The sequence below is a fragment of the Gymnoscopelus braueri genome (genome assembly GCF_963280865.1).
Source record: "Gymnoscopelus braueri genome assembly, chromosome: 5".
In the NCBI taxonomy this organism is placed as follows: domain Eukaryota; kingdom Metazoa; phylum Chordata; class Actinopteri; order Myctophiformes; family Myctophidae; genus Gymnoscopelus; species Gymnoscopelus braueri.
Genome location: NC_137606.1, coordinates 51,333,398 through 51,405,486, shown reverse-complemented (window position 1 = coordinate 51,405,486; position 72,089 = coordinate 51,333,398). Strand labels below are relative to the sequence as shown.

The 72,089-nt window shown below is 40.0% G+C and overlaps 4 protein-coding genes across 13 annotated transcripts in view; 3 read left to right on the top strand and 1 right to left on the bottom strand.

Annotated features, from left to right (window-relative positions):
* The window catches only part of rap1gap2a (RAP1 GTPase activating protein 2a), a 189,471-nt gene extending 180,768 nt beyond the window's left edge, over positions 1-8,703 (top strand). For 7 of the 8 annotated variants that reach the window (XM_080429439.1, XM_080429440.1, XM_080429437.1 and 4 more), the window contains 7 exons: positions 1,129-1,278; positions 2,856-2,968; positions 3,452-3,550; positions 5,071-5,191; positions 6,517-6,613; positions 6,917-6,990; positions 7,831-8,703. In XM_080429439.1, the coding sequence (XP_080285565.1) occupies positions 1,129-1,278; positions 2,856-2,968; positions 3,452-3,550; positions 5,071-5,191; positions 6,517-6,613; positions 6,917-6,990; positions 7,831-7,839 (663 nt within the window). In that variant the 3' untranslated portion in view covers positions 7,840-8,703. The remainder of the gene's footprint in view (positions 1-1,128; positions 1,279-2,855; positions 2,969-3,451; positions 3,551-5,070; positions 5,192-6,516; positions 6,614-6,916; positions 6,991-7,830) is intronic. The other variant, XM_080429438.1, reaches the window with a different exon arrangement.
* A 13,975-nt stretch (positions 8,704-22,678) lies between these two features.
* Positions 22,679-33,447, bottom strand: nudt8 (nudix hydrolase 8). Of its 2 annotated transcripts, none has more exons than XM_080429451.1 (6): positions 33,339-33,447; positions 30,105-30,608; positions 28,569-28,967; positions 25,392-25,524; positions 25,020-25,097; positions 22,679-23,232 (listed from the first exon to the last, which is right to left on the bottom strand). In XM_080429451.1, the coding sequence occupies exons 1-6, from the start codon at positions 33,404-33,406 to the stop codon at positions 23,047-23,049; spliced, it is 1,368 nt and encodes a 455-aa protein (XP_080285577.1). In that variant the 5' UTR covers positions 33,407-33,447; the 3' UTR covers positions 22,679-23,046. The 2 variants fall into 2 exon arrangements, with proteins under 2 accessions (XP_080285577.1, XP_080285578.1); XM_080429452.1 differs by lacking the exon at positions 33,339-33,447 and adding an exon at positions 32,798-32,871.
* Positions 33,448-36,195: 2,748 nt separating this feature from the next.
* ftr86 (finTRIM family, member 86) lies at positions 36,196-55,659 on the top strand. 2 transcript variants are annotated; one of them, XM_080428074.1, is made up of 16 exons: positions 36,196-36,354; positions 38,024-38,193; positions 40,133-40,289; positions 40,958-41,208; positions 44,515-44,610; positions 44,742-44,822; positions 45,559-45,720; positions 46,324-46,495; positions 47,141-47,245; positions 47,523-47,570; positions 47,678-47,728; positions 49,320-49,442; positions 49,649-49,690; positions 52,256-52,327; positions 53,249-53,451; positions 55,300-55,659. In XM_080428074.1, the coding sequence occupies exons 2-16, from the start codon at positions 38,032-38,034 to the stop codon at positions 55,639-55,641; spliced, it is 2,067 nt and encodes a 688-aa protein (XP_080284200.1). In that variant the 5' UTR covers positions 36,196-36,354; positions 38,024-38,031; the 3' UTR covers positions 55,642-55,659. The 2 variants fall into 2 exon arrangements, with proteins under 2 accessions (XP_080284200.1, XP_080284199.1); XM_080428073.1 differs by having other exon boundaries at positions 36,196-36,359.
* Positions 55,660-62,564: 6,905 nt separating this feature from the next.
* On the top strand, positions 62,565-67,617 carry cbln20 (cerebellin 20). Its single transcript, XM_080429347.1, has 5 exons — positions 62,565-62,911; positions 64,364-64,501; positions 64,620-64,760; positions 65,611-65,897; positions 66,845-67,617. The coding sequence occupies exons 1-5, from the start codon at positions 62,905-62,907 to the stop codon at positions 66,992-66,994; spliced, it is 723 nt and encodes a 240-aa protein (XP_080285473.1). The 5' UTR covers positions 62,565-62,904; the 3' UTR covers positions 66,995-67,617.
* Positions 67,618-72,089: the final 4,472 nt, after the last annotated feature.

Here is a 72,089-nt window from a genome sequence, read left to right as displayed (position 1 = left end):
GCGAGAGCTCTACCGATTGAGCTACCCAGACACATAGACTTCTATGTTTATTTTATTTTAAAGTGAAATATCCCTTTAAGAGACTGCACGTTAGGGTCCTTGAATGTAAACTCCTTAATTAACCTATTAAGTCTGGGAAAGCATCTGTGTCATTTTAGATTTTTATATATATAGCAACACGTTTTTTCAGAAAACTCTTCGAATATTGGTTTAGAATTGTGGTTCTCAAAAATAGCAGATATACAAGCTCACAGTGTGTCACTTTGTGCAGCGCTGCGAGTTTGTACATCTATTTCTGATAATTTTTTGAAAAACCTTGAAAGTGTTTGAATTATTTTGCCATTTTTAACACAAAATCTTCTCTTCTGGGGGTCCCTGGCACAAATCATTTTCAGATGGGGGGGGTCCTTAGTTTTAGAACTACTGATTTAGAAGGCATTTGTAGAATGGGCCTCAGGTCTTCATGGGTTTGAATGATTATTTAATCCGTTAAGACCGGGAACGCATCTGTGTCATTTTAAGATTTCTTTGGCTATTAAAAAATAGCAGATCTACAAGCTCATGGCGCGGCACCGAGTGCCGCGTCATGAGCTTGTATATCAGCTATTTTTTTGAGAAAATGTGTGCAAATCTTTGAATGTGTATTGGGTTAATAGGTTATAAGAAGATGTTTTATCATGCTGTGTGATAACTTTCCTTCACCTGGTTTGTTTGATGGAGCATTCTGCCCTCTGGTGTCTGAGAGATGCAATAGCATCTGTGGAGATAGGATCCAGTAATAGCAGAACAAAATCTTCTTCTTCATCATGTTCTTTACAATGAATGAAAAACTAAACATTATGGGTCTTTATTAAAACAATATCTCTCATCACCTTTCTCGTTTTAACCATTTTAACACACATTCTCTTCTCTTGTTTTTCACTCTTTTTTTCCTTCTTTCTGTTTCGTCTCTCGTCTCTTTTGCTCTCTTTTCTTTTCTTGTCTTTCCTTTTCCCTTTTCTTTTATCTGTCCTTTTCTCCTCTCCTCCTCTCCATGGTGTCTGGCTCTCCTCTCCTCTCCTCTCCTCTCCTCTCCTCTCCTCTCCTCTCCTCTCCTCTCCTCCATGGTGTCTTCTCCTCCTCCTCCAGAGGGCGATGCGTGTGAGGAGTCATTCCATGGAGACCATGGTGGGCTCGCATCGCCACCGGAGCCCCGGGGTGGGAGGAGGCGTCCCGGCCAGCCTGAGTGGAGGAGGTCTGCCCCAGAGCACCTCCGAGTGTACCAAGAGCACCTTTACTGTGAGTAGAGGGAGTAACGGAGGAAATGGAACATTAGACGCAGAGGCCAATTTAGAACTGCGGAGGACCCGAGTTCAAATCCGGGGTAGAAGAGGGCAGCTTTAAAGAGATAGTTCACCCCCACAATGACTTTTTTTCTATGGATTAGTCACCCCATGGAGACTTGAATTCATGGATATTTTTTTTGTTTTTGTCTCAATAAGCCAATAATTTGATGACCGTCAGCGGTTCCGGTAGGAGACACAAAGAGTCTCCTTTGTGTCTCCTACCGGAACCGCTGCCTACCGGTCCGCTGGTCATCAAATTATTGGCTTAGGAATGTGACAAAAACAAACACATATCCATGAATTCAAGTCTCCATGGGGTGAGTAATCCATAGACTTTTTTGTGAACTATCCCTTTTAAGGGGGATGACTAAAGACAGATGGATGAGTGAAGATTAGATAAAGGACAGGAAAGATGGATGGATAAATGAAGGTGAGAGAGAAAGACAGGAAAGATGGATGGATGAAGGAAGGTCAGTTGTAATGAAAGAGGGAGTTTCCAGTTCGTCAGCTGTCAGAAGAGAAGAATGTGGTAAGATAACAGTATAGTTTACAGTATAACAAATATATATATATACATTTATAGTATTGAAAAAAAAAGAAAACCACACAAATGGAAATAACAGCAAAACAAAAAGAAAAGAAGAACTTTGACTCGGTTGCAATTTTTTTTTAATGAATGCCTGTATGTCAGGAAGTCAGGGGTTATCTTCTGGAGCTGTTCCACTCCACGACCCCACTCTGGATGAGTGGATGAAGACGGACGGACGGGCGGACGTCCTCAGCCCATACGTCCGTCAAATGTCCCTCCGTCCGTTCGTCTGTCCCTGTGTTGATTTCATGAACTAAAACTATGAGGAAAAATGTTTGTCCTCTACCTTTTTTCACTGACGAAAACAAAATAAAAACTAAGCTATGATGACTAAAACTAAGACTAAATATATTGACAATTTCGTCAACAAATAAAAACTAAAAACTAAAAGGTTAGTGAGGGATCTAGTGGAGAAGAGATCCAGTAGAACTAAAAGACAAGTCATTTTATGTTTGGTTGCGCTCAGGTGTTGCGTTCTGAAAATAGCAGATCTACAAGCTGCGACGCGTTGTGAGCTTGTAGATCTGGTATTTTCAGCATGCAACCAAGTGTAAAATCAGCCATTTCGACGCCATCAAGGCACTGCCAAAATACATTTTAGTCGACTAAAAATAGACAAAAACTAAAACATTTCAGATGACAAAATATGACTAAAACTAAATGGAATTTTATTCAAAAGACTGACAAAAACTGAATACAAATTTGCTGTCAAAATCAACACTGGTCCGTCCGTCTGTTCGTTGTTATTGATCCCACGGAAGAAGTTCAGTTGGCAGTCATGGCAGCTATAATAATTATTATTATTATTATAATAATAATTATAATAATAATGAACAGTAGGCTGTAGCTGCAGCACCCAAAGCTACTGTATGCTGTGTTTACATGTTACAATAATATCATTCCATGAGGAGTATATTAACTCTTTTCTCCTTCTTTTCCAGCCTCCTGTGATGTCGGCCAAGTCTCCTTTGAAGAGCCCGGTCAAACGGCGTTCTGGTCTGTTCCCTCGCCTCCACTCCAGCACAGACACTCCCTCAGAGAGGCACGCACGCAGGTCAGCATGTTCAATCTGTCTGGTGTGCATGCCCAAAGCCATAGTAGATATCAACCCATTCACTCCGGGGAACGCATCTCCTTTTTTTTATTTTTTTTCGGCTATTCAAATTTGCGCTATGAGCTTGTAGATCTGCTATTTTTGAAAAGTAGAAAATCTTTTTTAGGCGAACATTTGTAAAATAATTTGTTCCAGGGACACCCCCCATAAGCAAAGATTTGCACAAATGTTGAAGATTTTTCAAAAATAGCCAAAGAAATCAAAGATTAGGCTACAGAGACGCGTTCCCAGATTGAATGGGTTAAAGGGATAGTTCACCCCAAAAATTACCCCATGGAGACTTAGCCGATAGCCGATGTACAAGCTCACATCGCGTTGCATTGCAACGTGTTGTGAACTTTTCTTGCCAATTGTTCCCTGCTAGGGTTAAAAAAGAAAAACCCAGACATGTTTCATTGACAATTTCGTCCTCGTTGTCTGCAGCGACCAAAAGACCACAGAGTTCTGCCCGCTGTCGCAGGAAGTGAGGTCAGAGACGACGTCCAATCCCAGCTCTCCTGAGATCTGCCCCAACAAAGACAGGTGAGGTTACAATTAGGGATGCACGGATATGGACATTCTTGGCCGATACCGATACCGATGTTTAAAATAACAATTTAACCCATAGCCGAAACTGATACCGATATGTGTTTATTTAGTTTTTGGTGCTATTATTTCCCCCTTTTGTGCCAGGGAAACAAATAAATCTTTCATTATAAGAAATAACTGTTCAGAATCTGCAGAAACACAACATAATTGCCTTGATGCAAGTAACACTAACGAGTGTCAACGAGCATCAGCTGGACAGTGACACACCTCAGCTGTGCTGAACTGAAAGTGGAGTTAGTTTTTAAAAAAGCCCTTGAATATGACACGATAATATTTACTGTGATTATGGTAAGCTTACATTTCATATCACAAACATCATAGAATTAAAAGTCCTGTAACTTTAAAGTAATACTAGGTAACGTTTTCAACAAAACTAAAGTTAAATTGTATATCTTTTGCGAGTGGCAAAAGTTTCACAACACCCACTCCGTGAATTTCACCCCCGGAAGCCTTTTATTTATATATTTTCTATTGAACGTGTACGGGGGGGACTTTCCCGGGAAAATGACGTTCTCAGGAACTACCGCAACGGTTTCCTGTTTGGCCAGGAACTACCGCGCTATTAACAAAAAGGAACCTCACGCTGATTTTAAGATAATGTAGGATTGGAAGATCGAAAAAGAACAGAAAAAGAAAGCACAGCTCATGGTAACTAATGCTCCACTGGCTAAGAGAAACGATCCGTAGATAGTATAAAACAATTAAAAGATCGCTTTTTGAAACGCTTCCGGCTTCCGGTGAAAACGAATGGAATTCTGGGTAATCGAGGACTAGGGAAATTGTATGCAGTGACGGTAGTGACCAGCAGAGGTTGCTAAAAATCGTTATTTGTGATTCTGCATTGTACAACTTTAACTTTAACCTTGCCGATACCGATATTGACCGATATCGGCAAATATCGTCCGTTACCGATATGTGGGCGATATATCGGTGCATCCCTAATTACAATCCAATTGAGATGTGTCCCAAAAAACACAGGTGAGGTTACAATCCAATTGAGATGTGTCCCAATAAAGACAGGTGAGGTTACAATCCAAAAAAATGCCATTCAGACATCGCTGGTCATCCTGAATGTTGCTTCCTACACTTCAGTCAATTCTCTTTACAGACCAGCTGTTTCATCTGTTATACTTCTGTTCATTATTGCATCCTGTTTTGAAAACCGGCGATCTATAGACCCAATTATCACCACAGCCGAAACTTAATTTCAGGGTAGATAATGGTGGCATTGGAGCAGTATGATTCATTAGCCTTATTACTGGAAGAACAGGACACTTATGATATTGTTATCGACTATTACAGATATATTATATTGTTCTAATATGTACATGTTGACATACTAGACATAGCTAATGTTCTTGACACTTTTATTTTATATTATGAAAACGTCCATGGGCATTCTACCCGGAAACACCGGTTGAATGTGTTTTCTAAACATTTCTCCATGGCTGCAGGCCGTTTGCCAAGCTGAAGGAGTGTAGCAGCGGCAGGCCCAACATCTCCAGGTCTTCATCCAGCACTAGCAGCTTCAGCAGCACAACGGGAGAGACAGAGGCTCTGGAAGAACTGGATACAGTGAGTAGTATTAGTACTCAACTGATCTGTGTTGTTTAACTCTTTAAGACCCGAGAACGCATCTGTGTGTCATTTTTAGATTTCGTTGGGCTATTCAAAAATAGCAGATATACAAGCTCATAGCGCGGCACCGAGTGCCGCGCTATGAGCTTGTAGATCTGCTATTTTTGAAAAATCTTGAACAATTTTGTGCAAATCTTTCAATATATATATATATATTTAAAGCGAGCATTTCTAACTAAAATGTTATTGCTTCTGGGGATTCTACAAATGTCTTCTAAATCAGTTTAAAACAGTTTTCTGAAACACTTATGTTGCTATAATATTAATGTCAGTGTCAAGGAGCCCCACAACGATATGTATTTGGCTGCGGACCCCCATCTAAAAAAAAAAAAAATCCAGGGACCACCAGAAGCAAAGATTTGAGTAAAAAACAATTGCTTTATAGATATATATTCAAAGATTTGCAAAAAAAAAACACGATTTAAAAAAAAATAGCAGATCTACAAGCTCATAGCGCGGCACTCGGTGCCGCGCTATGAGCTTGTATATCTGCTATTTTTGAATAGCCAAAAGTATAAAATATGGATAAAGTGGTTACACAGATGCGTCCCCCGGTCTTAAAGGGTTAATGGAGGTCTAGAAGAACTGGATACAGTGAGTAGGACACACTAGAGTTCTCAAGGGGCCTGAAAATTAAGGCCCGGTCCTACTGGGCCGGCCCGAAGCTCGGCCCAGCCCGAACGATTACCATACGTTTAGGCCCGAAAACCCCAAACTATGTGCTTAACGTCCTCAAAGTCACACGCTTTGAACTGAGCAGATTGGACCTTCTGTTCCAGAGATAATGGCCAAAACATCTTGAAAACAGACACTTTCGCCGATTTTCAACGATTCTCGATTGAGTTTTGGCCATTGTCGCCCGTTTTTGTTAAATAACACGGGCTAGGAAGGTCGGACGGCGACAAACTAGAAACCTAAGTAAAATTCACTTTGAGCTGCATCCAACACATCCACTGCCATTTCCGTGTGCCTTGCCGTTAGGCCGCGAGGGGCAGAAATTTTAAATTAAAATATTTTTTTGGGGGGGTAATAGATTTGCTCGGCCCGCCCCGCCCCAACCAATTAGCATAGATTTTGGGCTCGGCCCGGCCCAAAAACGTCGGGTAGGGTCGTGTTTGGGCAGAATTATAGAACTCTAGTATACACAGAGGTGGAAAAAGTAGGCCTACTCGCATTTTTTTACTGTCTGAGATGGCCAAAGCAAAGAAAAAGAAGTATCTCCTCTGCCCCTGATCCCCCCCCCCCCCCCCCCCCCCCTTCAGGGTGGTCATTCGTCCTCAGTCCCAGTCTTCAGTCCTGCTCTGAGCGTCGATGGTCAAACATCAGGTACTCCTGTCATCATGTGCCGCAGTCCCACAGGTAGGCTACTGGGTTATACACCAATCAAAACAATAAATCCCACAATTGTTAAAACATTGTAATTTTTCAAAAGATTCCCAGGAAAAACAAAAAGTGATTAGTGTATTGTATTTATTGTAACATTTGGTTCCTGGGGAGATATTGTTTTTACAACGCACACACGCACGCACACATGCACGCACGCACACACACACCTTACTGGCTGCAGCCATGGTTTGAGGTTTTAAATACTTTCAGGAGGCTGTTTGGCCATATATGGTTTGTGGTGTTTAAAGATGTGTGTCTTGTGTTTTATTTGTGCAGATGTGAAAAGTAAGATGTCCCCCAGGTCAAACTTGAAGTTCCGTTTCGACAAGTTGAGTCACCCAGCCGCCACTGTAAGATTTTAGTTTAGTTTTAGTTTGTTTTGATTTTTTAGTTTGTATTCGTTTTTATTAGTTTTAGTTTTTCAATACTTTTGGCCCTTTTCAATCCTGCAACAAATAAACAAATAAGTCAGGTGCAGGATTGAAAAGTGCCAAAAGTAGTATGTAATAAAAACTATTCAATTGCAGATTAAGTGTATACATAAATTGACAACAACGAAAACTAAGGGCATTTTGTCTATCATTTCAGTTTGTTTTAGTTAGTTTTGTAAACACACAATACAGTTTCAGTTACTTATTGTTTATTCTTTTTGTTTCTAGTTTTTATTTATTTCAGTAACACTTTTTTTCTTTTTTCTCGTTATTTCGTTAGTTTTTGTTAACTATAATTACCTTGACAACTAGGCACCCAGAGCGTTTATTCTTTTGGCGATTAATTTGCATGAATTTAAACTGCTGTTAGTGTTATTATGAGTACATAATGCACCCTGAGCGCGATCATAACGAGGCGATGATGCAACGTAAATATGTTTTTGAAACGAGGCAAAATATTCACCTCGAAACAAAATCATCAACCTGTATCAATTATGCTGAAAACAGTAATGGAAAGATCGCGCCCCCCTTACGCATTAGAAGGACATTTTAATGCGTGAGGGGGCCGTGATTTTTTCCTTTATTTTTTATATATATTTTGTATGTATTATATTTATATTATATATTAAATATTTCATTTTATTTAAAAAGTGAAATATCCCTTTATTAAAATGTGTAGTTTTTTTTTACTAAAACTACTAAAACCTGCTCTTCTCTCACTGGTGTTTCTGTTTTGTTGTTCTAAATCTTTTCTTCTAGTCCGAGTAGCTTCGTTGGAAACGCAGCGTCCTGTACAGAGAAGGCACAGTGCAGGCTGAGCCCACGGCAAACTACCACTTAACCCATTCAGTCCCAGAACGCATCTGTGTCATTTTAAGATTTATTTGGCAATTCAAAAAATTGCAGATATGCAAGCTCATGGCTCATGAACTTGTAGATCTGCTATTTTTGGAAAAATCGCGAAAATGAGTGCAAATCTTTGAATATATTGTATATTCGTTTTTAAAGCGAACATTTTTAACTAATATCTTTGCTTCTGGGGGATCCCTGGAACAAAATATTTTCAGATGGGGGGTCCACGAACAAATACCTATCATTCTGGGTGGTTCTTGACAAAAAAAACCACTGATATTATAACAACGTACGTTTCTTTTCCCCAAAACTTTTTTGGGATTTAGAAGACATTTGTAGAATCCCCTCAGAAGGAAAGATTTGAGTTAAAAATGTTCACTTTGAAAAATATATATACATTATCAAAGATTTGCAAAAATGTTCACGAATTCCCGCCAAAAAATTGCAGATCTACAACTCGTAGATCTGCTATTTCTGAATAGCCCAAAGTATAAAACAATGGTTTAAGTGGTTACACAGATGCGTTTCAGGTTTGAATGGGTTAAAAAAAGAACCACAGACATCATCAGAAAACCAACTTGCAGAACCACTTCACCCAAAGCCACGGATCCAACCTGAAGGACCATGCTATACTGACCACTCCACAGTCTCCCTGCCCAGTGCAAACTATAACTGACAATACTGTGAGTGTACGTTAGTCAAGGCTAATAGTCGTCTGACCAAGAATGACATATTTTCACAAGTCGAACGTGTCATTTTAATAAGCCTTAAAGGGATAGTTCACCCAAAACAAATTTATTTTTCTATTGATTAGTCACCCCATGGAGACTTGAATTAATGGATATTTTTTTGTTTTTGTCGCATTCCTAAGGCAATAATTTGATGACCAGCGGATCAGCAGTTCCGGTAGGACACTCTCCTTTTTGTCTCCTACCGGAACTGCTGGTCCACTGCTCATCAAATTATTGTCTTAGTAATGTGACAAAAAAAACAAAATATCCATGAATTCTCCATGGGGTGACTAATCCATAGAATTTTTTTGGGTGAACTATCCCTTTAAGGAGGATGGACAAGTTGGCCCGAGTGTCATTTTAACCCACGCAGCACCGTAGCTGCCGAAATAAGCCCAATATTGTTAGCAATTGCTGCATAGTAGTCAACTGTTGTGATATTAACGTCTCATAAAAGACCTGTAATGATGCATACCACACACAGAGAAATCCTCCTTTTATGGGTCCGTGTTTACACTCCCAGAGTTGAATTAACACAGTGAGTGCACGCTGAGCCATAGCTTTGTTTTAAAGGAGTAATTCCCCCCTAAAATGACCCTTTCCCTCACATCTTGAAGCTGTGAATTCAATTTGAATTTCAAACAAAAACTTGAATTTTATTATTTGTGTGACATTCCTGAAACTGAGAATAGTTTTGGAGTTCATAACTTATTATTCTTTGGGGGCACCCGCTGGCGTAGCGGTCAGGCGCATACAGCTTGACGGCGTGTCGTGGGTTTGACTCCCGATCCCGACGACCTTTGCTGTGCGTCACCCCTCCATCTCTCTTTTTCTTGTCGCATTCAGGCAGTGGTGGAAAAAGTACTCAAATTCTTTACTTAAGTAAAAGTACCAATACTGCAATATAAAAATACTCCGTAACAAGTAAAAGTCCAGAATTAAAAATGTACTTGAGTAAAAGTACAAAAGTATTGGCATCAAAATGTACTTAAAGTACCAAAAGTAAAAGTACTAAATATTTTCAAATAGCCGATCTACAAGCTCACAACGCGTCGCGCTGCGACGCGTTGTGAGCTTGTAGATCTGCTATTTTCAAATAGCCTAGGTATAAAATAGGGCTAAAGTGGTTAATGTATGTTTCATTATATCATAGTTTATATCTGAAAAGTAACTAGTAACTAAAGTTTTCAAATAATTGTAGTAGAGTAAAAAGTACAATATTTGCCTCTGAGATGTAGTGGAGTAGAAGTAAAAGTACTGAAAATTGGAAATACTCAAGTAAAGTACAAATACCACAAAATTGTACTTAAGTACAGTACTTAAGTAAATGTACTTAGTTACTTTCCACCACTGCTGATAGGGAATAAAAAGATTATTTTTAGGGTGAATTATTCCTTTGAAGCCTCTGGTACAACACAGCAGTATGGTAATACATGCGATGCAATCAAACCAAACCCACACAGTATAATAATGTAATACAGTGGTTCTTAATCTGTGGGTCTGGACCCCCAGGGGGGTCCCCACATGATTTTGAGGGGTCCCCAGATGACAGTGAGTTTTAACACCTTTTTAACACTATTCTATAACATAACTGGTCAAACATTGGCCAAATTGACAAATAATATAAGAAAGAGGCAAACATTGTGAAAATAGCCGATCTACAATCTCACAATGGCTCGCACTGTGAGCCGTTGTGAGCTTGTAGATCTGCTATTTTCACAATATATATCTGTGGAACTGAGTCAAACTAAATGTAATACCTCAACTCCTACAATTCGTGCTTGTCAGGGTGGGGGGTCCCCAGTAAATATGATTATTTTGGGGGGGTCCCCAGTTCAAATATGATTATTTTGGGGGGTCCCCGGTTCAAATATGATTATTTTGGGGGGTCCCCGGTTCAAATATGATTATTTTGAGGGGTCCCCGGTTCAAATATGATTATTTTGGGGGGTCCCCGGTTCAAATATGATTATTTTGGGGGGTCCCCAGTTCAAATATGATTATTTTGGGGGGTCCCCGGTTCAAATATGATTATTTTGGGGGGTCCCCGGTTCAAATATGATTATTTTGGGGGGTCCCCAGTTCAAATATGATTATTTTGGGGGGTTCAAATATGATTATTTTGGGGGATCCCCAGTTTAAATATGATTATTTTGGGGGGGTCACAGCCTGAAAAGGTTAAGAACCACTGATGTATTACAACAAAACAAAACCTACTCAGTATAGCAAAGTAATGCAAAAAACAACAACCCTACACAGTATAGTGATGTAATACAATAAATAAACAACAGTACACAACACACAATATCAGGAGTACACATAGTACAGTATGAACTGTAAAGTAGCAACTAGCAAATGTCTCTGGAAACAACGTTCACAGTTGGGTTTGAGTTTCTGTTCTTTGAATCGCTCCACACTTTGGAGATAAAAATAGCTTGTTTATTTTTTTTATTCTCCCCCCAGCAGCAAATGTCTTTGATTTCCTGGTGTTTGTGGTGAATCATGTCAGCAACCATGTTTTGTGTCTCTACTGACTGTTAAATCTATGTATCTATCTATCTATGGTTTAGCCGCTTCTCATGCAGCAGTATTTCTGTGTCCAAGCTGGTCTTTAGCTGTAAAGCAGTGGTGGAAAACGTACTAAACATGTTTACTTAAGTAAAAGTATCAATACCGCAATGTAGAAATACTCTGTACGAAAGTATTGGCATCAAAATGTACTTAAAGTACCAAAAGTAAAAGTACTCATTATGCAGAATGTCCCATTTCAAGTTTTCAAATCTTTTGAAAATAGCAGATCTACAAGATCTAGAGCGGCTATTTTCAAATGGCCAAAATGTACATAGGACTGAAGTGGTTACCTACTGTATGTTTTGTAATAATAATCAAAATCTACAAATTAACTAGTAAATAAAGTTTTCAAATAATTGTAGTGGAGTGAAAGTACAATATTTGCCTTTGAGATGTAGTGGAGTAGAAGTAAAAGTACTGGAAATTGGAAATACTCCTCAACACCTCAAAATTGTACTTAAGTACAGTACTTGAGTAAATGTACTTAGTTACTTTACACCACTGTGTAAGCTGTGAGTGTAACTCCAGCTCCTTTCAAAGTGCTTGGTTAGTATAGACATGCTGCCATGAGAGGAACACTGCCATTACAATGTTGTCGCTGTCACGTGGAAACCTTGAATATCCAAAAAACTGTTAGTTTTTAGGAAATGTTTAGTCACAAGTTCTTGTAAATTTCAGTGGGTTAAATGTTTATAAAACCCATGCAGACACACGTAGCCTAACCACTTTGGCTTTCAAAATGTTTCATAATTAGCAAATTGTCAGATCTACAAGCTCACAATGTCACGTGTTGTGGATTAGCAATTTTTTGTTACTTTTGCAACAAATTAAGGCATTTGCTTATGGGAAATAAAAAAAACATTAAAAAGTTTGAAATATGTAGATATTCAAAGTTTCTACCTGACGGCAACGATTTGTACCATAAGCTTATTGTTAGCCAAAGTTGCGCCTTATACAATCTATGAAAAGCTCTTTCACCGTTGACATCTATAGTCTCACCATAGAGGGGAGAAGGTCTTTTAGATCTCAGTGCAGATGTGTGATCCAGTGTTGGGCAGTAACAAGGTCAAAGTAACGCGTTACTGTAATATCATTACCTTTTCCAGTAACAAGTAATATAACACATTACTTTTAACGTTTTTGAGTAATAATATTTTGCTGTTACCATTTCACCACTAGTGTAACTAGTTACCGTTGGCAGTGAGTAACAAGCAAAGTAATGTTACTTTTGAAAAGAGTAACAAGTAATATATTACTTTTTTTTTTGACTTGCCCAACACTGGTGTGACTGACTCACAGAAGTTTCCAAAGCATTTCAATGAATAATAGCCTAATAATACCTCCTGCGTAGTTGTGCGTCTTTCTGTCTATGTATGTTGGCTGGAAATTTATTTAAATTAAAGGAGAATTCCGCCCGACATTTTTCCTACCTTTTATATGATATTATGATATCCTAGGACGAGTGGTACTGTAGAAAAATGTCATAACTCCATCCCGAGTCCACCGCAGCTAAAAACCTGAGCCTTTAGGACTTGCGCTAGATCACGTATTTTAATCGCTTTTTTTGGGGTGAGATCTAACGTTCTTATGGACAGAAAACACTTCACAGTGTTTATGTCGGAAGCGCCTCTCCGGAAGTCTCACAAGACGAGATTTCACCCGCGACGTCATCCACGTCAACGTAAAAAAAAAAGGGTGAAAAGGGTGTTTTTTTATGTACCACTCGTCCTAGGATATCATAACATCGTATAAAAAGGTAAGAAAAACGTCGGGCGGAATTCTCCTTTAAGTGTGGACGGTTTGGAGTTTTCACACGAGCCAGTATGTGCAGAAGTTGCTGTAATTAAAGGGAGTGTAAATATCTTTACACAGTGCTCTGGACTGAACGCTTTCTAATGTGCCATTACTGCTACATGTAGCTACTGGACATCAACAGAACAGCATTTTACATGAACTCAACGTTTGTGACCTCATTCACCATGTAAAGGCTTAGACGCATACAGTACTACGGTCAGCATATTTTATTTATTTATTTTTTATTTTGTGACCAAATAAGGCAACTTGTTAGATCTGTGGGAGAATGTCTGTGTACTATTAGCTGCAGAGAAGCATTCCCATTGGCTGAGCAAAGCTGTCATGTGATCTTAAAAAACACAGGAAGTCCAAGTGTCAGGGAGGAAGTACTGTTTGTTTTTTCCAGTAATTTTCCGTCCTTTTTAGGGTCTGTGTTCACCAAGGCGTTTTTGTTTGTTTGTTTGTTTGTTTGTTTTGTTTGTTTCTCGCCCTGAGCACAGCGAGTGTTTTGAATTGTTTTCAATGGGGCTGAGTGTCTATTCTGCGCTACGTGTTCACGTCTGGCCATTTTATCTGGTCACCCAGAGTTGAAATATTTTCGATTCCAGTCGTTAGGACAAAAGCGCCTTGTTTAAAAAAATAAAAGAAATAAAAAATACTTTGGTGGACACAGGGACCTTAGAAAACGTTCATCTATTATAACCGAACCGGAACCGGAGTCAGATTTCATAGACCAGTACACATGTTCTGTTATTGTATCTGTGATGACGTAAAAGATGGGAGGCGTGAAGGTGTTTAATTTGACCACTTGAATCCTATAGCGTCCCTGTTCTGGGGCCAACATTAAAGCAAATCTACAAGTTTGTAGATTGGCTATTTTCGGCAAAGATATTTAGAGGCCATATTTTTGCCGGTGCCTTACCCATTATCCCTAAACTTCTTTGCCATGTTTTACTATTTTTAAAAACATTTTCAAATAGTTCAACTAGCCAATCTACATCAACACGTTGTGAGCTTGTAGATCGGCTATTTGAACTATTTGATTTTTTTTTTTAAATAGTGAAAAATGGCAAAGAAGTTTAAGGATATTGGGTAAGGCACCGGCAAAAATATGGCCCTTAGTGTAAAGCGTAAAATAAATAAAAACATCAGGGGGCCTAGTGCAGAGCCCTGGGGGTCTCCGGTCAACTATAGGGTTTTAAGTGTTTAAATGACCCTGAACAGAAGGAAGAATTTAGATGTATCGTTTAGCTTGTCGTAGGTAAATGCCTATAAACACCCTGCAGCCTTCTCTCTGTTAATATGCCCTTAATTTATTAAATTATAACTTCTTTTGCATTGATGTCATGTACAAAATGTAACTGCAGAGTATACGTTAATTAAAAAAGAAAAAGATTAAAGGAACTATATATATATATTAATTTAATGAAAGAAAACAAAAGCCTACACATGTATATGTATATTTGGTTATGTACTGTGCCATTGAGAATTTATTCTGAAATAAAACGTTGTATTTTGTGTCACTTCTTTTGAACTGTTGTGCAATGATTTATAATGTCATGCAAAAATGGTAAATGGTGCATTTAAGTACTCTACTCCGGTACTCGAGTCAAAGTATAGATATTCCTGGTGAAATATTACTCAACTACGGTACATTTATAAGTTAGTTTCACAGTGAAATTGGTAGGCTACTTGAGTTAAACCGTGCCACCCGAGCCTGGAGTACCTGCTTTTAAAATCACTTAAAGGGATAGTTCACCCCGAAAATGACTTTTTTCCTATCGATTAGTCGAATCGAGTTATTCTGTTCTATTGCAGTTATGACGTCAAACAAATTACTATTCTGATAATTGTATAGTAGAATAGTTGAGTTAACACCCGAGTTATCATTACTACAGACCGTACATGGGCAACTGGTGGCCCAGGGGCCACATGCGGCCCCACCTTCACTTAATGCGGCCCACAGGTTAATATCTGAATACAATACTGATATATTATTGATTTCAGCTGTTACAATTCCAAACATGACCGCTTTAATTACTTCAGTCTATATTAGTAATGACTGGTATTAATATTCTATTGTCTTTAATGACTGGTATTAATATTCTATTGTCTTTTCTATGTCCAATGTATTTGTATTGAAGTTCATAAAGTTAACATAAGTATAACTAAATGCATTTGAATTTAAATATAAATGTTACTTTTCAGGATTCCAATTCAAAAATAGCTAAAAAAATATCTGGATTCCAATTCAAAAATAGCAGATCTATCGTCTGTGTGCGTGCGTCTGTTTACATATACGTTTGTGTGTGTCTGCGTGCGTGCATGCGTGTGTGTGTGTGTGTGTGTGAGTGCATGTGGTAGAGGGTCATTCTGTCTCTTCAGCAGATATGATGAGGTGATCGGTACCGAAAGGTCAAACAATAAATACAAAATATAGCTGCAAGCAGCGATAATACAGGGCCAGGGAATGCAGAAAGAAATAAGAAAGAAGCAATGATAAGTAATATGCACAATAAGCCATAGAAACATAGAAGACTGAACTTGAGAGAAAGAAGACCATGCAATTAACATGAGCATTTTAAACCCTCACTAACCCTAACCTCAGTAAAACAACGCCTAAGCCTATCCTCAAGAAACACTACGTGTAAGCCTAAGAATGCCAAATCATGATCACCCCAACACATCGTCGGGGATGGGGATCGAATCGGTGACCTCCGGACTCATAGGCTTCCTTTCATCTCATTGAGCTAGAGATATAATAATCCTATTAGTGTCTGTTGATATATAAGTCTTTCCGTCCCTGACGGACCAGGCCTTTGTTTTGCTAACTACTCTAGATAACTGGTTCCCTAACCATCTACCGATAGAGAAATTGTACGTCTCCTCGGAACAGAAACCGGTGAAAGTAGCCGATCTACAAGCAAAAAATATTTTGCTATCTGAAAAGTTGTGTGATTGTAGATCGGCTATTTTCACACTGAAGTATGTCACACATTGTAAAAACGTACTCTCAAATAAGCATTTCATGTTATCTTTAATAATTGCGCAGACAGACAGACAGACAGACAGACAGACAGACAGACAGACAGACAGACAGACAGACAGAGAGAGAGAGAGAGAGAGAGAGAGAGAGAGAGAGAGAGAGAGAGAGAGAGAGAGAGAGAGAGAGAGAGAGAGAGAGAGAGACAGAGACAGAGACAGACAGACAGACAGACAGACAGACAGACAGACAGACAGACAAAAAAGCAAGTGCAATAATAGCACAATAAGACATGGAAACGGAATAGATTGAAATTGAGACAATGCAAATGATTCCAACAGGCGAATCTACTTTTCAGCTCGACCCAGCTGAGGTGATCATACATAGGACGCAGGGGGGAAATCCCAGGTTAAGAACCTCACTCATGGACACCTCAACCTATTGCCATTGACAAGAATCTAACTCTCGACCTTCGGACTCACAGGCTGAGACACAACCTGGGGCCTGTTCCTCGAAAGGTGAATTAAATAAGCCTGGATTTAAGTCAAATCCAGGCTTGACAAAGTCGGGTCCGTATAGCCTGGTTTATTCGGTTCCTGGAACGCCAAGCCAGGCTGAAAAGGAGCGACTTTGTCGAGCTAGGCCTTGTCAAGCCAGGCTGTGTCGAGCCAGGATAATGAAGCCAGGCTTCACTTATTTCTATAAAAGACCATGAAAGTCGATAGCAGAATCCTTGAACTTGACCAATCATGGAGCCCAAAACCAGAGCGGCGTTCTTCTCTGTGGCTGAACAGCAGCACTGCAGCAGCTCATGGAATCTTACAAGGAAGTAACATTTATAATAAGCAAGAAAGGAAACACGGCCGCAATAAATATAGATCCAGGGAGAAAGCGTGGCAAAGTATTGCCGACAAATTAAATGCACAAGTTGTCCAAAAATATGCAATTAATTTATATACAAATCCATAAATATATAATTCAGTTAGGTTTAAACATAAGGAGTTTAAGTGAATGTTGGAATTATAATTATAAACACTTAGAATAATTTTCTAATTTCTAAAATCGAAGATCTACAAGGGAAAAGCTTGCCTTTTGGCGGCCGGGGGTCCACGGTCCACGGGGGTCAATGGGGGTCCGGGAGTACACGGGGGGCCGGGCCCCCCGTGTACTCCCGGATCCCCGTTGACCCCCAACAGAGGTCTGGGGTATACGGGGGTCCACGGGGGCGGGGGTCCACGGGGGTCCGGAGGTCCATGGGGGTCCGGGGGTCCACGGGGGTCCGGAGGTCCACGGGGGTCCGGAGGTCCACGGGGGTCCATGGGGGTCCACGGGGGTCCGGAGGTCCATGGGGGTCCGGGGGTCCGGAGGTACACAGGGGGCCGGGGGTCCATGGGGGGCCGGGGACCCCCGGCCGCCATAAGACAAAAACATTTCGGGCTTGTAGATCTTTGATTTTCGCATAAGAATTGAATAAGTGTAGAAAAACTCATTGGTTTATGATTGGAGTCATTGGACTAACAGCTATTTCACAAAACTTGAAGAACAAGGCACTGGATTAATAAAGCTTGGCTGTTAGCCTGCTCCTGACCAGGCTAACTTCACAGCTAAATTGCCATGGTAACTAAGCTAGGCTTGCTTCAATTCTCTTTTGAGGAATCGGATAAGTCTAAACTTAGCCAGGGTGAACTGGCTAAACTAATCTTCAAGATAATTCACCTTTTGAGGAACCGACTCAGCTCTAATCCTGGCTAAATTAAGCCAGGATAGGTGGTAAAGCCAGGCTTTAGCTCTAATTCACCTTTTGAGGAACAGGCCCCTGTAGTGCTATAGCTTCGTCCAGGCTGAAGTTGTCTGTTGAAGATCATAAACTTTTGCCTTCTGTCATGAACCAGGCCCCTGTTTCACTAACACTAAGATCACTCGTTCACAAACCATTTACCAATGGAAAAATTGTACGTCTCCTCGGAACCAAAACTAGTGAAAGTAGCCGATCTACAAGCTCAGAAACACGTTGCTATCTGAAAAGCTGTGAGATTGTAGATCGGCTATTTTCAGAATGAAGTATGTCATACATTGAAAAAACATACACTCAAATAAGCATTTCAGGTTATCTTTAACAATTGCACATGTATTCATTGATACAGTCTTGTTGTTTGCAATGCACTTTAAATGAAGTCTGCACCAAGCGAGGCCTGAACCAGCGACCTTGAGGTTGGGAGGCATACACTTAAGCAGGAAGCCATTGGACCTAATCTAGTGAAAACGGAGGTCAGACAGATGATACCATTTCACGCAAATAGCTGAAAAATCCTGGTTTAAGTGTTTTTGCTCAAAATTTGCTCAAAATTGCGGACAATCTAAGGGTGGAGCTTACTGGTCAAAGCGATACATGTGTTCCTCATGAGTCAAGGCACAAGTGTAAGCAAGTTTCACGACTTTCGGCCAAACGAGGCATGACTTATGCCTGTTTAAAGTTTGCATCTTAAAAAAATTGCTATAGCGCCCCCCTTTGGCCAATTGGAGTAAGATTGGTTTCAGTGATATTTGGAATGACCCTCAACCTTTCTGCAAAGTTTCAAAGAAATGTGAGTCTGCATGTATGTGTTAGGGGCAGATGAATAATTTTCATAAAACTGGAATAGTTAAAATCTATTTTTGAGTAATCTGCACAAAATTCTTTACACATGAACTTTGGACCTCTGCCGACAAAACGTTAGTAGCAGATTTTCCATAAATGGAAAAATGCAGAAGTTATGAGCCAATGACTGTTCTTCATATAATTCAAAATGGTGGGAGATCTAAAGGTCAGAGGGTGAAAGTTGTTCAGCATGAGGAGACGCATATGTGTATCCAAGTTTCATGGCTGTAGGTCAAACAGGGCATGAGTTGTACCTGTTCAAAGTTGGCATTTTCAATTGAGTGCTATAGCGCCACCCATTGACGAAAGATTGTGAGAATTATTTCTTGGTAGTTTTTCATGACCATCTATCATATGGCCGAGTTTCGTAAAAAGCGTATGCACGGTTAAGCCAGAACTGCGAAAAGTGGCAGAAGAAGAATCGACAGAATAAAGCCAATACTATAAGACAGGGCCAGGAGCCATGCTGGCAGCCTGGCCCGTAATAAATAAAGGTGCATGTTGCGTGCAAGTATTTTAGTTACTTTTCATACATCTCTCTCTCTCTCTCTCTTTCTCTCTCATGGAGAATGTGTTGGACATGCACACACACACAAACACACACGCCTCATGGTGGCGCTATAGCACGGTTCACGGTTCACATTTTGGACCATAGGTGTACAGTACAAAAACATTCCTTGGATTATGACTTACTACTCAAATCCAATTCTTCTTGACAAGATTTTCTGCCATTTTATGTTTTTTTTTTTTGATTTTGTATGAAATGAAGTCTGATCTGCTCCAAATCTGAATCACACATTTAGGGCCCTCTAAATAACACAGAGCCGAAAGCGATCGCACATACACCCATCCTTACATGAGCCACACATGCTAGACGGCTGCAGCCCATGGCTGACACAGCCCTGGGTAGACACTCCGGCCTGGCGGGGATCTGCGCTCCGAGGAGCACACTTCTCTAGTTATTTTTTATGTTGACATGGTTGATGTGTTTTTTCTAGTTATTGCCTCCGCCAGGCCAAAGGCATGGCCGATCCGTCCGTCCGTCCGTCCGTCCGTCCGTCCGTCCGTCCGTCCGTCCGTCCGTCCGTCCGTCCGTCCGTCCGTCCGTCCGTCCGCGTGTCCGTGTGTCCGTGTGTCTGTGTGTCCGTCCATCTGTCTGCCAGCAGCTAATCTCCGGCACCTTTGGCCAGATCGCAGCAAAACTGTGCACACACACTCCCTGAATGCCATAGAAGAACCTCTGCCCCGAATTCTTCAGATCGGCCTGTTATAGCTCCACCAGGAGGCCGATTTTTGACATGCACATTTTTTAATATTACTCCTATACAGATTTTGTCTAAACATCACGCAAATTGGTACACAGTATCTCTATAGTCATGTGATCAAGACGGATCTGTCTGATTTTTCATATGCCATCCTGATTGGTTAACATTGCCTTCCAAAGTTTCCAGAATTGGTTAGTTTTGAACAAAATGGCTGAAATCATGAACGCAGCGTGCAACATTTTGTGTGCACTTTCCCACTAGGCCGACGAAGAAATGCTATTTTTTTTTTTTATCAGCCTCATGGTGGCGCTATAACAGGCCGATTCACATTTTTTGCTATAACTGGACCGATCTGCGTGAAGCTCCCTAGAGGCCATGGAAAAATATCACATCACATCTGCCTCTTATAGCGCCACCAGGAGGCCGACTTTTGTAAAACATTTTCTTTTTATATAACAGGTTTTGTCCAAAAATCACGCAAATCGCTACTCAGTATCTCTATAGTCATGTGATCAAGAACGGATCTGTCCGATTTTTCATATTCCATCCTGATTGGCTAAGATTGCCATAAGGTTTACAAGAGTGGCAAAATATGTGAACAAAATATTACATTAATATAACATAATATATGATCTCTTTAGTCAAGTGATCAAGACGGATCCGTCCGATCCGTCCCATTTTTCACATTCGGGCCTGATTGGCGAATTCCGAACATTGCTGGCCAAACACTAACCTACCTGCCCTGGCGGAGACCTGTGCTCCGAGGAGCACTTTTTCTAGTTTCATATGATTCAGGTACTGACTGTATGAAGGAAATGAACACTCTTTAACTTAAATAAATTATGTTTTTTGCACTATATACTTTAAACTATATACTTTGGTACTGCATGAATCTGAATTTGTTTTCGTCCATCGTTTTTGATGGACGAAATCATCATGAAGTAAAATAAAGTTGTTTGCATACTGTAGGAATGAATATAAAGAGCATCTTGTTTTAATTAAATATATTTTATTGCATTGTTCAACAGCACCACACACATGAAGTAATAAGATAAGAGCTCATGAAGGTTCCAGTGATTATGAACAGCATTTAGACCTCCTGGAACCAGAAGGGTCAAGATTTGAATTTGAATATATATATATATATTTATATATATATGTATATATATTTTTAAACAAAAATCTGTCCTTCTGGGGGTCCCTGAAACAAAGGTATTTTGAGATGGGGGTCCATGGCCAAATACATATCATTTTGGGGGTCCTTGACATGAAAATGTTTGAGAACCACTGATATAGCAACATACGTTTTTCAGAAAAAAAAGATTTTTAGCAGCCTCTACTGGTCCCTACCGTCATTGCAGGCCTATAGCTGAGCCTGCATTACCCAGAATTCCATTTGTTTTCACCGGAAGGCGGAAACGTTTCAAAAAGCGTTCTTATATTTGTTTTATACTATCTACGGATCGTTTCTCTAAGCCAGTGGAGCTTTAGTTACCGTGAGCTGTGCTATCTTTTGCTGTTGTTTTTCCATTCAAAAATCCTATAATGTCTTAAAAACAGCGTGAGATTCCTTTTTGCTAATAGCGCGGTAGTTCCTGGACAGACAGGTAACCGGTGCATTTTTGTTTCCGTTTCCGGCCGGATGACGTCATTTTCGCGGGAAAGAAGGCCCTGTCTACTTTCAATAGAAAATATGTTTATAAAAGGTTTTCGGGGGTGAAATTCATGGAGTGGGTGTTGTGAAACATTTGCCACTCACAAAAGATATACAATTTAACTTTAGTTTTTTTTTTTTAAGTTACCTAGTATTACTTTAAGTGTCTTTTCCCCATGAGGTAGGTAAACAAAACATTCAACCACAATCAAACAGCTGATTTGCAATGACTTCAACAATTATTTGATACTTTGGCTATTCAAAAATAGCAGATAAACAAGCCGCACTATGAGCTTGTAGATCTACTATTTTTTAGAAAGATCATGAAAATGTGTGCAAATCTTTGAATATATATATTTTAAAGCGAAAATGTTTTACTCAAATCTTTGCTTCTGGAGGATTCTACGAATATCTTCTAAATCCTAACAGTTTGGTTTTTTTAAACCTAATAATCAGTCAAGGACCCCCAAAATAATATGTATACGGCAGGCTACCCCCATCTCAAAATATGTTGTTCCAGGGACCCCCATGAAGCAAAGATTTGAGTTAAAAATGTTCAGTGCCCCGCTATGAGCTTGTATATCTGATGTTTTTGAATAGCCAAAGTATAAAATAAACAAAACATTCGACCACAATCAAACAGAGCTGATTTGCGACGAGATCCTGACTTCTTATGTCAAAATCAAATAATTCATTCACCATACAGGAGCACCTCATTTGAGTAGAAACCATTGTATAATGAGTGAGGACCAATTATATGAAGATAGGTTGAAAATGGGTGAAGTGCTCCGGTGTGGGTTTGCTATGGCGGTATAATGACTTTGGGGGTGTGGTCTATGGCAGTGGTCTCTCAACCTGCGGGTCGGGGTCCCCACATGCTTGGGGGGGGGGGGGGGGGGGGCAATATAAGGACCTTCTCAATATAAGGCAATATGAAGAGACAATATAAGGACCTTTTTAATACCTAAAAAGAAAATAAATGAAAAAAGACCATTACTGCATCAAACTATACTAATTTATAAAAACTGGTCAAACATTGGCCAAATTGTCAAAAACTACAAGAGGCAATGTGAAAATAGACGATCTACAAGCTCACACAACGCCTCGCAATGCGAGGCGTTGTGTGAGCTTGTAGATCGGCTATCTTCACAATATATTTATCTGTGGAACCGAGTCGAACTAAATGTAACGCCTCAATTCCAAGTGCTTGTCAGGGTGGGGGGTCCCCAGTTTAAATATGATTATTTTGGGGGGTCCCCAGTTTAAATATGATTATTTTGGGGGGTCCCCAGTTTAAATATGATTATTTTGGGGGGTCCCCAGTTCAAACATTATTATTTCGGAAGGGGGTCCCCAGTTCAAATAGGATTATTTTGGGGGGTCCCCAGTTCAAATAGGATTATTTTGGGGGGTCCCCATTCAAGGGGGTCCTGAAAAGAATGAGAACCACTGGTCTAGGGTGTGGCCTATGATCTCACGGGTGTGGTCTAGGGCGGGAGTATGATTTTGAGGGTGTGGTCTAGGGCCACGGCCGTCAGGCCCCAGACGCGGTGCTTGCCGTGGCGGAACACGGGGAGTGTGTGGGAGTACTTGTCGCCGACGCGGAAGTGTGTGTAGCCGCAGTTGCGGGGGTCACACACGTGGGACAGGGACAACGTGAAGATCTCCTCCACCTGGAGAACACACACACACACAGGACAGAAAGTTAGCCATGGTTCACATGACGCTCGTCTGTCACGAGCGTCATGGCGGAACTTCAACCTGGTTTTGGCACTTTCTCCATTTACAGCCCGTACATCTACATAAACGTTCAGATTTCAAATATAACCCATGGCCATGGATTTTACTATTTGAATCGGGTGGGTCTAAGTACCCGTATGTTTCCGTATTGTTCAATAAAAAGCATTTGAATCCGATTGATGGCCATTTTATCATAGAGTTATAATGTATCAGATTGCAATAGACGGATTTCTTGTTTACCAACATTGAGACTGCACGCGCAGGTGTCTGTTTCATGTAATCTATTCCCAACAGATCCCCAAACCTGTTGTTTTGGGGAGCACTCTGGGGAGCACTGGTTTCAGTTCATTCAACCTTCTCTGTGTGTTGGCTGGTGTGACGCTCCTGGCGAGACATATATACTTCACCCCGCAACGGTATTGCGCGTAGAGAACAGCTGACATACAAGCTCACAACGCGTCGCGGATGCGACCGTTGTGAGCTTGGAGGTCTGCTATTCTCTGCCGTTCTATGCACACAACACCTTCGCACGGCGGAGTATAAATTAGGTTTGAGGGGGGGATACAGAAGCGTGATCAAGCAGGCTCTGGTGCTGTGATCATAGAGCGCTCCCTCTGCGACTGGAGGTGGGGTTTGGGGGACAACTGCTTTGAGAATCGCTATAATTGTTTACACACAAGTTGACACAACATAAACCAAGGTGTATATTTCAAGAGGCAGAGATCACTGTAAACATCCATCCTAAACCTTCTTCTTCCACACTGGGAGGAAAACAGCATCTGAAAGTTTGATGGGATGCATTTTTACACGTGAGGCTGCGACCACTTTTACATTGCATCTAATGAGGTCGGGTTCTTTTGGCCCCGACCTGCACGCGCATACTGGTTCTTATCAGTGTGACGTTGTCTGGAAATGCGTCTATATACACCTCCCAACCGCTAGGGTCACGTAGGAGTCATGGAGAAAATTCAAAGAAAATGGCCACCGATCGCATTAAAATACTTTTTACTGAACAATACGGAAGATACGGGTACTTAGACCCGCCCGATTCAAATTGAAACATTCGTGGCCCGTGGGGTCAGCACTTTATCTTTGAAATCTGGAATGGAGAAAGTGCCAAAACCAGGTTGATGGTCCGTCATGATATGACAGTCATGTTTCAGGACTAGACAGAAAGTATGTGTTATAGCAGTTAGGTTGACAATTAAAAAAAGACAATTTCACCCATTTTCATCCCTATCTTCATATAATTGGTCCTTACTAATTATAAGATGGCATCATTTCTGTCTCTTCACTCTGTGTCTCAGAGGAGGGCTGTGGACAGTTCTGGAACCTGCCTACCAGTGACATCATCGGTAGGCAGGTTTGAACATTTCAAACTTTTTATTAAAGCAAGAACAGTGGCATCTATGTCAGCATGCGAACCTTCCAGGAATAGAAAGGCTGTAATTTCTATTAGCTTGGAATCTCCATGGATGATGTCATTGGTAGGCAGGTTTTTTGTCCCACAGCCCACAACGGTTAGCAAGATTAACTTCGGAAACCAGACACACAACGACACACACCCCTCTTCTAGACTGCTGCAGAGCCATGTCATAATTAATCTGCGTTTACATTTTTGACACAAAACTAGAAATGTATGTGTGCATATGAATAGATTTCTGCTGAATGTATAGCATTTTGTCCAGTCATCCAGTGATAAGAACAGAAGTGTTAGTACCTCTTGGGGGTTTGGTTTGAAGGACAGCGCCTCTAGTGGTCCGAGGTTAGCAAGCACAGGAGCAATCATCATCCCAGACTGAAACAAAAGACACATCATTACATCTATAGAATAATAGGGCTGAACAATTAACAAAACAGTAATTAAAATCGCGACATTGAAGTACTGTAATTTAGAATCGAATACAGTGCAATATTATTTTCACCTTTAAAATGCACAGTATAATAAAGCATTGGTTCTCAAAAACGTTGAAATAAGGAGATACAAGGTTTCTGCCCGACAGTGACGATATACTTTACATTTTTTACAGTTTACAGTTAAAAAGAATTCTCATCTATTAATTGCATTATTTGGATGAACCTGGTGTCTCACCATATCTCGTAGTGGCTTGAGGACGCCCCAGACCTGCTGTTTGTCCACGGTGATGCCCAGCTCCTCCTGGGCCTCTCTGAGTGCCGTCTCCACCACGTCTTTATCTGCCTGGTCACTCTTACCACCTGCAAAGCTGCACATACAGGGACAAATCACATATGAGATCGCAGTTAAATACCGTATTTGTGCACTATTGTGTGTATTAGGGCATTCACGAATAGTGATTTTTAGTATTCGAATTATTCGACCTATAAGTATTCTAATATTCGATTAATCGATTTGATTATAAAAAATTAAATAATAAACATTTAAAAAAAACGTTTTTTTTTTTTTTTTTTTTTTTTAATGGCATTGATGACTTGACTCAAGGAATGCGAGTTGACGTCACACCAGAGCTCACCGCTGCGTGTAGAAAAGCCACAAAAAAATAAAACATAAAACATTTAAAAAAACGTTTTTTTTTTCTTTTTTTCGAATAATCGAATAGTGGTTTGATAGTCGAATAGTCGGTTTGATATTCGAATATTCGACTATTCGGTGAATGCCCTATTGTGTATGCTATGTTGATGAAATGAATACATAGGACCACAATGGAAAACAACAAGTCCCCAGGACTTTTTTGTGTTATCCTTTTAGCCTTAAAGGAGAGATCCGGCCATTTTAATCGTGTGTTATCTTTGATGTGTCGCTAATCACTCACCAACATCGAAAGGGCCGTTGAGTTATTCCAGATCTGCCCCTGTTGTCCATTCTGCAGACCCCTTACAGCGGCATAATGGGATACGTGTGCAAGAGTGAAAATCGTCTATTATAACCGATGCAAAGTTTGTTTTTTCTCTACTACTGCTCATCGTGGAGTCTCATGATACTCAAACATGCACTGAATGTCGCGCACGAGCTACCGTTCGTGCAGAACGAGATGACGCTGGTTGCTTGTGATGTTGGTGAGTGATTAGCGACACGTCAAAGATAACACTTAAAATGGCCGGATCTCTCCTTTAATGTCAGACTGTACCACATAATAATAATAATAATAATAATAATAATAATAATAATAATAATAATAATAATAATAATAATAAGTGCGGAGGTTGGTGTTGGGGACAAGGAGACGGTTAGTGTTGGAGGAGCGGAAGCAGTGGTGGAAAAAGTACTCAAATTCTTTACTTAAGTAAAAGTACCAATACTGCAATATAAAAATACTCTGTTACAAGTAAAAGTCCGGAATTAAAAAATTACTTGAGTAAAAGTACAAAAGTATTGGCATCAAAATGTACTTAAAGTACCAAAAGTAAAAGTACTAAATATTTGAAAATAGCCGATCTACAAGCTCACAACGCGTCGCGCTGCGACGCGTTGTGAGCTTGTAGATCTGCTATTTTCAAATAGCCTATGTATAAAATAGGGTTAAAGTGGTTAATGTATGTTTCATTATATCATAGTTTATATCTGAAAAGTAACTAGTAACTAAAGTTTTCAAATAATTGTAGTGGAGTAAAAGTACAATATTTGCCTCTGAGATGTAGTGGAGTAGAAGTAAAAGTATTGGAAATTGGAAATACTCAAGTAAAGTACAAATACCTCAAAATTATACTTAAGTACAGTACTTAAGTAAATGTACTTAGTTACTTTCCACCACTGGGTATCGCTGTAGAACAGAGGTGGGCAACTTTGATGATGGAGGGGGCCACTATATTTCCACACTCACTCCAGAGGGCCACATTGCATATACTGTACAGAAACCTCTTATCACTGTATTTAAACTTTTTTCGTAAATGAAGGCCGTACTTCGACCATTCTATGTCACACAAAAGTAGCAAAAATAGCAGATCTACAAGCTCAAAACGCGTCGCGTTTTGAGCTTGTAGATCTGCTATTTTATAGCAGATAACATTTTTTAGATCTGCTATTTTTTTATTGAAATCCTGAAAAGTAACATTTTTGTTTAATTTCAAATGCATTTAGTTATACTTATGTCAACTTTATGAACTTAAATACAAATACATTGGACTTAAAAAGACAATAGAATTGTAATACTAGTCATTAAAGGAGGAGTTCACCCAAAAAATGACTTATTTTCTATCAGTTGCACACCCTATGAAGCCTTGAATCCATGGATTCTTTTTTGTTTTTGTCGCATTCCTAAGCTAATAATTTGATTCCCGTCTCCTACCGGCTAATGTATCCGGTAGGAGACACAAAGTAGATTATTTGTGTCTCCTACCAGAAATACACACGGTCATCAAATTATTGTCTTAGGAATGCCACAAAAACAAAAATAAATCCATGAAATCAAGGCTTCATGGGGTGTGTAATTGATAGAAAATAAGTCATTTTTTGGGTGAACTCCTCCTTTAAGCTACTAATATAGACTGAAGTAATTAAAGCGGGTCATGTTTGCATGTTTGTAATTGTAACAGCTGCCAGTTGCCCATGTATGCCGTAGAAGACGCACTGATGTGTGAGAAGGGCAATCTTGTATTCAGTCCTGAAGGTGATGGGGAGCCAGTGAAGTGAACGGAGGATGGGTGACTGTTATATGGGCGTATTTTCGCACTCTCATCAGGATCCAAGCAGCGCTGTTTTGAATGCCGTTTACATTATATATATATATTCAGTGGTGTAAAGTAACTAAGTACATTTACTCAAGTACTGTACTTAAGTACAATTTTGAGGTATTTGTACTTTACTTGAGTATTTCCAATTTCCAATACTTTTACTTCTACTCCACTACATCTCGGAGGCAAATATTGTACTTTTACTCCACTACAATTATTTGTAAACTTTAGTTACTAGTTACTTTTCAGATATAAACTATGATATAATGAAACATACATGAACCACTTTAACCCTATTTTATACATAGGCTATTTGAAAATAGCAGATCTACAAGCTCACAACGCGTCGCATCGCGACGCGTTGTGAGCTTGTAGATCGGCTATTTTCAAATATTTAGTACTTTTACTTTTGGTACTTTAAGTACATTTTGATGCCAATACTTTTGTACTTTTACTCAAGTAAATTTTTTATTTTGGATTTTTACTTGTAACAGAGTATTTTTATATTGCAGTATTGGTACTTTTACTTAAGTAAAGAATTTGAGTACTTTTTCCACCACTGTATATATTATTCAGCAAGTATTCAATCAATAAAAAGAAGAACTGCTGGTTCACTGACCTGACGTCTCCCTTGTGTCGGCCCTTCAGCGAGTTGGAGCGCAGCGTGAACAGGAAGGCCGGCTGGTCCTCCACGGAGCACAGAGACACCAGGACTGAGGCCTTCCACCTGCCCTGGTTCTGGTTCTTCTGGTTCTGGTTCTTCCTGCCCTTGTTGTTGTCCTTGTTGTCCTTGTCCCCCGCCTCGTACAGCTTCTGGTTGGGCCCCAGCGTCTGTCGACAGCGCTCCTCGTTCTCTACAGACAGGCAGTCCTTCAGAGAGTCTGCTTCACGAGGAGCATACGTGGCCAGATGGAGAGCTCTGACCTGGGCTACGGAGCACTGAGGAGGAGGTCTACTGCTCTCGAGGTGGTTCAAAGACCACCGTGATCTGTGTTGTTCCGAGGTGCTGCTAAAAGGCCTAAGAAACAGTGGTGGAAAAAGTACTCAAATGTTTTACTTAAGTTAAAGTATCAATACCACAATGTAGAAATACTCTGTTACATGTAAAAGTCCGGAATTAAAAAAAAATGTTGGGAAAAAGTACAAAGGTATTAGCATCAACATGCAGTTAAAGTACCAAAAGTAAAAGTACTCATTATGCAGAATGTTCCATTTCAAGTTTTCAAATGTATAATAATCTTTTGAAAACAGCCGATCTACAAGCTCACAATGCATCATATCGCGAGTCGCGACGCATAGTGAGCTTGTAGATCGGCTATTTTCAAATGGCCGAAATGTAAATAGGGCTGAAGTGGTCAATGTATGTTTTGTAATAATAATCAAAATCTAAGTAACTAGTAACTAAAATTTTCAAATAATTGTAGTGGAGTAAAAGTACAATAATTATTTGCCTTTGAGATGTAGTGGAGTAGAAGTAAAGGTACTGAAAATTGGAAACACTCAAATAAAGTAAAAATATCAAAAAAATCTACTTAAAGTAATACTAGGTAACGTTTTCAACAAAACTAAAGTTAAATTGTATATCTTTTGCGAGTGGCAAAAGTTTCACAACACCCACTCCGTGAATTTCACCCCCGGAAGCCTTTTATTTATATATTTTCTATTGAACGTGTACGGGGGGGACTTTCCCGGGAAAATGACGTTCCTGGCCAACGTCATGACGTCGTGGCCGACGTCCTCAGGAACTACCGCAACGGTTTCCTGTTTGGCCAGGAACTACCGCGCTATTAACAAAAAGGAACCTCACGCTGATTTTAAGATAATGTAGGATTGGAAGATCGAAAAAGAACAGAAAAAGAAAGCACAGCTCATGGTAACTAATGCTCCACTGGCTAAGAGAAACGATCCGTAGATAGTATAAAACAATTAAAAGATCGCTTTTTGAAACGCTTCCGGTGAAAACGAATGGAATTCTGGGTAATCGAGGACTAGGGAAATTGTATGCAGTGACGGTAGTGACCAGCAGAGGTTGCTAAAAATCGTTATTTGTGATTCTGCATTGTACAACTTTAAGTACAGTACTTGGGTAAATGTACTTAGTTACTTTACACCACTGGAGATAAGTTACTTTGAAGGAGAGCGGGGTTAGGGGTACCTTTGAGACTTGGCTGCAGCGTGGCTGATTGAAGGATGATGGTGATGGCTTGGGTCCGGTGGTCTTTGACAGGGCTGAAGACCCTCTGGGGCTTTGGAACAGCCGTGGCTACTGGTCGTTTTGTGATTGTGTGCGAGACGTTTGAACGTGGCCTTTGACCTCCAAGCGTCAAAGGCCAGCCGCGACGACGCGCCAAAGAGTTTTGGATTTGAAGACCGCAGGCAATCCTGGGGCAAGAAAAAAAAGTCTGCTTTTAACTGATTCATGGCTAAGTTAACGGAATAGGACACAGTGTCTTTGGTGTCTATTAAAGATTCTTCTGTCCCGTTCGCTCTTCCTCTGTCTTTGTGAAAGAAGGAGACCGCCTTGGCTCCGGGGGGTCCGGTGTTGCATCTACAACAGGCGTGTTGTGCGGTGGGGGCGGGGAAGGCATGGCCGGGGTCTCTCACGCCAAGCAGCAGGGGTCTGACGGAGCAGAACGTGACGTGAGGATTCCTGAACATCCTGAACGAGAGGAAATGGAATCACAAGTTAACCCATTAAAACCTGAGGCGATTCTTTAAAAAAATCTAAATCCTAACAGTTTTTTGAAAAAAATATTATATATTTTTTCACGATTTTTCAAAAATAGCAGATCTACAAGCTCGTAGCGCGGCACTCGGTGCCGCGCTATGAGCTTGTATATCTGCTATTTTTGAATAGCCAAAGGCATCTAAAGTGACACAGAAGCGTTCCAGGTATCAATGGCTTAATATAAAGAGCAGAGAGGTCAAAGAGCAGCCTGAGCGTCAGGGCACGCAGTACTACTTGTCCACCAGCAGGTGTCCTACCAGCACCTAAATGACCACCAACCACTGCACATAAAAGATTGGTTTATTAATTTATTTACTTTACTGGGGTACTTGACATTTTCAATACTTTCAGAGGCAAATATTTTTTACTTAAATCTTTAGTTACTAGTTACTTTGTAGATTTTGATTATTATTACAAAAAAAAACATACATTAACCACTACAGTCCTATTTAAAGTATAGCTATTGGAAAATAGTAGATCCACAAGCTCACAACATGTCGCGATGCAACGTGTTGTGAGCATCTACTATTTTCAAAAGATTTTTATACATTTTATGCATCTTGTGAAACAGGACATTCTGCATAATGGATACTTTCTACTTTTGGCAATTTAAGTATATTTTGATGCCAATACTTTTGTACTTTTACTTAAGTATATGTTTTTTTACCTGACTTTTACTAACAGTAACAGAGTATTTCTACATTGCAGTATTGATACTTTACTAAATTGAGTATGTATTTTTTCCACCACTGTATATTATATTATATTAAATAAGGACTGATCATCATCCTCAATCTGCAGTCACGTGGTGAGTCAAACTGCAGAAGCCGGCCCGTTATGATGACGTCATCATGGCTGCCTTGTTTTTAGCTCCTTAAAACACCAAACATTTAACTTTTAAACTACAAACTAATAACATTAAACTCCTCGGCGTTTAACGTCATTTATAAGTTCATTCCAACAACAACGACACGTTATAGATCTCATATTAACACGCGGTCGGCTGTCCAATGAATCTATAACTATTTTAAATCACTATTTAAACTATTAGAGCTGACAGGCTAATGCTAGCTAGCATTAGCTTAGCCTTATAACTTGATAGCATCACCATGTTAGTTGCCATGTCCGCTTATTATAAGCGACACTGGGCTTGTTTTTCTGTAAAGTTGATGGTAAATATTGGTGGGTTGTGGTTTTAGGGCTTGTTTCTAAAGTGTAGTTGCTTATTTGGGGGTAATTATTAATTGAACCAGTGGTTCTCAAATATATTCATGTCATGGACCCCAAAATTAATATGTATTTGTTGTTTTTAAAAATAGCAGATCTATAAGCTCACAACGCGTCGCATCTGTGAGCATGTAGATCTGTTATTTTTAAATAGCCCATGTAATTCTCATGAGACATATTGAGACTATATTATAGTCACCTTTTTTGGGCTTGTTTTCCTAGAGCTAGTTGCTTATTTCTCTCGCACAGTCTGGCAACGCTGGTTCGCACTACATAACAGTTTAGCGTCAATAGGTCATTTATAAATAAAACAAATGGTGTTTATTTACCTGCTTATATAATTATATCAGCTTTATATTTGCGCTGTTTAACTCGTTAAAAACTAGTTATGGTCGTATGGTCGTTATTAACTAACTTTATCTGGACAGTTAGTTAGCATGTTAGCCGAATGGCTAAAGGCTAGCTAGCATGTTAGCCGTCTAACTTAGCATTCATAACTAGCCTCGCTTCGCCAGGCTTTCCGCAGCATGGGAAGCTTGGTTTCTATTGAGAATCAACCAGTGTGATCCGGTCTAGAGTCCGCCTTACTGTATCCGGTCATTTACACGCACACACACGAGCAAGAAACGTTTCTGTATCCGGCATAGACCCACACCGGATCAGCAACCTGCACAGCAACTTGATCCCAGTCTAATTCACAACAGCCAAATGCTAAGCTAGTCGGCTAACGTTAGCCTAGTCAAAGGAAAGCCGGCCAAATGTGTTTATATTATAAAGTGAAAATGCGCTCTTTTGCTGAAAACGTCTATAACGTTTATTTTAACCTTTAATTTCCAGACTAATGAACATAATATAATTATGTTTAATAAGTGTAGATGAATATAAACACTCACCTTGAACCAGAGGGACAGACACGCCCCCAGCTCTGCTAACTAGAGCTAAATGCTAACTGCTGCTAACACTGTACTACAGTCAATATGGCTGATTAGCATGTGTTGCTTCATACATACTGTATCCAATGGTACATTTACTCAAGTACTGTAGTTAAGTACAATTTTGAGGTATTTTTTACTCTACTGGAGTATTTCCAATATCCAATACCTTTACTTCTACTCCATTACATCTCAGAGGCAAATATTGTACTTTTACTCCACTACAATTATTTGAAAACTTTAGTTACTAGTTACTTCGCAGATATAAATTATTACGTTATAAAACATACATTAACCACTTTAGCCCTATTTTATACCTAGGCTATCTGAAAATAGCTGATCTACAAGCTCGCGTTGTAGATCATTTTAGTACTTTTAACTTTTGGTACTTGGCAAGTATATTTTGATGCCAATACTTTTGTACTTTTACTTAAGTAACATTTTTAACACAGGCCCTTTACTTGTACAGAGTATTTATACATTGTGGTATTACTACTTTTACCTAAGTAAAATATCTGAGTACTTCTTCCACCACTGACTGATACTACTGATACTACTGACCCCCTGCATGCCCTCAGTTATGACAGAACCAGTCAAACTGGCCCCTAGCTGTGGCCCCCTAACCTGACACCGTCAAATGGAAGAAGCTTGCGACACACATTTGTTTCACAGCCTACTCCTTCCTGAAATCAAATGCAAATGAGATTTCCGGAGGGAGGGGGGTTTACCAGGCTAGTGGCCCCCCAGTCTGTGAAGTAAACACAGAGCTTAATTCATACCAGTCTAACTGGCCCCCCAAGTAAACCATGGAAAGTAATTAAGGGTATTTAATTTAGGCTACTTACAGTGGTGTAAAGTAACTAGGTACATTTACTCAAGTACTGTACTTAAGTACAATTTTGAGGTATTTTTTACTTAAGGAGTATTTCCAATTTTCAGTACTTTTACTTCTACTTCTTTACATGTCAATGGCAAATATTATACTCTTACTCCACTGCAATTATTTGAAAACTTTAGTTACTAGTTACTTTGTAGATTTTGATTATTATTACAAAACATACATTACCCACTTCAGCCCTATATACATTTCAGCCATTTGAAAATAGCAGATCTACAATCTCACATTAGATTGCGATTGTACTCAATTCATCTGTAATACATACATTATGATACATACAATACATATTGTAGGTTGACAATGCCTAGATGCCTATTTTAGATGTTTTTTATTAGTGTTTTTTATTGATGTCTCTGCATGTATGAGAGTTGCTGTAACACCTTAATTTCCCCTCTGGGATGAATAAAGTACCTATACTTACCTACCTATATCGTTTATTATTATTTATTTATTTTCATTTCAAGATCCCCCACTTTCATATGCTAGTTTTTTTTCTTTATTGTCACATGATTTTACATAAGGATAGGATAGGATAGGATAGGATAGGATAGGATAGGATAAGGATAATCCTATCCTAACATTACAAGTGAAATTCTTAAAGGGATAGTTTTTGTTCCTATCAATTAGCCTACACATTACACACGGTAGGAGACTCAAATTCAGTCATAGATCAGTCTCCTACCGAAGACTCCGCCGGTCATCAAATAATTGGCTTAGGAAAACGACAAAAACTAAAAAAATATCCATGAATTCAAGGCTTCATGGCATGTGTATTTGATAGAAAATAAGTACGTTTTTGGGTGAACTATCCCTTTAATTGTGTAGGCCCATCAAGGCAGTTAAAAGATAGATAGAGAATTATTAGAGCATGGAAGAGATACAGGGCATCAAAATGTAGCTATAATGTGCATAATAAATTAAGAGTCATGAAATGTATGTAAAGGAGAGTCCATTCAAAACACAGTTCAGTTCAGTCTGTACAGTGGCAACAGGCTTAAAAACTGTTCAGGAGGGACTAAGGAGGGACCCCCGTAAGCAGTGGTGGAAAAGAACCAAGTACATTTACTCAAGTACTGTACTTAAGTATAATTTTTGAAGTATTATTTTACTTTACTGGAGTATTTCCAATTTTCTGTACTTTTACTCCTACTCCATTACATCTGAGAGGCAAATATTATACTTTCACTCCACTACAATTTTTTACTTTGTAGATTTTGATTATTATTAAAAAAAACATACATTAACCACTTCAGAGTCAGACCTATATATAGACCCTCCAGAAAAACGCGGGCAAAAATCCTTGATTATGCGGGCTAAAATCCTTGATTTTGCAATGAAATTTGCGGGGTTTTTTTTGCAATTTTATGCGGTGAAATAGCGGGAAGTTGTGAAATATGCGGCAATATGCGAAAAATGCGAAATATGTGAAAAGTTGCGAAATATGCGAAGCGCATATTATGCGATGCGATGCGCATATTATGCGATGCGATGCGCATATTATGCGATGCGATGCGGCCTTTTTGAAAAAACGTTACCCCCGCATAATTATGCGTCATTTTGCTGATTATGCTGTAAATTCTGCGATCGCATTTTTCTGGAGGGTCTATATATATACTTTGGCTATTTGAAGATAGCAGATCTACAAGCTCAAGCGACGCGTTGTGAGCTTGTAGATCTGCTATTTTCAAAGGATTTTATACATAATGATAACTTGTGAAATGGGACATTGTGCATAATGAGTACTTTTACTTCTAGTACTTAAAGGTAGGGTTTTACTTTGATTTACTTTGGTTAAAACAAGTGTTAAATAGCTCTATACTGTGATAATACTCATTGCTATAGAGTGTTTGTTCAGTAAAAGGAGTCTCCCATATCTCTCCAGCTCTTTATTAAACAGAAAATGCATTTTCAGTGCTCTCTCCTGATTGGCTTACATTTTGTCACCTACCTGAAAATGTACTATATTCTGTTTACTAAAGAGCTGGAGAGATCCCTGTGACCGAACAAACGCTCTATAGCAATGATTACTATCAGAATATAGTACTTTAACCTTTTTAACAAAACAAAATACCCAAAAATATCACTTACCCTACCGTTAAGTATATTTTGATGCCAATACTTATAATACTGTATACTTGTATACTTTTAAATTCTGGTACTTTTACTTTTGCTTGTAACAAAGCATTTCTACATTGTGATATTGCTACTTTTACTCAAGTACAAAATGTGAGTACTTCTTTCAAGTAAGTGTCTATTTGGACCCCCGGTGTGTCCCCAGAACCCTATGTTGAGAAACAGTGGCATTTAAATAAATGAGGGGAGCCAATAATAAGCCAGAGTTGGGGATGTGAATGCATTCTTCATGACATCATTGTGAGAAGAAGGTAAAGTTGTTGACAAACTCGTCTTTCCTGCCCTGCACCTCACCTCAGACTGCATGTTTCAAACAGCATGTCATGCATGTGTAATGACACTTCAACTCTGTTCCTGTTGTGTGTTGCATCTGGTCCCATGGTTGGAACAACTCAGGTGACTTTAACAGTATCTTGAAGCGTCTACTTGGGAAGGCGTCACGTTTTCATCGCAACTAAATTTCACCTGCAGAGAAAATATCTTCAAGGTGTAGTAAGTGATATTTTTTGTTGTTTTGTTGAAATACTGTAAGTGTTAATTAAGTAGCTCTATATTCATGAGTAATCATTGCTATTGAGTGTTTGTTCAGTAACTCCCTGCTGTCTCTCCAGTTCTTTAGTAAACAGAAAATAAATTTTCAGATTGAGATACCATTTGTATCCAACCAGGAGAGAAAACTCATGCAGGATGAACAAGTGACATTGGAAGTAATGACACAAAGTAAAAGTAAAAACTGGACATTTAAGCTGAAATGTACTGTATTTTCTGTTTACTAAAGAGCTGGAGAGACGTGGAGTCTCCTGTTACTAAACAAACACTGATTACTATGACAACAACCATAAAATATCCATGGATAAAATCTCATGACATATTATTGTTCACAACATATTATTGTTCAGAAGTTTGACCACTTCAAATGCTCCAATCTTAAAATAATAACCGGTGATGCATTGAGAGCTTACAGATCGGCTATTTTCACTGCACAACATGGTTCCATATATACAGTGTTCATTTTGTTGACTAAGACCAAAAGACTAAGATTTTGTTTTATTTATATCTAGTCGACTAAGACTAAAACATTTCAGAAGACTAGAAATAGGACTAAAACTAAATGATGTGTTATTGAAAAGACTAAGACTAAATCAGAATTTGCTGTCAAAATGAACACAGAAGACATGCTATGCTGGCTTCTATGGAATCCAAATGACTTAACCCATTGAGACCTGGAACGCATCTCACTTTTCATTTGAGCTAAAAAGCATTATTTTACACTTTGGCTATGAGCTTGTAGATCTGCTATTTTTGAGAAATCGTGAAAATGTGTGCAAATCTTGGAATATATATTGTTCTAGAGCGAACATTTTAAAGGGATTGTAGGTGATTCAGAGATAAACAAAGGAAAAAAATCCAGCAGTTCGTTTCCCCGACCACCAGGGGGTGACGCACGGAGGACTTCCATAGAGTAAGCAGACTTCTAAACGGGCCATGCCGAATATAGGTTACTTTTTTCGGATACAATTCGCGGAACTGCCCGCCCCTGCCGGTTCTCTAAATTTTTATTTTTAAATAGGCTCTTTCATGACAAATTGACCACATATATGAAGTTAAACAACTAAATTCTATCCAAACGCTTTTTGAAAAGTAAATTATGTGCCTAAAAAAAGAAGTTTGAGAGCATTTTAAAACCGAAAGTAAAAAGTTCACACGGACACGGACGCGCACGGATGCGCACATGCGTGCGTGAATTTACGCACCGGATACCCGGATGTGTAACCTAAATAGTAGGGAAAATACGGATTTCAGAAAGAGGAGTGTTTTTCAATGCAGGAAAACACCCCAGCATCATTATATAGTGGCTGATAGAGGGGAAAAAATGCAAAATATATATATAGAGGTATTTTTCAAATATAGGCTTAATGTTGCCTACTATACCTTTAAACTCAAATCTTTGCTTCTGGGGGTCCCTGGAACAACATATTTTGAGATGGGGGTCCGTGGCCAAATACATTATCATTTTGCTGTCCTTGACATGAAAAAGTTTTGAGAACCACTGACATAGAAACATACATTTTTATTTTAAAACTGTTGCTGACTGAGAACTTTAACCCATGAATATCACTCACGCTATACTTTGACATTGTGTGGTTTCCTTCTAGCTGTCCTCATGGCCTCAGCCTGGTCAGGAGAGGAGACGTTTGCGTGCTCCGTGTGTCTGGAGACCCTCAGGGACCCCGCCACCCTGCCCTGTGGACACTCGTACTGCCTGGCCTGTATCCACAACCACTGGGACCACGGACACCCCAGAGGACAATACAACTGTCCACAGGTATGTACCGTATACCCAGTGGTGGAAAGTAACTAAGTACATTTACTCAAGTACTGTACTTAAGTACAATTTTGAGGTATTTGTACTTTACTTGAGTATTTCCAATTTCCAATACTTTTACTTCTACTCCACTACATCTCAGAGGCAAATATTGTACTTTTACTCCACTACAATTATTTGAAAACTTTAGTTACTAGTTACTTTTCAGATATAAATTATGATATAATGAAACATACATTAACCACTTTAGCCCTATTTTATACATAGGCTATTTGAAAATAGCAGATCTACAAGCTCACAACGCGTCGCATCGCGACGCGTTGTGAGCTTGTAGATCGGCTATTTTCAAATATTTTTTACTTTTACTTTTGGTACTTTAAGTACATTTTGATGCCAATACTTTTGTACTTTTACTCAAGTAATTTTTTTATTTGGGATTTTTACTTGTAACGGAGTATTTTTATATTGCAGTATTGGTACTTTTACTTAAGTAAAAAATTTGAGTACTTTTTCCACCACTGCGTATACCTGTTAAAGTGGTGGAAAGTAACTACGTAGATTTACTTAAGTACTGTACTTAGGAGCACTTTTGAGGAATTTCGACTTTTCTGGAGTATTTCCTATTTTCAGTACTTTTACTTCTACTCCACTACATCTCAGAGGCAACTGCTGTACTTTTGCTCCACTACAATTATTTGAAAACCTTAGTTACTAGTTACTTTGTAGATTTTGATTATTATTGCAAAACATACATTAACCACTCCAGCCCTGTATACATTTCGGCCAGTTGAAAATAGCAGATCTACAAGCTCACAATGCGTCGCGATGCATTGTGAGCTTGTAGATCTGCTATTTTCAAAAGATTTGTATACATTTGAAAACGTGAAACAGGACATTCTGCACAATGAGTACTTTTACTTTTGGTACTTGAAGTACATTTTGATGCCAATACGTTTGTACTTTTACTCAAGTAAATTTGGAATTTTCTGACTTTTACTTGTAACAGAGTATTTCTATATTGCAGTTTTGATACTTATACTTGAGTAAAAAATGTACTTCTTCCACCACTGGTACCTACCGGTTACCCCCAGGAGCCAATACAACTGTCCACGAATGTTGACCCGATGGTCAAGATTCAATTTATCCCCTGAACAAGCAGGCAGGCTTTATTAGCTAGTAAAACGTTTCAGCACTTGCGCAGGAAACCGGGTTGAAATCCGGGGTAGAAGAGGAAAGTTACAGTGCAGCTTTAATCCTCTCTCTCAAACTTATGCCAGTGTGCCAGTGATTACTCTCCCTCGTGCCAATGTTGTGGGCACCGCCCAAATGAGTTTCACCCGCTTCTTTAAACCTGTAAACCTGTTATGTGACTTTCTTTTTTAATTGTGTTTGTTGGGTTTTTACAGCAGAAAAACATAACATACAGTCATACATGCATATATATCAACATTTTGGGGGTCCTTGACATGGAAAAGTTGGAGCACCACTGATATAGCAACATACTGTCAGGATTTAGAAAACATTTTTAGATATGTATTTGGCCGCGGACCCCCATCTCAAAATATGTTGTTCCAGGGACCCCCCAGAAGCAAAGATTGGAGTTAAAAATGTTCGCTTAAAAAATATATGACATATTCAAAGATTTGCACAAATGTTCATGATTTTTCAAAAAATATCAGATCTACAAGCTCACAGCCCGGCACTCGGCGCCGCGCTATGAGCTTGTAGATCTGATATTTTTTGATAGCCAAAGAAATCTTAAAATGACACAGATGCGTTCTAGAGCCTTCTGCAGGGTTGGTTTCAGGGTCCAGCATTCACTGCCATTATAGGAGAACAGACTATATACCTATCTAACTAGTGATTTACATGTTAATGGGTGGTGTCAGTGCATTCCAATGACAGTACAAGCTGATTGTTTCTCATTGTGATTCCACAGTGTCGGCAGGTGTTCAACCCTCGCCCGTCTCTGTCCAGGAGCACGGTGCTGATGGAGGCCATGGAGAAACTGAAGACCAGCAGCTTCAAGGAGACCTCCATCTCCTCTGCTCCTCCATCCATGCCTCTCTACCTGGAGCTGATACCTGGGAGGACAGGTAGGACCTGCTCACCATCATCAAACTATACTTGACGATTAACCCATTAAGACCGGGAAAGAATCAGTGTCATTTTTAGATTTCTTTGGCTATTCAAAAATAGCAGATCTACAAGCTCGTAGCGCTCGAGTGCCGCGCTACGAGCTTGTAGATCTGCTATTTTTGAAAAATGGTGAACATTAAGCAAATCTTTGAATATGCATATATTTTAAGTGAACATTTGTAACTCAAATCTTTGCTTCTAGGGGATTCTACAAATGTCTTCTAAATCCTAACAGTTTTCTGAAAAACGTATGTTGCTATAATATCTGTGGTTCTCAAACTTTTTCGTGTTAAGGACCCCCAAGATGATATGTATTTGGCCGCGGACCCCCATCTCAAAATATTTTGTTTCAAGGACCCCCCAGAATCAAGGATGAAAATGGTTCAAAATATGAATTAATGAATGAATTAAATAAATACAATATTCATACTTTGACTATTAACAAATAGCAGATCTACAAGCTCCTAGTGGGTCACTTCGTGCCGCACTAGGAGCTTGTAGATCTGCTTTTTTGGAAGATTTTTGTAAAATCCTGAAAGTGTGAGAACTACTGATTTAGAAGGCATTTGTAGAACAATAATTGTGATGATCTGAAATAACTGTGGTTCTCTACTAACGGTGCCAGACCCCGGTGGTGCTGCGGGGGGGCCCAGCGGTGGGGAGGGGGCCCCCGTCCCGGTCCCGGGGCCTCGGTGGCAGGGCGGCATCTACCCCCAGCTGCCCACCGTGGCCACTAGGGGGAGCTGTCCTCAGCACTACAGGCCCCTGGACCTCTACTGTCACGACGACCAGGAGAGTGTGTGTGCAGAGTGCTGTAACCATGGACATCATGGTCACCATGTACTGACACCTGAGGACGAGAGGACACACAGACAGGTATTATATGAGAGAGAGACAGGTATAATATGAGAGAGAGACAGGTATTATTATATGAGAGAGAGACAGGTATTATATGAGAGAGTGACAGGTATTATTATATGAGAGAGAGACAGGTATTATATGAGAGAGAGACAGGTATTATATGAGAGAGAGACAGGTATAATATGAGAGAGAGACAGGTATTATTATATGAGAGAGAGACAGGTATTATATGAGAGAGAGACAGGTATAATATGAGAGAGAGACAGGTATTATTATATGAGAGAGAGACAGGTATTATATGAGAGAGAGACAGGTATAATATGAGAGAGAGACAGGTATTATATAAGAGAGAGACAGGTATTATATTAGAGAGACAGGTAGTATGAGAGAGAGACAGGTATTATATGAGAGAGAGACAGGTATAATATAGCCTGGTAAACCCTCCCTCCAGAAATCTCATTTGTATTTTATTTCAGGAGTGAGTCTGGCCTGCAGACCTATATGGGCAATTTGGCTCTGGGCTGGAGCTGGGCGGGAGTAATGTAGCTTTGATGTCCAAGTGGCCCTTTGATGTCCAATTAAGCCACTTTAGGCTGCAGTGATTATCACCAGGAGTAATTGGTTTGTCTCTGATGTTAATGAGCAGCTTGTATGAAAGGTGTATTGATTAATGACGTGTGAACCACTCGGGTTCCACCTGATTGGCCTACCCCCGATTGGCCTACAAAACAATGAGCGAGGACGCTGATTGGCTCGGTTATTTGGTAATGCACTAGAAACGCCCATACAAGCCTTCATGCCAGACTCACTCCTGGAATCAAATGGAAATGAGATTTCCGGAGGGAGGGTTTACCAGGCTAGGTATAATATGAGAGAGAGACAGGTATTATATAAGAGAGAGACAGGTATTATATTAGAGAGACAGGTAGTATGAGAGAGAGACAGGTATTATATGAGAGAGAGACAGGTATTATATGAGAGAGAGACGGGTATGAGAGAGAGACAGGTATTATATGAGAGAGAGATAGGTAGTATGACAGAGAGACAGGTATTATGAGAGAGAGACAGGTATTATATGAGAGAGAGACAGGTATTATATGAGAGAGAGACAGTAGTATGACAGAGAGACAGGTAGTATGACAGAGAGACAGGTATTATATGAGAGAGAGACAGGTATTATATGAGAGAGAGACATGTATTATATGAGAGAGAGACAGGTATTATATGAGAGAGAGACAGGTATTATATGAGAGAGAGACAGGTATTATATGAGAGAGAGACAGGTAGTATGAGAGAGAGACAGGTATTATATGAGAGAGAGACAGGTAGTATGAGAGAGAGACAGGTATTATATGAGAGAGAGACAGGTATTATATGAGAGAGAGACAGGTATTATATGAGAGAGAGACATGTATTATATGAGAGAGAGACATGTATTATATGAGAGAGAGACAGGTATTATATGAGAGAGAGACATGTATTATATGAGAGAGAGACAGGTATTATATGAGAGAGAGACAGGTAGTATGAGAGAGAGACAGGTATTATATGAGAGAGAGACAGGTATTATATGAGAGAGAGACAGGTATTATATGAGAGAGAGACAGGTATTATATGAGAGAGAGACAGGTATTATATGAGAGAGAGACAGGTATTATATGAGAGAGAGACAGGTATTATATGAGAGAGAGACAGGTATTATATGAGAGAGAGAAAGGTATTATGACAGAGAGACAGGTAGTATGAGAGAGAGACAGGTAGTATGAGAGAGAGACAGGTATTATATGAGAGAGAGACAGGTATTATATGAGAGAGAGACAGGTAGTATGAGAGAGAGACAGGTATATATACTATAGTCAAACCTGAGGACGAGAGGACAGAGAGACAGGTATTATATGAGAGAGAGACAGGTATATATACTACAGTCAAACCTGAGGACGAGAGGACAGAGAGACAGGTATTATATGAGAGAGAGACAGGTATTATATGAGAGAGAGACAGGTATATATACTATAGTCAAACCTGAGGACGAGAGGACACAGAGACAGGTATTATATGAGAGAGAGACAGGTATATATACTATAGTCAACCCTGAGGACGAGAGGACACAGAGATATTATATGAGAGAGAGACAGGTATTATATGAGAGAGAGACAGGTATTATGACAGAGAGACACAAAAAAAAGGAAGACCTGCCATCTCTGGTTTACTTCCCGTATCTGCGTGAAGTAGTCGGCCGCCTTTTTAGGAGACCGGAAGCAGAATGGAGTCTATTCATTTCAATGGAAGAGTGACACAGCTTCTGAACCATTCTTTAGCTCCACATGGTCACTGAACTAAATTGGACCCGATCGTCACTAAGACACACAATATTCCCAACATGTTCATACTAAAATGGCTTTTTTCAGAGAGACAAATCAGGAAAAAAATCTACTTCATCATTGACCTTTCTCTGTCCCAGCAACACTCTCTCTCGTGGGATCTACAGCAGGTGGCCAGTGACTTTGACCAGTTTCACTTTCAAAACCTTTGTGCATGTCACACAAACAGAATGCGATGTGTTTTGTTGATATAACAAGTTTGTTCATATAGAGTCCTACAGTATCCACAAATCCACCATTTAACTTCCACAAGCCACATTATCAAAACCATTGGTGTCGTGTGCCGCATCCTGTTTGTGTGACGTGCATGATGCAAAGGTTTTGAAAGAAAAACTGGTCAAAGTCACTGGCCACCTACTGCACTGTAGCACCAGTAAACATAGGACGTACGGGAGATCTGCCGTCAGATGCCCGGCGCCCACTGTAACATTTTGCCTGTATAATGGCTCCAATCGGGATGGTGTATCTTCATAAATTAACCATCTTTGATACGCAAACCTGAGGAAGAGAGGAGAAAGAGGCCTACAAAGCCAAAGTGCAGAAACTACATGTTTTAACACATTGACGCACTGACGCACTGCGACGCGTTTTGAGCTTGTAGATCTGCTATGTTTGCTACTTTTGTGTGACATAGAATGGTCCGACATTATATGCAATGTGGCCCTCTGGAGTGAGTGTGGAAACATAGTGGCCCTCTCCATCATTAAAGTTGCATCACCCCTGCACTAGGGAGTAGGGATTGGACCATATGAAAATTACATATCACGGTTATTGTGGCAAAAATAATTGTGCACCAAATGCACTCTTTACCGGTCCGTGTAGAAGTATTAAGTGGTACTGAAATTGCAGCTCAAAACAAAAGCTAATTCCTAGAGTATGACGGAGGACACTTTATTTTCTTTTGTTAACAGTATTTTTGTGTTTTTGTGGTCTTCTGCAGAAGGAGTTAGGTCAGATGCAGCTTGACCTCCAGAAGAGAATCCAGGACACAGAGAAACAGCTCAGAGAACTGCCACAAACCGCCCGGCAACACAAGGTAAACGTTGTCACAAAACCCCCAAGGCACACCTTGGACTTCAGTTCTTTCTCACATCATCACACCAGTGTACCGTTTGTTTCTGACTCCATTTCCCATCATCCTCTCTCCCATGTGCCTCCATTTCCCAGGCTTCTGTCCAGGCTCTACAGACAGAGAGTACAGATGTGTTCTCTGAGATGACCAAGAGCCTAGAGGAGATGGGCATCCAGGTACTGTAAAGTAACTATAAGTACATGTACTCAAGTTTTGTTCGATGGAATTGTGTTTTTCTATGGACCTTGAGTCTGCAACAAAGACATTCATTCATTCAAATACTGTACTTAAGTACAATTTTGAGTTTTTATTTTTACTTTACTGGAGTATTTCCATTTTTCAATACTTTTACGTCTCTTCCACTACACCTCAGAGACAAATATGATACTTTTACTCCACTACAATTATTTGACAACTTTAGTTACTAAATACATTTCGGCCATTTGAAAATAGTAGATCTGATTGATTGATTGATGTACTTTATTTAGTAAGACATGAGAACAGTACATGACAGTACATAACAGTACATGGAAGTACAAATTCACAATACAAGGTCTACTAAACTGGAAATCTCATTAAGCACGCAGCTTGTTTAAGATGAGATCCCCATGCACACAAATGATGACATATAAGAGACAGACAGATATACACACTAGAATGTCATACAATCAGCTTTCAGGTTACTGGTATGAAGAGAGAAAAAAAAAATATATATACAAAGAGGCTCACAATGCGTCGCATTGCGAGCGTGTAGATCGATAGATGTGAAATGGTACATTTTGATACCAATACTTTGGTACTTTTACTCAAGTACATTTTGAAATCCGGATTTTTACTTGCAAAAGAGTACTTCTACATTGCAGTATTGATACTTTTACTTAAGTAAAACATGTGAGTACTTCTTCCATCCAGCTGGGTGAGCTCCTCAGCGCTCATGAGGCCTCTCTGCTCAGCAGAGCGGAGGTGCACATACAGGGTCTCGACCAGGAGGTGGCGCAACTGCGCTGGAGGTGGCGCAACTGTGAGGAGATGGCACGGCTGGCAGAGATGGAGGATCCACTCTGCTTCTTAAAGGTACAGTACACAAATGTTGCATTTATGCTTTTGCAGTGGTGTAAAGTAACATTTACTCAAGTACTGTACTTAAGTACAATTTTTAGGTACTTTTGCTTCTTTTTTGAGGCAAATATTATACTTTTACTCCACTACAATTATTTGAAAACTTTAGTTACTAGTTACTTTGCAGATTTTGATTATTATTACAAAACAAATTACAAATTACATTAACCACTTCAGCCCTATATATATTTTTGAAAATAGCAGATCTACAAGCTCACAATGTGTCGCGATGCAACGCATTCTGAGCTTGTAGTTCGACTTTTTGGTAAACTTGTGAAATGGGACATTCTGCATAATGAGTACTTTTGGTACTTTAAGTACATGTTTATGCCAATACTTTTGTACTTTTACTCAAGCAAATTTTGAATTCCGGACTTTTGATTGTAACAGAGTATTTCTACATTGCAGTATTGATACTTTTACTTAAGTAAGAAATGTGAGTACTCTTTCCACCACTGAGGTTTTCTCATGCCAATACAGCTCCTTTGAATTGAATTGAGTATTGGTTAATATTCAGTGGTTCATCTTTCTGGTCCGTTGTCTTGCGTTCTTTCTCAGAACTTCGTGACCTTAGAGCCCCTGGTGGTCCACACAGGGCTGGGTGGGGGTCCGTGGGGTCTGAGGGGGCAGGAGCAGAGGGTCATAACGGGGGTCCGGTCAGCCATGACACAACTAAGAGACCAGCTCCAGGACCTCTGCAAGACCAGCCTCACCAACATCTTCAGCATAGGTCAGTCCTCCTGTTTCATGGCAAGGAACCCCAAATGTATATGTATTTTGGCCGCAGGCTCCCCATATGAAAAGAATAAAAGAAGAGAAGATCTGTTTTTTTTTGTGAAATGGACATTCTGCATAATGAGTACTTTTACTTTTGTACTTTAAGTATATTTTACAAATACTTTTGTACTTTTGCTGTTTGTAAATGTAGAATTCCGGACTTACTCGTAACAGAGTATTTCTACATTGCAGAATTGATTCATCTGCTATTTTGGAATAGCCAACATATAAATAGATAAGGTGCTTTTGCTGGGGACCCCCTGGAACCCCCTCAAGAACCCCAGGGGGTCCCCGGACCACACTTTGAGAACCAATGCCGTAGGGATCATGACATTTTAGCCGACGATTGATATCGTAAATATAATTGCGATTAACGATGTTGTTTTATAACATATATTCTCAAAATATATTTTACCCCACATAGGAAATAATACATTATATATATATATATATATATTGTGTGTGTGTGTGTGTGTGTGTGTGTGTGTGTGTGTGTGTGTGTGCGTGTGCGTGTGTGCGTGTGTGCGTGTGTGTGTGTGTGTGTGTGTGCGCGTGTGTGTGTGTGTGTGTGTGTGTGTGTGGTTATTGTACTTTGCAGTGAATGACAGCAATATGACAGCAGAAGACGATACTGCGCTGGCATTAGCCGGTGATGTGGCAGACGGCGGTACTGCACCACCAGAGCATACTGCAACAAACACAGGTAAAAACACTTTATCAAACACATACACATTTTTTACAGCTTGGCAAAGCTGTCAATTAACAGTTGCTGCAACTAGTCGTCACTTTCTCGTTACTTTCTCACTTTCTCCCTATTGGCTAAAGGCCAGCCAATGAGCTGGGTCGCCAATGGCTTCCCATACTCTGAACCGCTCTTAAAAGAAAAATCACAAGCTTGTAGATCGGCTGTTTTTGAAAATGTCTGAAGACTAATCTTCTAATGATGCCTAAGCTTATGATGCCCCAAATATTTTTTTTAGGAATCACCTCAGTGGATGAAATGCAAAAAAGTCCCAGGCAAGATACAGGTAACTGTTACAGCCTTCTCTAATCATAAAGCATGAATCACATGTAAAATATTATTTACAATAAAGCATGCATCACGTATAAAATATGAATATCTCATTTTCTTTAGTTTATGACATGACGACCAACCCTCCACCATTACCTCCTCTTCGACCTCAAGGTAAGTTAACATAGATCAGGGGTGGGCATCTTTGTGGGCATCTTTGTTAGCACAAGGTCAATTCCTTTATTAATGTGTGCTCCCCTGATGTGATGTGTTGGGGTTCACATTGGACAGCAGATGGTCTGAATTGGTTGTTGTTCGTCCGGCCTTTCAAATCATTGATAGATGACTTTTTTCTGCTCTCGTGCTGTCTATCCTGGCTGACTTTAGTGGTAGAGTGAACCATTGATTCAGTATGCGCACCAGCTTTTGCCACCGGGTCGTAGTAGTAACTTATCGACACCCCCTTCTGTGACGCAGGCGGAACTGCCTCTCACATGCAGTGGCGTAACGCAGAATCGCGGGGCCTCCCCGCGGGAGTTTCACGTACATGCATGCGCAGCGCGCGTGCATGTGCGTGCACAACCTTTTTCGGGTCTAATTCGGGTCTAATTCGGTCTAATTCTGGTCTAATTCGGTTCTATTTGACCAATATAAATCAACTTTTTTCATATTTTTTTGCTGTAAAAATATTTGTATCAGCGCAGGTGGGGCCCCCCCTGCTGGTGGCCCCCCCGCACCGCACCACTTGCTACCCCTCCGTTACGCCACTGCTCACATGGGCGGAGCGCTTTAAATTACTCCCAAAACTCCTGAAATACTAGTTGGCACCGTGGCGTCGACGATAAGCGTTAGCCTATCAGTCCAGCGTAATATTGTTCTACAGCTGCATTCGTCCAAACCCCGTCCTGCCGCCCTGTGATACAGCCCAAAACCATACAGTGCTCCAACTGATCTCGTGGCGTGCCTCGCTAGGCGTTAGACTGCCGACCCGGAGGTCCATGATCGAATCCCACTGGAGACACTCTTTTTCCGACAACCACAGACAATTGCCGAACGTTGCGAAGTTCGCTTTGAGCCTACTCAGCGCCGTTTGAGTTACGTTTTAGAATCGTAAATCATGTTTTGCGGCGAGCGTTTGCCCAAACTGTCACTCAAAGTGACCACTGGCCAATCACAGCGTGACTTTTCCGGGTCTTGCTCGAGTTGGGTTGCATTTCACTATCACGCATCAGTCCATGTGCCTCGAAAACAAATCCTTCTCATCACACTGTTTACTTTTCATACAATAATTATTTTGTTAGGATTAAGGTTGGGTTTAGGCAAAGTGCCCCCAGAAAGGCGGACCACTCAGCCCGTTTGGTAAAAACAGACTAACAGCCCCTAATATTAAGTTAGGAAGTAGTTGGCCAAAAAAACTGTGACAACGTCGGAGGTGCACGGCTTCTGCCGGACTTGAGCAACGAGAGGCACCGCCGAGCGAGCCGTTAGGCGAGCGAGTTGCCGTGCCGAACGTTGCGAAGTCCGCCAGAACCGACTCAGCGCCGTTCGAGTTATGTAGGGACAGAATCGTAAATTATACTATCGTAAATATTGGGAATACTCTAGGAAAGTTAAAATACCTCAAAATTGTACTCAAGTACAGTACTTGAGTAAATGTACTTAGTTACTTTACACCATTGCTTGTTTCCCCAGACACTCGTTGATCATAAGTGAATGATTATTTTTTGCCTTTTGTTTTCTTGTGACTCCTCCTCCTGTAATGAAGCCTCGTGTCCCCTCCCATCTCGAGCTAGAGGCGGGGCCACGTCGTCTACGTGGCCAGCTGCCACCACCAGCCCCCAAAGAGGCGGAGCCTTATCATGTACCCTCCCACCCTCCCGTCCTAGAGGTAAGACCATTTAAACACCCGCTACAGTATATGGCCGATATACCACCAATATCGATACCGATATTGCATTTTTAAGGCCAATATTACCGATACCGATATGATGACCAATTAATCATGCATCCTGAATAATAGTGGTAAACTCATATTTCCCTCTCTCTCTCTCTCTCTCTCTCTCTCTCTCTCTCTCTCTCTCACTCTCTCTCTAGCCTCAGCCACACCTCCACCTCTCCCTCCACCACGTGTTGAAGGTAATCGTTTGTGTTCGTAGAAACATGTTTCAAACACCAGATACTTCTTAAGACCTGAAGCCGATTCTACAAATGTCTTCTAAATCCCAACAGTATTCTGAAAAAACGTATGTTTCTATATCAGTGGTGCTCAAACTTTTTCATCTCAAAATATTTTGTTCCAGGGACCCCCAGAAGCAAAGATTCGAGTAAAAAGAATTCGCTATATATTAAAAGATTTGCACACATTTTCACGATTTTTCAAAAATAGCAGATCTACAAGCTCGAGTGCCGCGCTATGAGCTTGTGTATCTGCTATTTTTGAATAGCCAAAGAGTAAAATAATGCTTTTTAGCTGAAATCAAAAAGAGACACAGACGCGTTCCAGGTCTTAATGGGTTAAGCAAAAGTCTGGAAGGAGAAGGACAGTAAAGTTCATGAGGTTATAGCTTCAGCCTTCCTTTACAGTACCTTGTAAAGCTATGCATATACCACACGTTTCCCGAGGAGCTTACTGGGGAAGAGGGGACGTGTCAATTATGGGCATCACCTCCTGGTGTTGTCAGTCATTCAATTCATTTGAGGGATCAAATCAGTCGTCAATAATTTGGGAACACAACCTGACATAACTCAAAAAGGGTGATATTAGTCTGCCTACTTACTTACCCTAGAAGATATCCCTCCACTTAGCTCATACATGGGCAACTGGCGGCCCGGGGGCCACATGCGGCCCCCACCTTCACTTAATGCGGCCCGCAGGTTAATATCAGAATACTGATATATTATTGATTTCAGCTGTTTACAATTCCAAACATGCAAACATGACCCGCTTTAATTACTTCAGTCTATATTAGTAGCTTAATGACTTAAAACTCTATTGTCTTTTTCACGTCCAATGTATTTGTATTTAAGTTCATAAAGTTAACATAAGTATAACTAAATGCATTTGAAACTAGAAAAAGTGCTCCTCGGAGCACAAGTCTCCACCAGGTCAGGTAGATTATTGTGGCCTCCTGGTGGCGCTATAATAGGCCAATGTGAAAAGGGTGCCATTTCTTCTTAGGCCTTGCACAACAATCGGACACTGCATTCATGATTTGAGGCATTTTGTTCCAAGAATGTGGTTTGCTAAATTAGACCTGCTGGTGGCGCTATAACAGGCCAAGGTGAAAAGGGTGGCATTTCTTCCTCGGCCTAGTGGGAATGTGCGTGCAAAATTTCACGGAAATCGCACACTGCGTTCATGATTTGAGGCATTTTGTTCAAAAGGGACCTATCCTGCAAACTTTGGAAGCCAATGTTAGCCAAGTAGGATGGAATATGAAATATCAGACACATCCATCTTGATCACATGACTATAGAGATACTGTGTACCGATTTGCGTGATTTTTGGACAGAATCTGAAGGAGTAAGAACAAAAAATGTGTATTACAAAACTCAGCCTCCTGGTGGCGCTCTAAAAGGTATATGTGAAAAATGCAGGGCAAAGGTTTTTCCTTGGCCTCTAGGGAGTGTGCGTGCAAAGTTTCACACAGATCGGTGCAGTTATAGCTAAAAACGTGAATCGGCCTGTTATAGCGCCACCATGGGGATGATTTGAACGTTTTCAAGTGTCATTTCTTTTTGGGCCAAGTGGCAATCTCTGTGGAAAACTTCACGAAAATCGCATGCTGCGTTCATGATTTGAGGCATTTTGTTCAAAATGAACCAATCCTGTAAACTTTGGAAGCCAATTTTAGCCAATCATGATGGAATATGGGAAATCAGACAGATCCGTGTTGATCACATGGCTATAGAGATACTGTGTACCGATTTGCGTGGTTTTTGGACAAAATCTGTAGGAGTAATAGCAAAAAAATTGTTTTGCAAAAGTCTGCCTCATGATGGCGCTATGACAGGTTGATCTGAAAAATGTGGGGCAGAGGTTCTGCTGTGGCATCCAGGGAGTGTGTGTGCGCAGTTTCACAGCGACCGGGCCAACGGTGGCGGAGATTAGCTGGTCGCAGACAGAAGGACGGACACACACACACACGCACACACACACACACAGACGGACGGATGGATGGACGGACAGGGGGCAAAACATACTCTCTCGCCATGCCTTTCACAGAGCTACAGACGCAAAGAGCTTCAGACGCACAGAGCTACAGACGCACAGAGCTTCAGACGCACAGAGCTACAGACGCACAGAGCTTCAGACGCACAGAGCTACAGACGCACAGAGCTTCAGACGCACAGAGCTTCAGATGCACAGAGCTTTGTAGAATTATAGGAGGATTATATATAGTTATATATATTATATATATCATATATTAGGCTACTGCTAAGAGCAAGGCTCAAGAGCCATTGATCATAAATTTTAATCAGCTGTGTGGAGGGAGATCTTGTAGGGTTAAAGGTAAGTAGGCAGACTTCACTGGCCTGTTACTTACTATAACCTTGCTGTAAATGCTGACAGATATGACAAGCAGGTTTTTGTTTTGCACTTCAGTGCCGAGGTTTCCAAACCATACGGTTAAATGAGGAACCATCAACACCATGGACATTAACCCTGACTGACTGACGTTTTCTCTCTTCATTCTTTAGCATCTAATGTGACAACAGACCAGACAACAGCAGTCAACCCAGAGCCCAAAACTAGAGAAGACATGTTGAAATGTAAGTGTGTTTAATTCAAAACCAGAGAGGACATGTAACCAAGATTTGTCTCAAACAATGGGTTTAATTTGATCTCCTGCTATGCCACAAAAATTTGTAATGCCCTACCAAAAGTCATGAAGGAGTGTAATATCATACTCCCCTTCAAAACCGCCCTAAAAGAGCACTTACAGGTGGCTGCAATTCGAAACTGGCCCCTGTGAAAGTCAAAGCCTTGAATTCCTAGAGATTTTTTTGGTTTTTGTCGCATTCCTAAGACAATAATTTGATGGTAGGAGACCCTGTCATCACATTTTTGTCTCAGGACAAAAACTATAATAAAAAAAAATCTCCATTGATTCAATGCTTCATGGGGTGTGTAATTGATAGAAAATAAGTAATTTGTTTGTTTTATACGTTCAGCAGAGCTACAATATCACTATTGCAGTGGTGGAAAAGTTCTCAAATGTTTTACTTAGGTAAAAGTACCAATACTGCAATATAGAAATACTCTGTTCCAAGTAAAAGTCCAGAATTGAAAATGTACTTGAGTAAAAGTACAAAAGTATTGGTATCAAAATATACTTAAAGTACCGAAAGTAAAATAGCTAAAATGTTTGAAAATAGCCTAGGTATAAAATAGGGCTAAAGTGGTTAATGTATGTTTTATAATATCATGATTTATATCTGAAAATAAACTAGTAACTAAAGTTTTCAAATAATGGTAGTGGAGTAAAATACAATATTTGGTTCTGAAATGTGGAGTAGAAGTAAAAGTATTGGAAATTGGAAATACTCAAGGAAATACCTCAAAATGTAAATAAAAATAAATAAATAAACAAAATAACAAATAATAGCAACAAAATAGATAAAAAAAAGTTGAACGAATCAATGGATTAAGTTGGATTAAATGCTGCCACCCCTCTGCTTCTCTCCATGCAGATCACTTTGAGCCCACCCTGGACCCCCACACGGCCTACCGTAACGTGTTGGTGTCAGACGGGGGTCGTAAGGCCACGCTGCGGGCAGAGAACCAGAACCCAGCGGACCACCCAGACCGCTTCACCTACTGGAGGCAGATCCTCTGTAGCCAGGGCCTGGCTGGAAGCCCTTACTACTGGGAGACGGACTGGACCGGACAGAAGGTACTAGACCCCTTATCTCCATATTTAACCCATCAAATAATGGTTGTGTCATTTTAGATTTCTTTGGCTATTAAAAAAATAGCAGATCTACAAGCTTGTAGATCTTTTGTGAAAAATCTTGAAAATGTGTGCAAATCTTTGAATATATACTTTTTTAAAGCGAACATTTGTAACTCAAATCTTTGCTTCTGGGGGTCCCTGGAACAAAATATTTTACAAATGTTCGCTTTGAAATATATATATATATATTCAAAGATTTGCTAAATGTTCACGATTATAAACAAAAATTGCTTGTAGATCTGCAATTTTTTAATAGCCAAAGAAACCAAAAAATTACACGGATGCGTTCCCGGTCTTAATGGGTTAAACTTTTGATGTTTTTTTGTTTCGTATGAATGTTCTACTTGGCAGTGGTGGAAAGTAATTAAAGGGATACTTCACTTTAGGGCCGGGGACACATTTAAAAAAAATATTAAAAATAAATGAAAAAAGTTATGGAAAATTCATGGCCCCCTCACGCATTAGTAGGACACTCTAATGCGTGAGGGGGCCATGAATTTTCCATAACTTTTTTCATTTATTTTTAATATTTTTTTTAAATGAGTCCCCGGCCCGAAAGTGAAGTATCCCTTTAAGTACATGTACTCAAGTACTGTACTTAAAGTTAGGGTAAGTGATTAGGGTAAGTGATATATATATATATATATATATATATATATATATATATATATATATATATATATATATATATATAAATGTTTTGGTTAAAAAGGTTAAAGTACTATATTCTGATAGTAATCATTGCTACAGAGCGTTTGTTCGGTCACAGGGGTCTCTCCAGCTCTTTATTAAACAGAATATAGCACATTTTCAGGTAGGTGACAACATTTAAGCCAATCAGGACTCAGGAGAGAGCACAGAAAATGCATTTTTTTGTTTAATAAAGAGCTGGTACTTTAAGTAAATTTTTATACCAATACTTTTGTACTTTTACTCAAGTAAATTTTGAATTCCGGACTATTATTTCTACATTGCAGTATTGCTACTTTTTCCACCACTGGTGATCTGTACACTTCTGCAAGAAGGGAGAAATAAAAGTTGTCAATTAGTCTATAGTACACAGCTGAATGGAATGGTACATCAATTTCATCCGCTTGTATCCGTGATCTTATTACTTATATTTAACAAATAAATATCATGCAACTTTTTAAGGTCATAGGGTTCTACTTTAAGGTTCTACTATCAACCATCATAGCTGTAATTTGACTACTTCTCAACAGTGGTGGAAAAAGTACTCAAATTCTTTACTTAAGTAAAAGTACCAATACTGCAATATAAAAATACTCTGTTACAAGTAATAGTCCAGAATTCAAAATTTACTTGAGTAAAAGTACAAAAGTATTGGCATCAAAATGTACTTAAAGTATGAAAAGTAAAAGTACTAAATATTTGAAAATAGCAGATCTACAAGCTCACAACGCGTCGCGTTGCGACGCGTTGTGAGCTTGTAGATCGGCTATTTTCAAATTGCCTTGGTATAAAATAGGGCTGAATTGGTTAATGTATGTTTCATGATGTAATAATTTATATCTGAAAAGTAACTAGTAACTTTTCAAATAAATGTAGTGGAGTAAAAGTACAATATTTGCCTCCGAGATGTAGTGGAGTAGAAGTAAAAGTATTGGAAATTGGAAATACTCAAGTAAAGTACAAATACCTCAAAATTATACTTAAGTACAGTACTTAAGTAAATGTACTTAGTTACTTTCCACCACTGGTTCTACTATCAACCATCATAGCTGTAACTTGACTACTTCTCAATGGACGTCCTCCTCTCCCTCCACACAGATAACCATGGGCGTGGCCTACAGGGAGCTGGACCGCAAGAGCTCGGACGACCAGAGCCGCCTGGGCCGCAACGCTCAGTCCTGGTGCCTGTACTGGTCCGGGTCCGGGTTCTCCTTCTGGCACCGGGGCCAGGAGACCCCGCTGGGCTCCTCCCCCAAGGCCCGGCGGGTCGGGGTCTACGTGGACCAGCACGCCGGCGTCCTGGCCTTCTACCGCGTACACAACGGCCGGGCCCAGCTCATACACCGCCACCAGGAGGCCCAGTTCAACGGAGCCCTGTACCCGGGGTTCAGGTTCTGGACCGGAGCCGGGTCCACCGTGACCGTCTGCAAACTGGACTGAGCTTTTGTAAGGATGGAAAGAAAAAAGTAGTAGTCAGATATTTTACTTAACCCATTAAGACCTGAGGTTTTTTGAAAGTTTTGAAATTTTGAAACATTTTGAGAAAAAAAAATCTAAAACATTTTCTTTCAAGATTTTTTTTTTCAAGATTTTTTTCAAAAATAGCAGATCTACAAGCTCGTAGCGCGGCACTCGGTGCCGCGCTATGAGCTTGTATATCTGCTATTTTTGAATAGCCAAAAGACATCTAAAGTGACACAGATGCGTTCCAGGTATCAATGGGTTAAGTAAAAGTATTGCAGTGTAGAAATACTCTGTTACTGTTAAGTAAAAGTCTGGTAATCGAAAAATCACTTGAGTAAAAAGTGTTGGCACCAAAATAAACTTAAAGTACCAAAAGTAAAAGTACTCATCGTGGAGAATGTCCCATTTCACAAGTTCATACTGTGTATACACATCTCTTGAAAATGGCAGATCTACAAGCTCACAATAGGTCGCATCCCGATGCATTGTGAGCTTGTGAGCTTGTGATTTTCAAATTGTTAATTTATCTAAATCTGCAAAGTAACTAGTAACTATAAAGTTTTCAAGTAAAAGTGTAAAAAATGGGAAATACTTAAGTGTACTTAAGTACAGTACTTGAGTAAATGTACTTAGTTACTTTACACCACTGCTGAATACAAAACGGGAGAAAAGTCACTTTTCGATAAAAATCTGCTTGAGATAAAAAGCTGTGAATGGCCCGTTGAAAGGAGTGAGTAACACGAGCGTTTTGATTGTTGTTATTGTTGTTATTGTTATGAACGGACCTCTTTCTGGATATTATGCAACTCAAAACCTGACTACTGTCATAACAACTTGTATAACAACCAGCAACAACAAATACCAATACTGCTGATTTAAATATTATTCAATTAAATATGATTTATTTAAAGGGATAGTTACCAAAAAACATATTTTTTTCCTATCGATTAGTCACCCCATGGAGACTTGAATTTATGGATATTTTTTTTGTTTTTAGGAGACACAAAGGAGACTCTTTGTGTCTCCTACCGGAACCGCTGCCGGTCATCAAATTATTGGCTTAGGAATGTGACAAAAACACAAAAAAATATCCATGCACAGAAAAAAATGTCATTTTGGGGTTGAACAATCCCTTTAATATTTTGGGCCTTATCCTGGGCCTAAACCCCTTATGCCTAAACGTTTTAGGCATTTTGTACTGTTTTGAAAAACACATTTTAAAATAGTTCACCTTCACCTTTCATCTATAGAAGGAGGGGTATTTTCAAGTCGTTTTGGGGACTTTCTCTGAGCCTTTAATGATATAGCGACAACATATTTTGAGATGGGGGTCCGCAGCCAAATACATGGATAGTTTTGGGGGTCCTTGACATGAAAAAAGTTTGAGAACCACTGATATTATAGCAGGATTTAGAAGACATTTTGTAGAATCCCACAGAAGCAAAGATTTGAGTTAAAAAATGTTTGCTTTAAAATATATATATTCAAAGATTTGCACAATAAAATCATGATAGAAAAATAATAATTGCAGATCTACAAGCTCATAAACATGGGACAAATGTTGTTGTCCCATAATAGGGACACACCATGTGGTTAGACTCTGCATGTCACTGACCCAATGGGATCCCTCATGGGAACAATAAAAGATCTATCTATCCATCTATGCTTCCCTCCACCTCATCCATTCATTCTGATATAATCCTTCACATCCTAAACAAGCTCCCTGTGGAATTCCACCAGGTATAGATGAACTGACCTCCACTGGTCAGCTGTCGTCTCTGCTTTCTGGGACACTGATAACATCTGCCCTACACACTATATGCTACACCTATAATGTATACAGTGGTGGAAAGTAACTAAGTATATGTACTCAAGTGTTTCTATTTTTCTATACTTTTACTTCTACTCCACTACATCTCAGAAGCAAATATTGTACTTTTACTCCACTACAATTACTTGAAAACTTTAGTTACTAGTTACTTTGTATATTTTGATTATTTTTACAAAACATACATTAACCACTTCAGCCCTATTTAAACTTTGACTCTGTGCCGCGCTATGAGCTTGTCGATCTGCTATTTTTGAATAGCCAAGGAAATCTTAAAATGACACACAGATGCATTCCCAGTCTTGATGGGTTAAAGAGCTGGAGAGACATGGACTCCTGTTACTGAACAAACACTCTATAGTAATGATTACTATCACAATATAGAGCTATTTAACACTGTTACTGAACAAACACTCTATATCAGTGATTACTATCACAATATAGAGCTATTTAACACTGTTACTGAACAAACACTCTATATCAATGATTACTATCACCATATAGAGCTATTTATCACTGTTACTGAACAAACACTCTATAATGATTACTATCACAATATAGAGCTATTTAACACTGTTACTGAACAAACACTCTATAGCATTGATTGCTATCACAATATAGAGCTATTTAACACTGTTACTGAACAAACACTCTATAGCAATTATTACTATCACAATATAGAGCTATTTAACACAAACATTCTATAGTAATGATTACTATCACAATATAGAGCTATTTAACACTGTTACTGAACAAACACTCTATAGCAATTATTACTATCACAATATAGAGCTATTTAACACAAACATTCTATAGTAATGATTACTATCACAATATAGAGCTATTTAACACTGTTACTGAACGAACATTATAGCTATGATCACAATATAGAGCTTTAACCTTTTAACAAAACAAAACCAAAAAATATACACAGCATTTAATGACATCTGATTCTCATTCTCAATTTATTGTACCTTCAAAGTAATGGTTGTGTCATTTTGACATGTGTCATCCATAATCATACAGACAGCAAAGCATCCGTAACCGTCCGCACCCTTTCTTCTATTTCCGGGTCAGTAATCTAAACCCCTTTCACAGGACAATCCAAATCTCACTTTACATCATAACAACAGTTCATGTCTGCTTATTACAACAACACAGCGTAGTTACTTATTTGGGCGTGCTTCCTAAATGTTGTTTAGACCAGTGGTCCTTTCCATGTCAAGGACCCCCCGCATTTGTCCACGGACCCCCATCTGAAAATATTTTGTGGCAGCGGGGACCCCCATACAAGATGTGTGTATTTAAAATGTTTCAAACATATTACAAATTAAATTTTTGTCAAATATTTTTGATTAAAAAAATAGATGAAATGCAGATCTACAAGCTCACAATAGCAAGCTATAAGCTTGTAGATCTGCTTTTTTTTATTTTATCATGAAAATCTTTGTATATATTTTTTCAAGCAAACATTTGAAACTCAAATCTTTGCTTCTGGGGGATTCTACAAATGTCTAAATCCTAACAGTGTTTTTGAAAAAAACGTATGTTGCTATAATATCAGTGGTTCTCAAACTTTTTCATGTCAAGGGCCCCCAGAATTATATGTATTTGTTCGCGGACCCCCATCTCAAAATATGTTGTACCATAGACCCCCCCCCCCCCAGCTTGTTTTGTATTAGTATTTATTATTGTGTTTTTGCACTGTTGTTTGTCTAGTGAAGTCTGTCAGGTGGTGTGAATGTTTCAAAATGTCATACAATGGAAACAAGCGTTGGCTTTTCTTTTGGTGATTTGATCTATTTTGGCTCTTTTAATGGTTATTGAGTACTTTTACAGAGTTTTAGAGTGTGACGCAATAACTGTGTATATCTATGGAAATGAACGTTAGGCTTATGAATGACATGACGTACTGTAAAGGAAGCATCATATGCGTAACTCTATATACAGTATTGTAGGTTTTAAAAAGCAAGGGGCCAAAGTAGGATTATCGCTTGCTTAACAGGTAGGAGAATGTCAGAAACACATACTACTGGGAGTTGGGCAGTGACACGCAGCAAAGGGCTGTCCGACCCCGGAATCAAACCGAGGACTGGATAGGCCACAGTGTTTATCAACCCTGGCAAACGTCCCAATTTTGGGCCGGGGCTACTACTGAGGTGTGCCGCGCCGTTTGAAGAAGGTTTGAAAAAAATTCATTTAAAAAAAACAAACAATAATAATAATCAGGCATGCAAACAGCCCCGAGGTGAAAAGGGTGACAACATGGTGTTTTTTTTCGGGTCAGGTGTCACACTATTGCCCTATTTGGATTCAAAACGGCTAGTGGAAGCTGAAAAGCTACAAGTTTGCATGTCTGAATAATGCAAAAACAGAAATATTTGTTTGCATTAGCTTTTTTTCTCCCCCATATATTTTCATAATAAAAAAGTGCGAATCGTATCGAAGTTGTGTGCCCAATATCGTATCGTATCGTTTCATGAAATTAGTGTATCGGCACACCCCTAGTGTGTGTGTATATATATATATACATATAATTATATATATATATATACCGTATATCTAGGTGTGCCCTGGGATCTTTTGGCTATGCCAGGTGTGCCTTGGCACAAAAAAGGTTGATAAACACTGGGATAGGGTACGCACCATAACCACTTGGCTATCAGTTAAGTTTAGGAATAAGGTTAGTTTTAGGCCATAGTTTAACTGAGGTTACGCTTAGGAATAAGGTTAGGTATAGGCCATAGTTTTACGGAGGTTACATTGACGAATAAGGTTAGGTTTAGACATAGTTTTACTGAGGTTACGTTTAGGAATAAGGTTAGGTTTAGGCCATAGTTTTACTGAGGTTACGTTGAGGAATAAGGTTAGGTTTAGGCATAGTTTTACTGAGGTTAAGGTTAGAAATAAGGTTAGGTTCAGGCATAGTTTAACTGAGGTTACGTTTAGGAATAAGGTTAGGTTTAGGCCATAGTTTTACTGAAGTTACGTTGAGGAATAAGGTTAGGTTTAGACATAGTTTTACTGAGGTTAGGGTTAGGAATAAGGTTAAGTTTAGACATAGTTTAACTGAGGTTACGTTTAGGAATAAGGTTAGGTATAGGCCATAGTTTTACTGAGGTTACGTTTAGGAATAAGGTTAGGTTTAGGCCATAGTTTTACTGAGGTTACGTTGAGGAATAAGGTTAGGTTTAGGCATAGTTTTACTGAGGTTAAGGTTAGGAATAAGGTTAGGTTTAGGCCATAGTTTTACTGAGGTTACGTTTAGGAATAAGGTTAGGTTTAGGCCATAGTTTTACTGAGGTTACGTTTAGGAATAAGGTTAGGTTTAGGCCATAATTTTACTGAGGTTACGTTTAGGAATAAGGTTAGGTTTGGGCCATAATTTTACTGAGGTTACGTTTAGGAATAAGGTTAGGTTTAGGCCATAGTTTTACTGAGGTTACGTTTAGGAATAACGTTAGGTTTAGGCCATAATTTTACTGAGGTTACGTTTAGGAATAAGGTTAGATTTAGGCCATAATTTTACTGAGGTTACGTTTAGGAATAAGGTTAGGTTTAGGCCATAGTTTTACTGAGGTTATGTTGAGGAATAAGGTTAGGTTTAGGCCATAGTTTTACTGAGGTTACGTTTAGGAATAAGGTTAGGTTTAGGCCATAATTTTACTGAGGTTACGTTTAGGAATAAGGTTAGGTTTAGGCCATAGTTTTACTGAGGTTACGTTTAGGAATAAGGTTAGGTTTAGGCCATAATTTTACTGAGGTTACGTTTAGGAATACCCGGTGGGGACCGTTCCTAGGTGGCCGGATTTTTGACCCGGGGCGACCCTGTTTTGTGGCGAGAGTTCTCGTATTCTATTGAAGTACTTAATACCACAGAGACTTCCAACACTGACGCAAAACATATTATATCACACCTTGCATCAAAGTACACCCGACACCCTGTTTTTGATGCGAGTGCAAAGCACACACACACACACACACACACACACACACACACACACACACACACACACACACACACACACACACACACACACACACACACACACACACACACACACACACCTTCACAGTATCTCCATCAGCATCACTCTCCCGTATCAGATTGTGTATCTCCTGATACACACTCTGACACCCATATTTCAGCATAATGTGCAGGCGGAGCAGAGGCCTGAACACACACACACACATCTCAGCGTGGGAACAACACACAACAATCACAGGACACTTTGCCCCATGGGGACAGACAATTCATGCCCTAAATCTACCTGACAAAGCCCTGGGAGGATGTGTGTGTGTGTGTGTGCGCGCGCGTGTGCGTGCGTGCGCGTGCGTGCGCGTGCGCGTGTGCATGCGTGCGTGTGTGTGTGTGTGTGTGACTTGTGTGTGTGTTTTACTTGTATTACTATACAAGTTGTGAGGGCTAAAAGTATAGTACTATTTGAGAAATAAACATCTGCAGGAGGACACTGATCTGTTCCTCAAAAGAAAAATGGTTGTTTTATGCAGTGGTGTAATGTAACTAAGTACAGTTACTCAAGTACTGTACTTAAGTACAATTGTGAGGTATTTTTACTTTACTGGAGTATTTCCAATTTTCAACAGTTTTACTTCTACTCCATTACATCTCAGAGGCATATATTGTACTTTTACTCCCCCCCACCACAATTATTTGAAAACCTTAGTTACTAGTTACTTTGTAGATTTGAATAACTATTACAAAACATACATTAACCACTTCAGTCCTATTTCAACTTTGACAATTTGAAAAGCTCACGACGCGTCGGATCGCGATGCGTTGTGAGCTTGTATATCTGCTATTTTCAGTTTTTAATACATTTTATATATAGGATACCTTGTGAAACGGAACATTCTGCACATTCTGAGTACTTTTACTTTTTGATGCCAATACTTGTGTACTTTTACTCAAGTACATTTGGAATTAGTATCTCTATACTGCTGTATTGATACTTTTACTTAAGTAATACATTGGAGTACTTTTTCCACCACTGGTTTTATGGTTATAAAAATATTAGATTTAGGGCTTGAGATGTGATTTATTTTTGTGTGTGTGCGCGTGTGTGTGCGTGCCTGCGTGCGTGCGTGCGTGCGTGCGTGCGTGCGTGCGTGCGTGCTTGCGTGTGTGTGTGTGTGTAAGCACCTGTCAATGGGTGCATTTAGGAGTCCACAGGTGTAGGTGGGTGTGTCCAGGAAAAGAAGGGAGGAGAGGAGAGGAAAGGGGGCGAGGGGGTGACACAGAGAGGAGGAGTAACCTAAGGAGAAAAAGGAGGGAGTGTCTTTCCAGCTTAGAGTTTAAAACCCACAGGTCTCTCTCCTTCCATCATCCTCTGCTTCTCTCAGTCCTCCTCCTGCATCTGAACCTGCATCCTCCTCTTCTGAGCTTCAACATGAAAGGTAAGAAGATCAGGCACTTCTACTGATGTAGACTTACTTTGTAGATTTAGATATTATTATCACAAAACATACATTAACCACTTCAGCCCTATTTGAAAATAGCAGATCTACAAGCTCACAATGTGTCGCGATACTTTTGTAGTTTCTACTTTTAGTAGGCTACTTTAAGTATATTTTGATACCAATACTTTTTTACTTTTACTCAAGCAAATTTAGAATTCCGGACTATTACTTAATAACAGAGTATTTCTACATTGCCGAATTGATACTTTTGCTTAAGTAAAACATGTGAGTACTTTTTTTTCCACCACTGCACTCAATGCTCTTGTCTATATCAGTGTTTTTTAACCTTTGTCATATCAAGGTCCATTATGTATTCAGCATTTGAGCCACGGAACCACCGTTTGATGGGATTTAGACTCTCATTCAAGACTTAGAATATGTTGTTATCGTTGTATTGTCCTCAATTTCATCCATGCTGTATTGATGTTGGTAGAGGAGAGATGACGTTGATCAAAATAACAATTCTTCCACATTCTCTAATTGTGTAGACTTCTTGTAAATTAAGTAATGCAGATGTTTAACAATAATTTAACTCTTGAAAGCGGAAAATGAATTTTACACTCTCAAGAGTTAAAGATCTATAATCTCCATCATTTAGCTGGGGACCACCTGGAACCCCTTCAAGGACCACTGGTTGTCCCCAGACCACTGGTTGAGAACCACTGGTCTATATACATAGATTTGTCACATTTATTCATTAGACCAAACTTTTTTCGTGTCAAGGACTACCAGATGTATATTTGACATCTGGTAGTGGACCCCCTTTTGAAAATGTTTTGTGCTACAGGGACCCCAGACGAGAAGATTTGTAAAAAATAAAATAAAATACAAAATACAAAAAAGCAAAATTGATCACATTTTCAAAAATAACAGATATACAAGCTTATACAAGGGGTTAAAATGATTGCTATGCTGTATTAACATATTTTGCCCGGGGACAACCTAGCTGGGACCCCCTCCAGGACCCCTGGGGGTCCCCGGACCCAGTTCTAATTCTTGGGTCACAGGTTTTCCAAAATTCCTGATGGAAAGTTAGAAATGGTTAGAAAGAACCATATGGTTGTGGGATAACTGGGCTTGTAGATCGGCTATTTTCACTATACTTCTTAATGGTTCTTTTTTTTAGATTGTTATTATTCTTTTTATTTAAGAAATTCTTTCGAAACATGATAGATTTTTTTATGAAAAAAATGCATTTAAAAAAATATTTTGAAATCCTAATATACTGTATATTTTGTAATGTAGGGAAAAACATATTATATATTTACTTGCGACTCACAAATGGGTCCCGACCCACTGGTTGAGAACCACTGCTCTAAAGCATATTCATAACGCATGCTTATTCACTGAGTAACAATTGCAACATCTATGTTATTGTTTACTTCCCAGACATTGTAGTCGCGTGTCTGCTGGCGGCCATAGTTGTAGTCCATGGACAAACTGGACAAACTGGTGAAACTCCTGCCCCTGGGGCCTTCTCCTGGAACGGACCATCCAGCCCTGGCCCCAACGCCACCAAAGATAACGGTGAGACAACATGCACTTACTGTCAGTGGTGTTAAGTAACTAAGTACCCCCCCCCCCCCCCCATGCTCTAAATATCCTAGATAATTAAGACCCTGTCTCTATCCTATGTTTGCATCAGTGTGCGTGACGGACCAGGCCTCGTGCGGATGCTGCCTGATGCAGAGGCAGATGGACAGCATGGAGAGGTTCTTCAACCACAGCCTCAACAACCTGGAGACCAACCTGAAGAACGTGGAGCACGCTCTCATGAAAGTCAGAAGTGAGTGGGCGATGGCGTTTGGCTGGGCGCGCACGACACAATTATTACATAATCGCCTAATCGCAATTATTTGAGACAATCGCAATTATGTTTTTGCATATCATCGTAATTGTCAATCATTTCCATGTTGAAACATTTTCGGATATTTTCAAACATTTTCAAAAATAGTGGAAATAGCAGTATATAAATTAATTATCCTCACCTGTCACCTGCCAGTGACGAGCATAGATATAGAAACCTAGATACCTCTGCAGTTCATTGGAGCGACCTGTATCGCGGCCGCCATTTTGGAGAAGTCAAGCTTCCTGACTACTGGCCAATGACAGCGCGTCTTTTCCGGGACTTGTCAGAATCTAGTTGTATGAAAATATCCCGTTATATATTTTTTCAGACGCCTCAGAGCCGGAGGAGGCGTGTACCTTTATATGTCTATGGTGACGAGCCCCCCACCGTCCCACTCCTCCCGCCCGACACTCCCTGCTGACAGGCTCTGCCCCCAGCCTGAAGGAATACGTACAGTGACAAAAATCACCCTCCTTTCCCGGCTTCCCTCCCCCTGAGCACGGGCCAATTGTGTTCCAATATAGATAGTGTGATATAGAATGGCGATTTACGAAAAAAGTTAAGAAACTGACATAAGTATATGAAATGTGGCCCTATGGAGTGAGTGTGGAAATATAGTGGCCCTCTCCATTAACAAAGTTGCCCAGCCCTGGCTTAGTGGTTTAGTTGTATGGCTCTCCATTGCGGGACACCAGAGTTCGAATCCCGGGGCGATACATCGGCTTTTTTGTAGTTTTTTGTAGTCATGACTCATGGGATTGTAATTTTTTGCTTTAACCCCTTGCAGCCAGCCGCAGTGCCTTCTCGGTGGCGCTGACCGACAAGACGTGGTACTGCCTGGAGGCGCCCAACCGCGACGCGGTGGTGCCCGTGATCTACGAGCACGTCTTCATCAACCTGGGCGACAACTACAACGTGGCCACCGGCGTGTTCACCGTGCCCCGCTCCGGCGTCTACAGCCTGGCCCTCACCGTCTACAGCGACGCCGGCTCCCCCGGGAACAGCCTGCACGCCTGCGCCTCGCTGGAGGTCAACGGCGTGGCGAAGGTCCGCAGCCGCGAGATGAACCAACAGGTCTGTTTATGATGCAACAACTGTCACTCCCTTTTTGCTTTTTAAAGGCAGAATGGGTAGCTTTTCAGACCTGTGTGTGTACACACACTCTCTCCCCCTCCCCTCTCTGACAGGTATCAAAGTGATTGCTGTCTTTGATACATTCATTGATTAGAGAGAGCACTAACGAGTTTGACACTTTTATGGCCCAGCCAATCAACTCAGTGCACAACCTCTTTGAAGTTCAAAGGGATCAATTAAGAGCTCCGGCCGAGCCCCCCCCCCTCTCCCCCCACAGACTCTTCAGTCCCTGCAAAGGGATGAATGTCAACATAAACACCTAGTCTGCCTTTAAATCACTGCTTCTCAACCTGTGGGCCCGGGGCCATCAGTTAAGACCGGGAACGCATCTGTGTCATTTTACGATTTATTTGGCTATTCAAAAAATAGCAGATCTGCAAGCTCATAGCCGCTATGAGCTTGTAGATCTGCAGTTTTTTTTTTTTTTTAATCGTGGAAAATTTGTGCAAATCTTTGGATGTATTATAGTTTTAAAGCGATTTTTTTTTACTCCGATCTGTGCTTTTGAGGGGGGTACTTGTAATTAAAATGGTTGAGAATCACTGCTAGAGCCGTAAGAATCTTCTCTTATGGGGGTCCCTAAGGCATATCTTTTCAAATGGGCTAAAAAGTGTCAATTTGGGGGTCCTTGACAGGAAAACGTTTGAGAATTACTGCTGTAAAGCACATTGAATTTCTTTGTTGTTGTTATTGTTGTTGTTTCAACCTTGTCTCGTGCCCCGGCCGTAATAAGCTGCAGTACCTATGTTTGGCCAGCATGTCCACAATGCGCTTCACTGCTCACTCTCGGTTCTGGGGGGGGGGGGGGCTTGTGTTAAGCACATTGAATTGCTTTGTTGTTGTTGTTGTTGTTTCAACCTTGTCTTGTCTCTCTCTCCTCGGTAAAGGACCAGGAGGACAGCACCACCACAGTGATGGCCATACAGCTGACCGCCGGTGACACAGTGGCCGTCAAACTGCCCGTCAACTGTAAGCTGTGTGACAACAACAGCCACTTCAACACCTTCTCCGGCTTCCTGCTCTACTCCACCGACTAAGTCCTTATTATCTCCACCTTCTGTTCTCTGTACTACATCTTTACCCCCCCTTACGCTATAGGGTCTGATGATCGCTCAGACCTTTTGCCAATTTACTGACCCGTGACCCCCCCCCCCGTTTTTTTTTTCTTCGGCTCCGCGACTCACGTTCCTTTGTCTTTGCTGTCATCTTCGTGTTAGTCTAATAAATATTAAATTAAGCTCCTGTCCATCCTTTAGGCCTGTGTATTATTCTTCCCCCGGTTTCCACTAGTTCAAGGGGTTCTCAAACTTGTTTTAATTTCAAGGACCCCCTCCCCCCAATTTGCATCGGGGAGGGCGGCCACGGAAACACCCATAACTGGAACCAAAATGGACCCGTCCAGAGTTACAGGCCTATAAGGGTCTGTTCGGTTTTCCAGCTGTCAATCCTTTAGCTTTGGGGGACCCCCTCGTGGACCCCTACTATGAGAACCCCCTGCACTAGTGATCCCCATATTGATTGCTTACACACTGTATATGGAGATAAAACCTATGGATCTCTGAGAATAGTTACAATAGGCCAATATCTATCGTTTTCCATTTCATATCACAAACCCCCAAAAGTAGCGTGGTCATAAAACCAACGGTTTGATGTGATGTACACTGTGATAAAATACTGACTGTACATTTTTGAAAATAAAAGCCAACGTTTTATCAAAGGACATTGATGTTGTGAGTTACTTTGTTTGTTTGTTTGTTTGTTTGATTGAATACTTTATTAGTCGCAATATGTGAACAGCACAGAGGTACAGTAAAAATAACATTTAGCCTAAAAGGATAACACATTGTGGGCCTGTGTATTTAATTAATCAACAGAGCATAGAATATTAATACATGTCATGAACAAATACAGATAGCGTTACTGTATTTAAAGAGGAGAAAAAGGAAAACAGCCCACCGCCCTCCTCTGAGACACAGAGTGAGTAGAACAGAAATAGTACCATAATATTATAATGAGCATTTAGTGAGGACCAATTATATGAAGATAGGTTGAAAATGGATGATAGTAGAGCGGAATAGCAATACGATCGTGCACTTTTTGTAAGAAGCGGAGGGGAGTCAGATTTGACCTCTGAAAGGTCAAATCCAAGATGGCCGCCAGTCCACTGGGGCTAAATGTCAAACACATATAATTTTGGAACTAAATACTGCAGAAAAACATTTAAGGCATTCTTTACAACTAAGTTGGGGTTGCCCATGCATTTGATGATACTTTGGAGATTGCCAGAACCCAAGGACATACATTAAATCAAGGTCAAAGTTACATAGTAATAAGTATGTTTTAGCTTGGACACTGGATTATACTGCAATATAGTGAAACTGTACTTCCATTTTGTGACAATAGGAACAATACAAAACAAATGAACAGAATAAACCCATGGTGGTAGTCTATTTTAATACTATATTAATAGTAAAGGACAAAAGTGAAGGTTCAAGGCTTCTTTATAGTCACATCTTGCATACAGGAAAGAGAGAAAAACAAGACCAAAAAAAAAGTTATAATGTTAATTATCAAAATGTAACAGTCTCCAGAACAGAGGCACAGTGCAGTACATTTGAGTGCAGCTTTGGCACACTTGCATCGTCCAGTACACCCTTTCGTGCAGCGACATGGCACGATTTTGATGCTTCAGAGAGAGTAGTCCAAAATGGTTGCCACCCAGTTGTTTTCTTTGTCCAGCCCCGGTCAGATGGCTCTGGCATCTCTGGTTCCAGGACCAATGCCTGGTTCCAACAGTTGGCCTGGTAGCAAGTGTGCTTGATGTGTTGCTTGAGAGCTGCCTGAGTTTGGAGGAATGTCTCTAATGTTCTTGACTTCTGTGTGTTTCCTGGCATCATTCACTTCCGCGCACTCACTGATTCGGTCATACATGAGCACCACAAATCGCTCTAGCAGGAACATTGATCCTTCACTGACCTAACTTGACATGTGTAGGAGTTCGCTGAAAGCCTCATTCACCTCTGGGAATGACCTCCAAGTTTCCCAGGCAGTCTCCTTTCCTCTGCCAGCGAATGCAGATACAGTGTCACACCCGGTGAAAGCGTGAAAGACTGGGAGAGTCAGACACTGTGTTGGAGTCATTGTGGCAACCATTTCATGCTACAACAGCTATGTACCGAAAGCTTGATCAAACACCAAAGGCAACCCACAGCTCATCGGAATGAAGCCAAAGACATTACTACCACATCAGTATGAACAGTACGTATGGTCACCTTCTTACACCCCTTTAGCACAGTATCTGCCACATGCAGAAGCAGACAAGTGTCAGCCTCTTCTTGCGAACATGGGGCAAGGCAGGCCAAGTTTGAATCAGCAGGAGAATCAGGAGAACAGACGACTCCACTTCCAGTGGTTGCATAAAGTTCCTTGCCCTCTGCTATAGGAATGTTAATTAATTAATTGTCTAAACCCCTTCAGATGTGTATTGTTGGTGTCGCCTATATAAGACACCCATGTTTGTTACACTGACATTTGTTGATTCTGAGGAAATCATTGCACTATTTTTTTGGGCACATTTTTACCTTGACCTCGACCTAAATGCATTTCCTTGAAATCTGGTGATCTCGAAAGTATCACCAAATGAAAAGGCATCCCCTATTTAGTTGGAAATTATACTTTAAACATTTTTCTACTGTGTTTGGTTCCAAACTTAAGTTGGACTAGCGGTCATTTTGGATTTGACCTCTCACGGTCCTCAGAGGTCAAATCTGACTTCCCTCCCCTTCTGAAAATGAACATTATGGCATATACTAACTATGCTGAAAGTTTCACGCTTCTTACAAAAAGTGCACGATTTGCTCAAAAACTGGAGTTAAACCGCTCTACTATGAAGTGTTCCTTTAAGTTAAAAAAAATCAAATCAGAGCATTCACTGCACAGCAGCAGCAAACTGCTGGAAGGCACAGGATCAGCTCAGACAAACTAATGTACAGTTATACAATCATGCTAAAAGGATAACATAAAAAGCGCTGAGGACTTGTTTCCATTGTGGTCTTATGTATTCAATTCATCAAGACGTAATACAATACTATACAAGAGATCAACAGGATCAATAAAAGTATATTTACAGAAAAACTGTGAAAACAAATTGTCAAGCTAGAGACATGTCTATGTCCAGTTGTAAATTGCAGACAGGTGCTCTTTTATGGCAGTTTTGAAGGAGGGTAGGGAGTCACACTTGTTGATGGCTGGTGGTAGGGCATTCCATATTTGGTGGCATAATAGTAGAATGAAGTAATCCTCATGTATGAAGAACGACTTCAAAAGGACGTGAATAACTTTCATTGGAAGATTAAGCTCAAATCTAACTCCACTCTCGGGGAAAGAGCCACAGGTTACCTATTTTCAGTGGTGTAAAGTAACTAACTGTACTTTTACTCAAGTACAAATTTGAGGTATTTTTACTTTACTGGAATATTTCCAAATGTCTGTACTTTTACTTCTACTCCATACATCTCAGAGGCAAATATTGTACTTTTACTCCACTACAATTATTTGAATATTTAGTTACTAGTTACCTAACTTACCTTGTAGATTTTAATTATTTTGATGTGTGATGTCATGGTTCATGTCGACTCTGGTGCAGAGCCGTAGAACCACTATTGCCAGATGTTGTGAGAGAAATAAGCAGCCAGTTCTGTGAAAACAAGCACAAAAGAAGAAACTAGTATACATCAGCACTAACCCATACGGTACATTTGCTATTTGAAAAAAGCCGATCTACAAGCTCACAACGCGTCGCATTTGCGACACGTTGTGAGCTTGTAGATTGGCTATTTTCAAAAAGATCTTGAAAAGAAAAAGTGACCCGGAAAGAGACCCATGAGACAATGAATGAAACACTGAAGCACAGACAACACACTGAACCTGTAATACTGAGTATAAGCCACATTAATGTTTCCATGTCAGTACATCTTCCTCAGAGCTATATACGTTTTGGAGTCTGAGACATTTTGTTTAAAATTACACTGAACATCTTGCAGTGTTACACCACGTGTTGTTACCCATTCGATTCTGTGATCTACCGCCACTGCAGCGAGAGTATAGTATAGTATATGCAGCATAACGGAAAGTGGTGTAACTGGGTTTGGGTTTAGGCTACTCTGTATCCCCTTGATTTGATACCTTCAAATCAAGGGGATATCCGCTGTGTGAGAGAGGATGCATGCACAATTATTATGCATTAGAGATTCTGTAAACCCTGTTTGTTAATTAATTAATTAATTGATACTGTGATGAGCATAATTGCTTCCAACCGTCATGCACAGAAGGTTAATAACAATGGAGGATGAAAAACACAGTAATCCTTCCACATCAGAAGTGGGCCGGTGAACGCATAATATTTCAGGGCCGGATTTTTGTCCCCGTTTATGAGCGTCTCTTTTACTCTGAAGTGAACAGGTTGGCTCTGGTAGTGATTTCTGCCAGCATGAATTCACATGATATAACCCCCCCCCCCCAAACCCCCATTCTCTATAACTGATAACAGATTAACCAGGTCAGTTGACAGGGGACTCCATCCACCCAGGTGGCTGTTACCATTACACACACACGCACGCACGCACGCACGCACGCACGCACGCACGCACGCACGCACGCACGCACGCACGCACGCACGCACGCACGCACGCACGCGTATACACATACATACATTAAGAGCTTCCACCTTATGTATATATATATATATATAATATACACACACACACACACATACAGTATATACACAAATATGACATGTTCTCATATTTATTATTTTTATATTCATATCCTCTTCCCATTATGTTTATAATAAACTCTCTCTCTCTGAAAAAGTTACAAATGATGTATAGAGGAAGTAATATATGTTGTGCCAGCTAAGCGTTGGGGTTTCCTTACATGTTCCTTTGTGTGTGAGTTTAGTGTTTAATGTGAGTTTTAGATCATTTTGGGAAACCTGAGTCATGTCCTGCCTGTGTCGTCTCAATGCAGTTATGTAACTATGGATTAGATCACGTGGAGGAAGTGAAACCATCAATTGTGTATAATGCTCCTTTACATGTTTGATCTAGGACTTCTTTTGATCTACATGTGACC

Bases quoted from the DNA above. Each gene is read 5' to 3' on its own strand.
- ftr86 (XM_080428074.1), top strand. From the start codon at position 38,032: ATGGCCTCAGCCTGGTCAGGAGAGGAGACGTTTGCGTGCTCCGTGTGT. The intron at 44,611-44,741 runs GTAAACGTTGTC...TCCATTTCCCAG, and splicing joins AAACCGCCCGGCAACACAAG to GCTTCTGTCCAGGCTCTACA. The intron at 46,496-47,140 runs GTCAGTCCTCCT...TGTACTTTGCAG, and splicing joins CACCAACATCTTCAGCATAG to TGAATGACAGCAATATGACA.
- nudt8 (XM_080429451.1), bottom strand. From the start codon at position 33,406: ATGCAGGGGGTCAGTAGTATCAGTAGTATCAGTCAGTGGTGGAAGAAG. The intron at 30,609-33,338 runs GTAAAAGTAGTA...CCTCTCGTTCAG, and splicing joins TACTCAGATATTTTACTTAG to GATGTTCAGGAATCCTCACG. The intron at 25,098-25,391 runs GTGAGACACCAG...CTTTTGTTTCAG, and splicing joins TCAAGCCACTACGAGATATG to TCTGGGATGATGATTGCTCC.
- cbln20 (XM_080429347.1), top strand. The intron at 64,502-64,619 runs GTGAGACAACAT...TGTTTGCATCAG, and splicing joins CAACGCCACCAAAGATAACG to TGTGCGTGACGGACCAGGCC. The intron at 65,898-66,844 runs GTCTGTTTATGA...TCCTCGGTAAAG, and splicing joins GCCGCGAGATGAACCAACAG to GACCAGGAGGACAGCACCAC.